Consider the following 72,089-nt stretch of genomic DNA (forward strand, 5'->3'; position numbering starts at 1 on the left):
GGAGGTAGATTCGAATCGCCTTTAAAGCACAGGAAAAGCGGCAAAACCTCGACAATGATGCCCTTGGCCAAAAAGGGCGTATGCGTTTTTTCCTGAATATATTCAGGAAAAAACGCATACGCCCTTTTTGGCCAACCAAGCAACCTGGAAAGGCAAATCAGCGCTACAAAGAAGTCTCGCTTCCCATCGGTCAAAAGGGCCATGCTGAATAAAGTGTCAATACCAGAAATGCAGGAGAGGCCATGGAGAAATGGGAGCCTTGCTACGCTGATGGGCGGGATGTAAATTGCCAACAGCCACTCTGGAGAAGTGTACGGTGTGTCCTGAAATATCTAAAAAACTCGGCTTAGAGAGCATAGGGCACTTCCACTCATGGGCGTCTAATTTGGGAAAACTAAAAATCAGCAAGGCACAGGCACTCCAAAGTTTAGGGTTGCTCTGTTGACAAGAACCTCCACTTCATTCCACCTTAAATATCCCAGGAAAGAGAAAAATGGATAAAGAAGTTGTGGTCCTTAGGTACAATGGAATATCACTCAGCCATGAAATCAACGTCATAAGGCTAGTAGCAGCATGATGAGTGGATTCAGGTACGACGGTTCTAAGTGAAATAAGTCACACAGAAAAAGACACTAATCAGAAGATATCACTTATAGAGGGAATGTAAAAACCGCTACACTTGAACTGAATTACAAAACAGAACAGAGTCACACATTTAGAAAACACACTATGGCTGCCTAACGGGAAAGGTGAGGTGGGGTGATGCCTAAAACAAGGGTTTCAAATTAGCTCAGATACCGTTCCATAAACCCAATATGTAATAGACAAGACCTACTCCTTGCTCAGTGAACTGGACCCAACACCCCCTATTCACCGCCCGAGAATAGATCTGACTAGTAAGAATCTTCAAACCTATGTATTGATATCTCTCCGTAAGTGAGTCAAGTGGGAGTAAAGCGGCATAAACACAGCAGTGAAAAGCAGCTAAACCCCATTAGGAAAATCAATTACTTTTAAAAACCCGTGAAACAAAGACAGTGAAAGAGAGAGAAATTCTTACAAAATTCGTTCAGGGGCTGTGATGCCACCTGGATTGACCATATCTAGACCCACAGCTGATTGAGACATAAGGGTGGACACTCTTGGGGCTGAGAGGTTTGGTGAGGTTGGGTGAGCAAACGCAGACCCTTTAAAGTAATACTGCGTGGTACCCATCCCATGGGTCCCAAATCTCCAGGTTCAAGGGCATCTTCCTACATCGAAAACATGCATGAGAAACCCAGAAGATGGTACACCGTGTGATCGGGAAAGGTTTCTAAAACGCACCTCATTTCTCATCTCCTTGTGCTCGGGTTCGCCATTCCAGCCACTTTAATAGCAATCTCCCTCCTTGGAGAATCAGCACTTTAACCTCCTGTTCCGTACAGGTTTCAATTTGTCCTGAGGATGAACGGGAAGAGGGGGAACCAATGAGCGACTAGCTCTAGGTGGTGGGACAGGCACAGGTCACTCTATTTTCCCATCAGGAAGAAGAATTAACCACCGGCTCAGCCTGCCGCCCGGAACCAGAATAGGTCCTGAAGCAATCCTACGCTTTTGCGGCCAGCTCCCAAAAAAGCGAGTTGAAAAATGGAGCTCAGGGGCCCTGCAAATCACAAACCTGCAGAGTTATAAATGATAACTCTCGCCCACAAAAATATTCAGGGAAGGCAACGAAGAGGATTTGAAAACAAGGCAGAATTGCAGGAAACAGATTTCAAGAGGTAGATTCGAATCGCCTTTAAAGCACAGGAAAAGCGGCAAAACCTCGACAATGATGCCCTTGGCCAAAAAGGGCGTATGCGTTTTTTCCTGAATATATTCAGGAAAAAACGCATACGCCCTTTTTGGCCAACCAAGCAACCTGGAAAGGCAAATCAGCGCTACAAAGAAGTCTCGCTTCCCATCGGTCAAAAGGGCCATGCTGAATAAAGTGTCAATACCAGAAATGCAGGAGAGGCCATGGAGAAATGGGAGCCTTGCTACGCTGATGGGCGGGATGTAAATTGCCAACAGCCACTCTGGAGAAGTGTACGGTGTGTCCTGAAATATCTAAAAAACTCGGCTTAGAGAGCATAGGGCACTTCCACTCATGGGCGTCTAATTTGGGAAAACTAAAAATCAGCAAGGCACAGGCACTCCAAAGTTTAGGGTTGCTCTGTTGACAAGAACCTCCACTTCATTCCACCTTAAATATCCCAGGAAAGAGAAAAATGGATAAAGAAGTTGTGGTCCTTAGGTACAATGGAATATCACTCAGCCATGAAATCAACGTCATAAGGCTAGTAGCAGCATGATGAGTGGATTCAGGTACGACGGTTCTAAGTGAAATAAGTCACACAGAAAAAGACACTAATCAGAAGATATCACTTATAGAGGGAATGTAAAAACCGCTACACTTGAACTGAATTACAAAACAGAACAGAGTCACACATTTAGAAAACACACTATGGCTGCCTAACGGGAAAGGTGAGGTGGGGTGATGCCTAAAACAAGGGTTTCAAATTAGCTCAGATACCGTTCCATAAACCCAATATGTAATAGACAAGACCTACTCCTTGCTCAGTGAACTGGACCCAACACCCCCTATTCACCGCCCAAGAATAGATCTGACTAGTAAGAATCTTCAAACCTATGTATTGATATCTCTCCGTAAGTGAGTCAAGTGGGAGTAAAGCGGCATAAACACAGCAGTGAAAAGCAGCTAAACCCCATTAGGAAAATGAATTACTTTTAAAAACCCGTGAAACAAAGACAGTGAAAGAGAGAGAAATTCTTACAAAATTCGTTCAGGGGCTGTGATGCCACCTGGATTGACCATATCTAGACCCACAGCTGATTGAGACATAAGGGTGGACACTCTTGGGGCTGAGAGGTTTGGTGAGGTTGGGTGAGCAAACGCAGACCCTTTAAAGTAATACTGCGTGGTACCCATCCCATGGGTCCCAAATCTCCAGGTTCAAGGGCATCTTCCTACATCGAAAACATGCATGAGAAACCCAGAAGATGGTACACCGTGTGATCGGGAAAGGTTTCTAAAACGCACCTCATTTCTCATCTCCTTGTGCTCGGGTTCGCCATTCCAGCCACTTTAATAGCAATCTCCCTCCTTGGAGAATCAGCACTTTAACCTCCTGTTCCGTACAGGTTTCAATTTGTCCTGAGGATGAACGGGAAGAGGGGGAACCAATGAGCGACTATCTCTAGGTGGTGGGACAGGCACAGGTCACTCTATTTTCCCATCAGGAAGAAGAATTAACCACCGGCTCAGCCTGCCGCCCGGAACCAGAATAGGTCCTGAAGCAATCCTACGCTTTTGCGGCCAGCTCCCAAAAAAGCGAGTTGAAAAATGGAGCTCAGGGGCCCTGCAAATCACAAACCTGCAGAGTTATAAATGATAACTCTCGCCCACAAAAATATTGAGGGAAGGCAACGAAGAGGATTTGAAAGCAAGGCAGAATTGCAGGAAACAGATTTCAGGAGGTAGATTCGAATCGCCTTTAAAGCACAGGAAAAGCGGCAAAACCTCGACAATGATGCCCTTGGCCAAAAAGGGCGTATGCGTTTTTTCCTGAATATATTCAGGAAAAAACGCATACGCCCTTTTTGGCCAACCAAGCAACCTGGAAAGGCAAATCAGCGCTACAAAGAAGTCTCGCTTCCCATCGGTCAAAAGGGCCATGCTGAATAAAGTGTCAATACCAGAAATGCAGGAGAGGCCATGGAGAAATGGGAGCCTTGCTACGCTGATGGGCGGGATGTAAATTGCCAACAGCCACTCTGGAGAAGTGTACGGTGTGTCCTGAAATATCTAAAAAACTCGGCTTAGAGAGCATAGGGCACTTCCACTCATGGGCGTCTAATTTGGGAAAACTAAAAATCAGCAAGGCACAGGCACTCCAAAGTTTAGGGTTGCTCTGTTGACAAGAACCTCCACTTCATTCCACCTTAAATATCCCAGGAAAGAGAAAAATGGATAAAGAAGTTGTGGTCCTTAGGTACAATGGAATATCACTCAGCCATGAAATCAACGTCATAAGGCTAGTAGCAGCATGATGAGTGGATTCAGGTACGACGGTTCTAAGTGAAATAAGTCACACAGAAAAAGACACTAATCAGAAGATATCACTTATAGAGGGAATGTAAAAACCGCTACACTTGAACTGAATTACAAAACAGAACAGAGTCACACATTTAGAAAACACACTATGGCTGCCTAACGGGAAAGGTGAGGTGGGGTGATGCCTAAAACAAGGGTTTCAAATTAGCTCAGATACCGTTCCATAAACCCAATATGTAATAGACAAGACCTACTCCTTGCTCAGTGAACTGGACCCAACACCCCCTATTCACCGCCCGAGAATAGATCTGACTAGTAAGAATCTTCAAACCTATGTATTGATATCTCTCCGTAAGTGAGTCAAGTGGGAGTAAAGCGGCATAAACACAGCAGTGAAAAGCAGCTAAACCCCATTAGGAAAATCAATTACTTTTAAAAACCCGTGAAACAAAGACAGTGAAAGAGAGAGAAATTCTTACAAAATTCGTTCAGGGGCTGTGATGCCACCTGGATTGACCATATCTAGACCCACAGCTGATTGAGACATAAGGGTGGACACTCTTGGGGCTGAGAGGTTTGGTGAGGTTGGGTGAGCAAACGCAGACCCTTTAAAGTAATACTGCGTGGTACCCATCCCATGGGTCCCAAATCTCCAGGTTCAAGGGCATCTTCCTACATCGAAAACATGCATGAGAAACCCAGAAGATGGTACACCGTGTGATCGGGAAAGGTTTCTAAAACGCACCTCATTTCTCATCTCCTTGTGCTCGGGTTCGCCATTCCAGCCACTTTAATAGCAATCTCCCTCCTTGGAGAATCAGCACTTTAACCTCCTGTTCCGTACAGGTTTCAATTTGTCCTGAGGATGAACGGGAAGAGGGGGAACCAATGAGCGACTAGCTCTAGGTGGTGGGACAGGCACAGGTCACTCTATTTTCCCATCAGGAAGAAGAATTAACCACCGGCTCAGCCTGCCGCCCGGAACCAGAATAGGTCCTGAAGCAATCCTACGCTTTTGCGGCCAGCTCCCAAAAAAGCGAGTTGAAAAATGGAGCTCAGGGGCCCTGCAAATCACAAACCTGCAGAGTTATAAATGATAACTCTCGCCCACAAAAATATTGAGGGAAGGCAACGAAGAGGATTTGAAAGCAAGGCAGAATTGCAGGAAACAGATTTCAGGAGGTAGATTCGAATCGCCTTTAAAGCACAGGAAAAGCGGCAAAACCTCGACAATGATGCCCTTGGCCAAAAAGGGCGTATGCGTTTTTTCCTGAATATATTCAGGAAAAAACGCATACGCCCTTTTTGGCCAACCAAGCAACCGGGAAAGGCAAATCAGCGCTACAAAGAAGTATCGCTTCCCATCGGTCAAAAGGGCCATGCTGAATAAAGTGTCAATACCAGAAATGCAAGAGAGGCCATGGAGAAATGGGAGCCTTGCTACGCTGATGGGCGGGATGTAAATTGCCAACAGCCACTCTGGAGAAGTGTACGGTGTGTCCTGAAATATCTAAAAAACTCGGCTTAGAGAGCATAGGGCACTTCCACTCATGGGCGTCTAATTTGGGAAAACTAAAAATCAGCAAGGCACAGGCACTCCAAAGTTTAGGGTTGCTCTGTTGACAAGAACCTCCACTTCATTTCACCTTAAATATCCCTGGAAAGAGAAAAATGGATAAAGAAGTTGTGGTCCTTAGGTACAATGGAATATCACTCAGCCATGAAATCAACGTCATAAGGCTAGTAGCAGCATGATGAGTGGATTCAGGTACGACGGTTCTAAGTGAAATAAGTCACACAGAAAAAGACACTAATCATAAGATATCACTTATAGAGGGAAAGTAAAAACCGCTACACTTGAACTGAATTACAAAACAGAACAGAGTCACACATTTAGAAAACACACTATGGCTGCCTAACGGGAAAGGCGAGGTGGGGTGATGCATAAAACAAGGGTTTCAAATTAGCTCAGATACCGTTCCATAAACCCAATATGTAATAGACAAGACCTACTCCTTGCTCAGTGAACTGGACTCAACACCCCCTATTCACCGCCCAAGAATAGATCTGACTAGTAAGAATCTTCAAACCTATGTATTGATATCTCTCCGTAAGTGAGTCAAGTGGGTGTAAAGCGGCATAAACACAGCAGTAAAAAGCAGCTAAACCCCATTAGGAAAATGAATTACTTTTAAAAACCCGTGAAACAAAGACAGTGAAAGAGAGAGAAATTCTTACAAAATTCGTTCAGGGGCTGTGATGCCACCTGGATTGACCATATCTAGACCCACAGCTGATTGAGACATAAGGGTGGACACTCTTGGGGCTGAGAGGTTTGGTGAGGTTGGGTGAGCAAACGCAGACCCTTTAAAGTAATACTGCGTGGTACCCATCCCATGGGTCCCAAATCTCCAGGTTCAAGGGCATCTTCCTACATCGAAAACATGCATGAGAAACCCAGAAGATGGTACACCGTGTGATCGGGAAAGGTTTCTAAAACGCACCTCATTTCTCATCTCCTTGTGCTCGGGTTCGCCATTCCAGCCACTTTAATAGCAATCTCCCTCCTTGGAGAATCAGCACTTTAACCTCCTGTTCCGTACAGGTTTCAATTTGTCCTGAGGATGAACGGGAAGAGGGGGAACCAATGAGCGACTAGCTCTAGGTGGTGGGACAGGCACAGGTCACTCTATTTTCCCATCAGGAAGAAGAATTAACCACCGGCTCAGCCTGCCGCCCGGAACCAGAATAGGTCCTGAAGCAATCCTACGCTTTTGCGGCCAGCTCCCAAAAAAGCGAGTTGAAAAATGGAGCTCAGGGGCCCTGCAAATCACAAACCTGCAGAGTTATAAATGATAACTCTCGCCCACAAAAATATTGAGGGAAGGCAACGAAGAGGATTTGAAAACAAGGCAGAATTGCAGGAAACAGATTTCAGGAGGTAGATTCGAATCGCCTTTAAAGCACAGGAAAAGCGGCAAAACCTCGACAATGATGCCCTTGGCCAAAAAGGGCGTATGCGTTTTTTCCTGAATATATTCAGGAAAAAACGCATACGCCCTTTTTGGCCAACCAAGCAACCTGGAAAGGCAAATCAGCGCTACAAAGAAGTCTCGCTTCCCATCGGTCAAAAGGGCCATGCTGAATAAAGTGTCAATACCAGAAATGCAGGAGAGGCCATGGAGAAATGGGAGCCTTGCTACGCTGATGGGCGGGATGTAAATTGCCAACAGCCACTCTGGAGAAGTGTACGGTGTGTCCTGAAATATCTAAAAAACTCGGCTTAGAGAGCATAGGGCACTTCCACTCATGGGCGTCTAATTTGGGAAAACTAAAAATCAGCAAGGCACAGGCACTCCAAAGTTTAGGGTTGCTCTGTTGACAAGAACCTCCACTTCATTCCACCTTAAATATCCCAGGAAAGAGAAAAATGGATAAAGAAGTTGTGGTCCTTAGGTACAATGGAATATCACTCAGCCATGAAATCAACGTCATAAGGCTAGTAGCAGCATGATGAGTGGATTCAGGTACGACGGTTCTAAGTGAAATAAGTCACACAGAAAAAGACACTAATCAGAAGATATCACTTATAGAGGGAATGTAAAAACCGCTACACTTGAACTGAATTACAAAACAGAACAGAGTCACACATTTAGAAAACACACTATGGCTGCCTAACGGGAAAGGTGAGGTGGGGTGATGCCTAAAACAAGGGTTTCAAATTAGCTCAGATACCGTTCCATAAACCCAATATGTAATAGACAAGACCTACTCCTTGCTCAGTGAACTGGACCCAACACCCCCTATTCACCGCCCAAGAATAGATCTGACTAGTAAGAATCTTCAAACCTATGTATTGATATCTCTCCGTAAGTGAGTCAAGTGGGAGTAAAGCGGCATAAACACAGCAGTGAAAAGCAGCTAAACCCCATTAGGAAAATCAATTACTTTTAAAAACCCATGAAACAAAGACAGTGAAAGAGAGAGAAATTCTTACAAAATTCGTTCAGGGGCTGTGATGCCACCTGGATTGACCATATCTAGACCCACAGCTGATTGAGACATAAGGGTGGACACTCTTGGGGCTGAGAGGTTTGGTGAGGTTGGGTGAGCAAACGCAGACCCTTTAAAGTAATACTGCGTGGTACCCATCCCATGGGTCCCAAATCTCCAGGTTCAAGGGCATCTTCCTACATCGAAAACATGCATGAGAAACCCAGAAGATGGTACACCGTGTGATCGGGAAAGGTTTCTAAAACGCACCTCATTTCTCATCTCCTTGTGCTCGGGTTCGCCATTCCAGCCACTTTAATAGCAATCTCCCTCCTTGGAGAATCAGCACTTTAACCTCCTGTTCCGTACAGGTTTCAATTTGTCCTGAGGATGAACGGGAAGAGGGGGAACCAATGAGCGACTAGCTCTAGGTGGTGGGACAGGCACAGGTCACTCTATATTCCCATCAGGAAGAAGAATTAACCACCGGCTCAGCCTGCCGCCCGGAACCAGAATAGGTCCTGAAGCAATCCTACGCTTTTGCGGCCAGCTCCCAAAAAAGCGAGTTGAAAAATGGAGCTCAGGGGCACTGCAAATCACAAACCTGCAGAGTTAGAAATGATAACTCTCGCCCACAAAAATATTGAGGGAAGGCAACGAAGAGGATTTGAAAGCAAGGCAGAATTGCAGGAAACAGATTTCAGGAGGTAGATTCGAATCGCCTTTAAAGCACAGGAAAAGCGGCAAAACCTCGACAATGATGCCCTTGGCCAAAAAGGGCGTATGCGTTTTTTCCTGAATATATTCAGGAAAAAACGCATACGCCCTTTTTGGCCAACCAAGCAACCTGGAAAGGCAAATCAGCGCTACAAAGAAGTCTCGCTTCCCATCGGTCAAAAGGGCCATGCTGAATAAAGTGTCAAAACTAGAAATGCAGGAGAGGCCATGGAGAAATGGGAGCCTTGCTACGCTGATGGGCGGGATGTAAATTGCCAACAGCCACTCTGGAGAAGTGTACGGTGTGTCCTGAAACATCTAAAAAACTCGGCTTAGACAGCATAGGGCACTTCCACTCATGGGCGTCTAATTTGGGAAAACTAAAAATCAGCAAGGCACAGGCACTCCAAAGTTTAGGGTTGCTCTGTTGACAAGAACCTCCACTTCATTCCACCTTAAATATCCCAGGAAAGAGAAAAATGGATAAAGAAGTTGTGGTCCTTAGGTACAATGGAATATCACTCAGCCATGAAATCAACGTCATAAGGCTAGTAGCAGCATGATGAGTGGATTCAGGTACGACGGTTCTAAGTGAAATAAGTCACACAGAAAAAGACACTAATCAGAAGATATCACTTATAGAGGGAATGTAAAAACCGCTACACTTGAACTGAATTACAAAACAGAACAGAGTCACACATTTAGAAAACACACTATGGCTGCCTAACGGGAAAGGTGAGGTGGGGTGATGCATAAAACAAGGGTTTCAAATTAGCTCAGATACCGTTCCATAAACCCAATATGTAATAGACAAGACCTACTGCTTGCTCAGTGAACTGGACTCAACACCCCCTATTCACCGCCCAAGAATAGATCTGACTAGTAAGAATCTTCAAACCTATGTATTGATATCTCTCCGTAAGTGAGTCAAGTGGGAGTAAAGCGGCATAAACACAGCAGTGAAAAGCAGCTAAACCCCATTAGGAAAATCAATTACTTTTAAAAACCCGTGAAACAAAGACAGTGAAAGAGAGAGAAATTCTTACAAAATTCGTTCAGGGGCTGTGATGCCACCTGGATTGACCATATCTAGACCCACAGCTGATTGAGACATAAGGGTGGACACTCTTGGGGCTGAGAGGTTTGGTGAGGTTGGGTGAGCAAACACAGACCCTTTAAAGTAATACTGCGTGGTACCCGTCTGATGGGTCCCAAATCTCCAGGTTCAAGGGCATCTTCCTACATCGAAAACATGCATGAGAAACCCAGAAGATGGTACACCGTGTGATCGGGAAAGGTTTCTAAAACGCACCTTATTTCTCATCTCCTTGTGCTCGGCGTCGCAATTCCAGCCGCTTTACTAGCAATCTCCCTCCTTGGAGAATCAGCACGTTTAACCTCCTGTTCCGTACAGGTTGCAATTTGTCCTGAGGATGAACGGGAAGAGGGGGAACCAATGAGCGACTAGCTCTAGGTGTTGGGAAAGGCACAGGTCACTCTATTTTCCCATCAGGAAGAAGAATTAACCACAGGCTCAGCCTGCCGTCCGGAACCAGAATAGGGCCTGAAGCAATCCTACGCTTTTGCGGCCAGCTCCCAAAAAACGAGTTGAAAAATGGAGCTCAGGGGCACTGCAAATCACAAACCTGCAGAGTTAGAAATGATAACTCTCGCCCACAAAAATATTGAGGGAAGGCAACGAAGAGGATTTGAAAGCAAGGCAGAATTGCAGGAAACAGATTTCAGGAGGTAGATTTTAATCGCCTTTAAAGCACAGGAAAAGCGGCAAAACCTCGACAATGATGCCCTTGGCCAAAAAGGGCGTATGCGTTTTTTCCTGAATATATTCAGGAAAAAACGCATACGCCCTTTTTGGCCAACCAAGCAAACTGGAAAGGCAAATCAGCGCTACAAAGAAGTCTCGCTTCCCATCGGTCAAAAGGGCCATGCTGAATAAAGTGTCAAAACCAGAAATGCAGGAGAGGCCATGGAGAAATGGGAGCCTTGCTACGCTGATGGGCGGGATGTAAATTGCCAACAGCCACTCTGGAGAAGTGTACGGTGTGTCCTGAAACATCTAAAAAACTCGTCTTAGAGAGCATAGGGCACTTCCACTCATGGGCGTCTAATTTGGGAAAACTAAAAATCAGCAAGGCACAGGCACTCCAAAGTTTAGGGTTGCTCTGTTGACAAGAACCTCCACTTCATTCCACCTTAAATATCCCAGGAAAGAGAAAAATGGATAAAGAAGTTGTGGTCCTTAGGTACAATGGAATATCACTCAGCCATGAAATCAACGTCATAAGGCTAGTAGCAGCATGATGAGTGGATTTAGGTACGACGGTTCTAAGTGAAATAAGTCACACAGAAAAAGACACTAATCAGAAGATATCACTTATAGAGGGAAAGTAAAAACCGCTACACTTGAACTGAATTACAAAACAGAACAGAGTCACACATTTAGAAAACACACTATGGCTGCCTAACGGGAAAGGTGAGGTGGGGTGATGCCTAAAACAAGGGTTTCAAATTAGCTCAGATACCGTTCCATAAACCCAATATGTAATAGACAAGACCTACTCCTTGCTCAGTGAACTGGACTCAACACCCCCTATTCACCGCCCAAGAATAGATCTGACTAGTAAGAATCTTCAAACCTATGTATTGATTTCTCTCTGTAAGTGAGTCAAGTGGGAGTAAAGCGGCATAAACACAGCAGTGAAAAGAAGCTAAACCCCATTAGGAAAATGAATTACTTTTAAAAACCCGTGAAACAAAGACAGTGAAAGAGAGAGAAATTCTTACAAAATTCGTTCAGGGGCTGTGATGCCACCTGGATTGACCATATCTAGACCCACAGCTGATTGAGACATAAGGGTGGACACTCTTGGGGCTGAGAGGTTTGGTGAGGTTGGGTGAGCAAACGCAGACCCTTTAAAGTAATACTGCGTGGTACCCGTCTGATGGGTCCCAAATCTCCAGGTTCAAGGGCATCTTCCTACATCGAAAACATGCATGAGAAACCCAGAAGATGGTACACCGTGTGATCGGGAAAGGTTTCTAAAACGCACCTCATTTCTCATCTCCTTGTGCTCGGGTTCGCCATTCCAGCCGCTTTACTAGCAATCTCCCTCCTTGGAGAATCAGCACGTTTAACCTCCTGTTCCGTACAGGTTGCAATTTGTCCTGAGGATGAACGGGAAGAGGGGGAACCAATGAGCGACTAGCTCTAGGTGTTGGGAAAGGCACAGGTCACTCTATTTTCCCATCAGGAAGAAGAATTAACCACAGGCTCAGCCTGCCGCCCAGAAACAGAATAGGGCCTGAAGCAATCCTACGCTTTTGCGGCCAGCTCCCAAAAAAGCGAGTTGAAAAATGGAGCTCAGGGGCACTGCAAATCACAAACCTGCAGAGGTAGAAATGATAACTCTCGCCCACAAAAATATTGAGGGAAGGCAACGAAGAGGATTTGAAAGCAAGGCAGAATTGCAGGAAACAGATTTCAGGAGGTAGATTTTAATCGCCTTTAAGCACAGGAAAAGCGGCAAGTCCTCGACAATGATGCCCTTGGCCAAAAAGGGCGTATGCGTTTTTTCCTGAATATACTCAGGAAAAAACACATACGCCCTTTTTGGCCAACCAAGGAACCTGGAAAGGCAAATCAGTGCTACAAAGAAGTCTCGCTTCCCATCGGTCAAAAGGGCCATGCTGAATAAAGTGTCAAAACCAGAAATGCAGGAGAGGCCATGGAGAAATGGGAGCCTTGCTACGCTGATGGGCGGGATGTAAATTGCCAACAGCCACTCTGGAGAAGTGTACGGTGTGTCCTGAAACATCTAAAAAACTCGGCTTAGACAGCATAGGGCACTTCCACTCATGGGCGTCTAATTTGGGAAAACTAAAAATCAGCAAGGCACAGGCACTCCAAAGTTTAGGGTTGCTCTGTTGACAAGAACCTCCACTTCATTCCACCTTAAATATCCCAGGAAAGAGAAAAATGGATAAAGAAGTTGTGGTCCTTAGGTACAATGGAATATCACTCAGCCATGAAATCAACGTCATAAGGCTAGTAGCAGCATGATGAGTGGATTCAGGTAAGACGGTTCTAAGTGAAGGAAGTCACACAGAAAAAGACACTAATCATAAGATATCACTTATAGAGGGAAAGTAAAAACCGCTACACTTGAACTGAATTACAAAACAGAACAGAGTCACACATTTAGAAAACACACTATGGCTGCCTAACGGGAAAGGCGAGGTGGGGTGATGCATAAAACAAGGGTTTCAAATTAGCTCAGATACCGTTCCATAAACCCAATATGTAATAGACAAGACCTACTCCTTGCTCAGTGAACTGGACTCAATACCCCCTATTCACCGCCCAAGAATAGATCTGACTAGTAAGAATCTTCAAACCTATGTATTGATATCTCTCCGTAAGTGAGTCAAGTGGGAGTAAAGCGGCATAAACACAGCAGTGAAAAGCAGCTAAACCCCATTAGGAAAATCAATTACTTTTAAAAACCCGTGAAACAAAGACAGTGAAAGAGAGAGAAATTCTTACAAAATTCGTTCAGGGGCTGTGATGCCACCTGGATTGACCATATCTAGACCCACAGCTGATTGAGACATAAGGGTGGACACTCTTGGGGCTGAGAGGATTGGTGAGGTTGGGTGAGCAAACGCAGACCCTTTAAAGTAATACTGCGTGGTACCCATCCCATGGGTCCCAAATCTCCAGGTTCAAGGGCATCTTCCTACATCGAAAACATGCATGAGAAACCCAGAAGATGGTACACCGTGTGATCGGGAAAGGTTTCTAAAACGCACCTCATTTCTCATCTCCTTGTGCTCGGGTTCGCCATTCCAGCCACTTTAATAGCAATCTCCCTCCTTGGAGAATCAGCACTTTAACCTCCTGTTCCGTACAGGTTTCAATTTGTCCTGAGGATGAACGGGAAGAGGGGGAACCAATGAGCGACTAGCTCTAGGTGGTCGGACAGGCACAGGTCACTCTATTTTCCCATCAGGAAGAAGAATTAACCACCGGCTCAGCCTGCCGCCCGGAACCAGAATAGGTCCTGAAGCAATCCTACGCTTTTGCGGCCAGCTCCCAAAAAAGCGAGTTGAAAAATGGAGCTCAGGGGCCCTGCAAATCACAAACCTGCAGAGTTATAAATGATAACTCTCGCCCACAAAAATATTCAGGGAAGGCAACGAAGAGGATTTGAAAACAAGGCAGAATTGCAGGAAACAGATTTCAGGAGGTAGATTCGAATCGCCTTTAAAGCACAGGAAAAGCGGCAAAACCTCGACAATGATGCCCTTGGCCAAAAAGGGCGTATGCGTTTTTTCCTGAATATATTCAGGAAAAAACGCATACGCCCTTTTTGGCCAACCAAGCAACCTGGAAAGGCAAATCAGCGCTACAAAGAAGTCTCGCTTCCCATCGGTCAAAAGGGCCATGCTGAATAAAGTGTCAATACCAGAAATGCAGGAGAGGCCATGGAGAAATGGGAGCCTTGCTACGCTGATGGGCGGGATGTAAATTGCCAACAGCCACTCTGGAGAAGTGTACGGTGTGTCCTGAAATATCTAAAAAACTCGGCTTAGAGAGCATAGGGCACTTCCACTCATGGGCGTCTAATTTGGGAAAACTAAAAATCAGCAAGGCACAGGCACTCCAAAGTTTAGGGTTGCTCTGTTGACAAGAACCTCCACTTCATTCCACCTTAAATATCCCAGGAAAGAGAAAAATGGATAAAGAAGTTGTGGTCCTTAGGTACAATGGAATATCACTCAGCCATGAAATCAACGTCATAAGGCTAGTAGCAGCATGATGAGTGGATTCAGGTACGACGGTTCTAAGTGAAATAAGTCACACAGAAAAAGACACTAATCAGAAGATATCACTTATAGAGGGAATGTAAAAACCGCTACACTTGAACTGAATTACAAAACAGAACAGAGTCACACATTTAGAAAACACACTATGGCTGCCTAACGGGAAAGGTGAGGTGGGGTGATGCCTAAAACAAGGGTTTCAAATTAGCTCAGATACCGTTCCATAAACCCAATATGTAATAGACAAGACCTACTCCTTGCTCAGTGAACTGGACCCAACACCCCCTATTCACCGCCCGAGAATAAATCTGACTAGTAAGAATCTTCAAACCTATGTATTGATATCTCTCCGTAAGTGAGTCAAGTGGGAGTAAAGCGGCATAAACACAGCAGTGAAAAGCAGCTAAACCCCATTAGGAAAATCAATTACTTTTAAAAACCCGTGAAACAAAGACAGTGAAAGAGAGAGAAATTCTTACAAAATTCGTTCAGGGGCTGTGATGCCACCTGGATTGACCATATCTAGACCCACAGCTGATTGAGACATAAGGGTGGACACTCTTGGGGCTGAGAGGTTTGGTGAGGTTGGGTGAGCAAACGCAGACCCTTTAAAGTAATACTGCGTGGTACCCATCCCATGGGTCCCAAATCTCCAGGTTCAAGGGCATCTTCCTACATCGAAAACATGCATGAGAAACCCAGAAGATGGTACACCGTGTGATCGGGAAAGGTTTCTAAAACGCACCTCATTTCTCATCTCCTTGTGCTCGGGTTCGCCATTCCAGCCACTTTAATAGCAATCTCCCTCCTTGGAGAATCAGCACTTTAACCTCCTGTTCCGTACAGGTTTCAATTTGTCCTGAGGATGAACGGGAAGAGGGGGAACCAATGAGCGACTAGCTCTAGGTGGTGGGACAGGCACAGGTCACTCTATTTTCCCATCAGGAAGAAGAATTAACCACCGGCTCAGCCTGCCGCCCGGAACCAGAATAGGTCCTGAAGCAATCCTACGCTTTTGCGGCCAGCTCCCAAAAAAGCGAGTTGAAAAATGGAGCTCAGGGGCCCTGCAAATCACAAACCTGCAGAGTTATAAATGATAACTCTCGCCCACAAAAATATTCAGGGAAGGCAACGAAGAGGATTTGAAAGCAAGGCAGAATTGCAGGAAACAGATTTCAGGAGGTAGATTCGAATCGCCTTTAAAGCACAGGAAAAGCGGCAAAACCTCGACAATGATGCCCTTGGCCAAAAAGGGCGTATGCGTTTTTTCCTGAATATATTCAGGAAAAAACGCATACGCCCTTTTTGGCCAACCAAGCAACCTGGAAAGGCAAATCAGCGCTACAAAGAAGTCTCGTTTCCCATCGGTCAAAAGGGCCATGCTGAATAAAGTGTCAATACCAGAAATGCAGGAGAGGCCATGGAGAAATGGGAGCCTTGCTACGCTGATGGGCGGGATGTAAATTGCCAACAGCCACTCTGGAGAAGTGTACGGTGTGTCCTGAAATATCTAAAAAACTCGACTTAGAGAGCATAGGGCACTTCCACTCATGGGCGTCTAATTTGGGAAAACTAAAAATCAGCAAGGCACAGGCACTCCAAAGTTTAGGGTTGCTCTGTTGACAAGAACCTCCACTTCATTCCACCTTAAATATCCCAGGAAAGAGAAAAATGGATAAAGAAGTTGTGGTCCTTAGGTACAATGGAATATCACTCAGCCATGAAATCAACGTCATAAGGCTAGTAGCAGCATGATGAGTGGATTCAGGTACGACGGTTCTAAGTGAAATAAGTCACACAGAAAAAGACACTAATCAGAAGATATCACTTATAGAGGGAATGTAAAAACCGCTACACTTGAACTGAATTACAAAACAGAACAGAGTCACACATTTAGAAAACACACTATGGCTGCCTAACGGGAAAGGTGAGGTGGGGTGATGCCTAAAACAAGGGTTTCAAATTAGCTCAGATAACGTTCCATAAACCCAATATGTAATAGACAAGACCTACTCCTTGCTCAGTGAACTGGACCCAACACCCCCTATTCACCGCCCAAGAATAGATCTGACTAGTAAGAATCTTCAAACCTATGTATTCATATCTCTCTGTAAGTGAGTCAAGTGGGAGTAAAGCGGCATAAACAAAGCGGTGAAAAGCAGCTAAACCCCATTATGAAAATCAATTACTTTTAAAAACCCGTGAAACAAAGACAGTGAAAGAGAGAGAAATTCTTACAAAATTCGTTCAGGGGCTGTGATGCCACCTGGATTGACCATATCTAGACCCACAGCTGATTGAGACATAAGGGTGGACACTCTTGGGGCTGAGAGGTTTGGTGAGGTTGGGTGAGCAAACGCAGACCCTTTAAAGTAATACTGCGTGGTACCCATCCCATGGGTCCCAAATCTCCAGGTTCAAGGGCATCTTCCTACATCGAAAACATGCATGAGAAACCCAGAAGATGGTACACCGTGTGATCGGGAAAGGTTTCTAAAACGCACCTCATTTCTCATCTCCTTGTGCTCGGGTTCGCCATTCCAGCCACTTTAATAGCAATCTCCCTCCTTGGAGAATCAGCACTTTAACCTCCTGTTCCGTACAGGTTTCAATTTGTCCTGAGGATGAACGGGAAGAGGGGGAACCAATGAGCGACTAGCTCTAGGTGGTGGGACAGGCACAGGTCACTCTATTTTCCCATCAGGAAGAAGAATTAACCACCGGCTCAGTCTGCCGCCCGGAACCAGAATAGGTCCTGAAGCAATCCTACGCTTTTGCGGCCAGCTCCCAAAAAAGCGAGTTGAAAAATGGAGCTCAGGGGCCCTGCAAATCACAAACCTGCAGAGCTATAAATGATAACTCTCGCCCACAAAAATATTGAGGGAAGGCAACGAAGAGGATTTGAAAACAAGGCAGAATTGCAGGAAACAGATTTCAGGAGGTAGATTCGAATCGCCTTTAAAGCACAGGAAAAGCGGCAAAACCTCGACAATGATGCCCTTGGCCAAAAAGGGCGTATGCGTTTTTTCCTGAATATATTCAGGAAAAAACGCATACGCCCTTTTTGGCCAACCAAGCAACCTGGAAAGGCAAATCAGCGCTACAAAGAAGTCTCGCTTCCCATCGGTCAAAAGGGCCATGCTGAATAAAGTGTCAATACCAGAAATGCAGGAGAGGCCATGGAGAAATGGGAGCCTTGCTACGCTGATGGGCGGGATGTAAATTGCCAACAGCCACTCTGGAGAAGTGTACGGTGTGTCCTGAAATATCTAAAAAACTCGGCTTAGAGAGCATAGGGCACTTCCACTCATGGGCGTCTAATTTGGGAAAACTAAAAATCAGCAAGGCACAGGCACTCCAAAGTTTAGGGTTGCTCTGTTGACAAGAACCTCCACTTCATTCCACCTTAAATATCCCAGGAAAGAGAAAAATGGATAAAGAAGTTGTGGTCCTTAGGTACAATGGAATATCACTCAGCCATGAAATCAACGTCATAAGGCTAGTAGCAGCATGATGAGTGGATTCAGGTACGACGGTTCTAAGTGAAATAAGTCACACAGAAAAAGACACTAATCAGAAGATATCACTTATAGAGGGAATGTAAAAACCGCTACACTTGAACTGAATTACAAAACAGAACAGAGTCACACATTTAGAAAACACACTATGGCTGCCTAACGGGAAAGGTGAGGTGGGGTGATGCCTAAAACAAGGGTTTCAAATTAGCTCAGATACCGTTCCATAAACCCAATATGTAATAGACAAGACCTACTCCTTGCTCAGTGAACTGGACCCAACACCCCCTATTCACCGCCCGAGAATAGATCTGACTAGTAAGAATCTTCAAACCTATGTATTGATATCTCTCCGTAAGTGAGTCAAGTGGGAGTAAAGCGGCATAAACACAGCAGTGAAAAGCAGCTAAACCCCATTAGGAAAATCAATTACTTTTAAAAACCCGTGAAACAAAGACAGTGAAAGAGAGAGAAATTCTTACAAAATTCGTTCAGGGGCTGTGATGCCACCTGGATTGACCATATCTAGACCCACAGCTGATTGAGACATAAGGGTGGACACTCTTGGGGCTGAGAGGTTTGGTGAGGTTGGGTGAGCAAACGCAGACCCTTTAAAGTAATACTGCGTGGTACCCATCCCATGGGTCCCAAATCTCCAGGTTCAAGGGCATCTTCCTACATCGAAAACATGCATGAGAAACCCAGAAGATGGTACACCGTGTGATCGGGAAAGGTTTCTAAAACGCACCTCATTTCTCATCTCCTTGTGCTCGGGTTCGCCATTCCAGCCACTTTAATAGCAATCTCCCTCCTTGGAGAATCAGCACTTTAACCTCCTGTTCCGTACAGGTTTCAATTTGTCCTGAGGATGAACGGGAAGAGGGGGAACCAATGAGCGACTAGCTCTAGGTGGTGGGACAGGCACAGGTCACTCTATTTTCCCATCAGGAAGAAGAATTAACCACCGGCTCAGCCTGCCGCCCGGAACCAGAATAGGTCCTGAAGCAATCCTACGCTTTTGCGGCCAGCTCCCAAAAAAGCGAGTTGAAAAATGGAGCTCAGGGGCCCTGCAAATCACAAACCTGCAGAGTTATAAATGATAACTCTCGCCCACAAAAATATTCAGGGAAGGCAACGAAGAGGATTTGAAAACAAGGCAGAATTGCAGGAAACAGATTTCAGGAGGTAGATTCGAATCGCCTTTAAAGCACAGGAAAAGCGGCAAAACCTCGACAATGATGCCCTTGGCCAAAAAGGGCGTATGCGTTTTTTCCTGAATATATTCAGGAAAAAACGCATACGCCCTTTTTGGCCAACCAAGCAACCGGGAAAGGCAAATCAGCGCTACAAAGAAGTCTCGCTTCCCATCGGTCAAAAGGGCCATGCTGAATAAAGTGTCAAAACCAGAAATGCAGGAGAGGCCATGGAGAAATGGGAGCCTTGCTACGCTGATGGGCGGGATGTAAATTGCCAACAGCCACTCTGGAGAAGTGTACGGTGTGTCCTGAAATATCTAAAAAACTCGGCTTAGAGAGCATAGGGCACTTCCACTCATGGGCGTCTAATTTGGGAAAACTAAAAATCAGCAAGGCACAGGCACTCCAAAGTTTAGGGTTGCTCTGTTGACAAGAACCTCCACTTCATTCCACCTTAAATATCCCAGGAAAGAGAAAAATGGATAAAGAAGTTGTGGTCCTTAGGTACAATGGAATATCACTCAGCCATGAAATCAACGTCATAAGGCTAGTAGCAGCATGATGAGTGGATTCAGGTACGACGGTTCTAAGTGAAATAAGTCACACAGAAAAAGACACTAATCAGAAGATATCACTTATAGAGGGAATGTAAAAACCGCTACACTTGAACTGAATTACAAAACAGAACAGAGTCACACATTTAGAAAACACACTATGGCTGCCTAACGGGAAAGGTGAGGTGGGGTGATGCCTAAAACAAGGGTTTCAAATTAGCTCAGATACCGTTCCATAAACCCAATATGTAATAGACAAGACCTACTCCTTGCTCAGTGAACTGGACCCAACACCCCCTATTCACCGCCCGAGAATAGATCTGACTAGTAAGAATCTTCAAACCTATGTATTGATATCTCTCCGTAAGTGAGTCAAGTGGGAGTAAAGCGGCATAAACACAGCAGTGAAAAGCAGCTAAACCCCATTAGGAAAATCAATTACTTTTAAAAACCCGTGAAACAAAGACAGTGAAAGAGAGAGAAATTCTTACAAAATTCGTTCAGGGGCTGTGATGCCACCTGGATTGACCATATCTAGACCCACAGCTGATTGAGACATAAGGGTGGACACTCTTGGGGCTGAGAGGTTTGGTGAGGTTGGGTGAGCAAACGCAGACCCTTTAAAGTAATACTGCGTGGTACCCATCCCATGGGTCCCAAATCTCCAGGTTCAAGGGCATCTTCCTACATCGAAAACATGCATGAGAAACCCAGAAGATGGTACACCGTGTGATCGGGAAAGGTTTCTAAAACGCACCTCATTTCTCATCTCCTTGTGCTCGGGTTCGCCATTCCAGCCACTTTAATAGCAATCTCCCTCCTTGGAGAATCAGCACTTTAACCTCCTGTTCCGTACAGGTTTCAATTTGTCCTGAGGATGAACGGGAAGAGGGGGAACCAATGAGCGACTAGCTCTAGGTGGTGGGACAGGCACAGGTCACTCTATTTTCCCATCAGGAAGAAGAATTAACCACCGGCTCAGCCTGCCGCCCGGAACCAGAATAGGTCCTGAAGCAATCCTACGCTTTTGCGGCCAGCTCCCAAAAAAGCGAGTTGAAAAATGGAGCTCAGGGGCCCTGCAAATCACAAACCTGCAGAGTTATAAATGATAACTCTCGCCCACAAAAATATTCAGGGAAGGCAACGAAGAGGATTTGAAAACAAGGCAGAATTGCAGGAAACAGATTTCAGGAGGTAGATTCGAATCGCCTTTAAAGCACAGGAAAAGCGGCAAAACCTCGACAATGATGCCCTTGGCCAAAAAGGGCGTATGCGTTTTTTCCTGAATATATTCAGGAAAAAACGCATACGCCCTTTTTGGCCAACCAAGCAACCGGGAAAGGCAAATCAGCGCTACAAAGAAGTCTCGCTTCCCATCGGTCAAAAGGGCCATGGTGAATAAAGTGTCAAAACCAGAAATGCAGGAGAGGCCATGGAGAAATGGGAGCCTTGCTACGCTGATGGGCGGGATGTAAATTGCCAACAGCCACTCTGGAGAAGTGTACGGTGTGTCCTGAAATATCTAAAAAACTCGGCTTAGAGAGCATAGGGCACTTCCACTCATGGGCGTCTAATTTGGGAAAACTAAAAATCAGCAAGGCACAGGCACTCCAAAGTTTAGGGTTGCTCTGTTGACAAGAACCTCCACTTCATTCCACCTTAAATATCCCAGGAAAGAGAAAAATGGATAAAGAAGTTGTGGTCCTTAGGTACAAAGGAATATCACTCAGCCATGAAATCAACGTCATAAGGCTAGTAGCAGCATGATGAGTGGATTCAGGTACGACGGTTCTAAGTGAAATAAGTCACACAGAAAAAGACACTAATCAGAAGATATCACTTATAGAGGGAATGTAAAAACCGCTACACTTGAACTGAATTACAAAACAGAACAGAGTCACACATTTAGAAAACACACTATGGCTGCCTAACGGGAAAGGTGAGGTGGGGTGATGCCTAAAACAAGGGTTTCAAATTAGCTCAGATACCGTTCCATAAACCCAATATGTAATAGACAAGACCTACTCCTTGCTCAGTGAACTGGACCCAACACCCCCTATTCACCGCCCAAGAATAGATCTGACTAGTAAGAATCTTCAAACCTATGTATTGATATCTCTCCGTAAGTGAGTCAAGTGGGTGTAAAGCGGCATAAACACAGCAGTGAAAAGCAGCTAAACCCCATTAGGAAAATGAATTACTTTTAAAAACCCGTGAAACAAAGACAGTGAAAGAGAGAGAAATTCTTACAAAATTCGTTCAGGGGCTGTGATGCCACCTGGATTGACCATATCTAGACCCACAGCTGATTGAGACATAAGGGTGGACACTCTTGGGGCTGAGAGGTTTGGTGAGGTTGGGTGAGCAAACGCAGACCCTTTAAAGTAATACTGCGTGGTACCCGTCTGATGGGTCCCAAATCTCCAGGTTCAAGGGCATCTTCCTACATCGAAAACATGCATGAGAAACCCAGAAGATGGTACACCGTGTGATCGGGAAAGGTTTCTAAAACGCACCTCATTTCTCATCTCCTTGTGCTCGGGTTCGCCATTCCAGCCACTTTAATAGCAATCTCCCTCCTTGGAGAATCAGCACTTTAACCTCCTGTTCCGTACAGGTTGCAATTTGTCCTGAGGATGAACGGGAAGAGGGGGAACCAATGAGCGACTAGCTCTAGGTGTTGGGACAGGCACAGGTCACTCTATTTTCCCATCAGGAAGAAGAATTAACCACCGGCTCAGCCTGCCGCCCGGAACCAGAATAGGTCCTGAAGCAATCCTACGCTTTTGCGGCCAGCTCCCAAAAAAGCTAGTTGAAAAATGGAGCTCAGGGGCCCTGCAAATCACAAACCTGCAGAGTTAGAAATGATAACTCTCGCCCACAAAAATATTGAGGGAAGGCAACGAAGAGGATTTGAAAGCAAGGCAGAATTGCAGGAAACAGATTTCAGGAGGTAGATTCGAATCGCCTTTAAAGCACAGGAAAAGCGGCAAAACCTCGACAATGATGCCCTTGGCCACAAAGGGCGTATGCGTTTTTTCCTGAATATATTCAGGAAAAAACGCATACGCCCTTTTTGGCCAACCAAGCAACCTGGAAAGGCAAATCAGCGCTACAAAGAAGTCTCGCTTCCCTTCGGTCAAAAGGGCCATGGTGAATAAAGTGTCAAAACCAGAAATGCAGGAGAGGCCATGGAGAAATGGGAGCCTTGCTACGCTGATGGGCGGGATGTAAATTGCCAACAGCCACTCTGGAGAAGTGTACGGTGTGTCCTGAAATATCTAAAAAACTCGGCTTAGAGAGCATAGGGCACTTCCACTCATGGGCGTCTAATTTGGGAAAACTAAAAATCAGCAAGGCACAGGCACTCCAAAGTTTAGGGTTGCTCTGTTGACAAGAACCTCCACTTCATTCCACCTTAAATATCCCAGGAAAGAGAAAAATGGATAAAGAAGTTGTGGTCCTTAGGTACAAAGGAATATCACTCAGCCATGAAATCAACGTCATAAGGCTAGTAGCAGCATGATGAGTGGATTCAGGTACGACGGTTCTAAGTGAAATAAGTCACACAGAAAAAGACACTAATCAGAAGATATCACTTATAGAGGGAATGTAAAAACCGCTACACTTGAACTGAATTACAAAACAGAACAGAGTCACACATTTAGAAAACACACTATGGCTGCCTAACGGGAAAGGTGAGGTGGGGTGATGCCTAAAACAAGGGTTTCAAATTAGCTCAGATACCGTTCCATAAACCCAATATGTAATAGACAAGACCTACTCCTTGCTCAGTGAACTGGACCCAACACCCCCTATTCACCGCCCAAGAATAGATCTGACTAGTAAGAATCTTCAAACCTATGTATTGATATCTCTCCGTAAGTGAGTCAAGTGGGAGTAAAGCGGCATAAACACAGCAGTGAAAAGCAGCTAAACCCCATTAGGAAAATCAATTACTTTTAAAAACCCGTGAAACAAAGACAGTGAAAGAGAGAGAAATTCTTACAAAATTCGTTCAGGGGCTGTGATGCCACCTGGATTGACCATATCTAGACCCACAGCTGATTGAGACATAAGGGTGGACACTCTTGGGGCTGAGAGGTTTGGTGAGGTTGGGTGAGCAAACGCAGACCCTTTAAAGTAATACTGCGTGGTACCCATCCCATGGGTCCCAAATCTCCAGGTTCAAGGGCATCTTCCTACATCGAAAACATGCATGAGAAACCCAGAAGATGGTACACCGTGTGATCGGGAAAGGTTTCTAAAACGCACCTCATTTCTCATCTCCTTGTGCTCGGGTTCGCCATTCCAGCCACTTTAATAGCAATCTCCCTCCTTGGAGAATCAGCACTTTAACCTCCTGTTCCGTACAGGTTTCAATTTGTCCTGAGGATGAACGGGAAGAGGGGGAACCAATGAGCGACTAGCTCTAGGTGGTGGGACAGGCACAGGTCACTCTATTTTCCCATCAGGAAGAAGAATTAACCACCGGCTCAGCCTGCCGCCCGGAACCAGAATAGGTCCTGAAGCAATCCTACGCTTTTGCGGCCAGCTCCCAAAAAAGCGAGTTGAAAAATGGAGCTCAGGGGCCCTGCAAATCACAAACCTGCAGAGTTATAAATGATAACTCTCGCCCACAAAAATATTCAGGGAAGGCAACGAAGAGGATTTGAAAACAAGGCAGAATTGCAGGAAACAGATTTCAGGAGGTAGATTCGAATCGCCTTTAAAGCACAGGAAAAGCGGCAAAACCTCGACAATGATGCCCTTGGCCAAAAAGGGCGTATGCGTTTTTTCCTGAATATATTCAGGAAAAAACGCATACGCCCTTTTTGGCCAACCAAGCAACCTGGAAAGGCAAATCAGCGCTACAAAGAAGTCTCGCTTCCCATCGGTCAAAAGGGCCATGCTGAATAAAGTGTCAATACCAGAAATGCAGGAGAGGCCATGGAGAAATGGGAGCCTTGCTACGCTGATGGGCGGGATGTAAATTGCCAACAGCCACTCTGGAGAAGTGTACGGTGTGTCCTGAAATATCTAAAAAACTCGGCTTAGAGAGCATAGGGCACTTCCACTCATGGGCGTCTAATTTGGGAAAACTAAAAATCAGCAAGGCACAGGCACTCCAAAGTTTAGGGTTGCTCTGTTGACAAGAACCTCCACTTCATTCCACCTTAAATATCCCAGGAAAGAGAAAAATGGATAAAGAAGTTGTGGTCCTTAGGTACAATGGAATATCACTCAGCCATGAAATCAACGTCATAAGGCTAGTAGCAGCATGATGAGTGGATTCAGGTACGACGGTTCTAAGTGAAATAAGTCACACAGAAAAAGACACTAATCAGAAGATATCACTTATAGAGGGAATGTAAAAACCGCTACACTTGAACTGAATTACAAAACAGAACAGAGTCACACATTTAGAAAACACACTATGGCTGCCTAACGGGAAAGGTGAGGTGGGGTGATGCCTAAAACAAGGGTTTCAAATTAGCTCAGATACCGTTCCATAAACCCAATATGTAATAGACAAGACCTACTCCTTGCTCAGTGAACTGGACCCAACACCCCCTATTCACCGCCCAAGAATAGATCTGACTAGTAAGAATCTTCAAACCTATGTATTGATATCTCTCCGTAAGTGAGTCAAGTGGGAGTAAAGCGGCATAAACACAGCAGTGAAAAGCAGCTAAACCCCATTAGGAAAATCAATTACTTTTAAAAACCCGTGAAACAAAGACAGTGAAAGAGAGAGAAATTCTTACAAAATTCGTTCAGGGGCTGGGATGCCACCTGGATTGACCATATCTAGACCCACAGCTGATTGAGACATAAGGGTGGACACTCTTGGGGCTGAGAGGTTTGGTGAGGTTGGGTGAGCAAACGCAGACCCTTTAAAGTAATACTGCGTGGTACCCATCCCATGGGTCCCAAATCTCCAGGTTCAAGGGCATCTTCCTACATCGAAAACATGCATGAGAAACCCAGAAGATGGTACACCGTGTGATCGGGAAAGGTTTCTAAAACGCACCTCATTTCTCATCTCCTTGTGCTCGGGTTCGCCATTCCAGCCACTTTAATAGCAATCTCCCTCCTTGGAGAATCAGCACTTTAACCTCCTGTTCCGTACAGGTTTCAATTTGTCCTGAGGATGAACGGGAAGAGGGGGAACCAATGAGCGACTAGCTCTAGGTGGTGGGACAGGCACAGGTCACTCTATTTTCCCATCAGGAAGAAGAATTAACCACCGGCTCAGCCTGCCGCCCGGAACCAGAATAGGTCCTGAAGCAATCCTACGCTTTTGCGGCCAGCTCCCAAAAAAGCGAGTTGAAAAATGGAGCTCAGGGGCCCTGCAAATCACAAACCTGCAGAGTTATAAATGATAACTCTCGCCCACAAAAATATTCAGGGAAGGCAACGAAGAGGATTTGAAAGCAAGGCAGAATTGCAGGAAACAGATTTCAGGAGGTAGATTCGAATCGCCTTTAAAGCACAGGAAAAGCGGCAAAACCTCGACAATGATGCCCTTGGCCAAAAAGGGCGTATGCGTTTTTTCCTGAATATATTCAGGAAAAAACGCATACGCCCTTTTTGGCCAACCAAGCAACCTGGAAAGGCAAATCAGCGCTACAAAGAAGTCTCGCTTCCCATCGGTCAAAAGGGCCATGCTGAATAAAGTGTCAATACCAGAAATGCAGGAGAGGCCATGGAGAAATGGGAGCCTTGCTACGCTGATGGGCGGGATGTAAATTGCCAACAGCCACTCTGGAGAAGTGTACGGTGTGTCCTGAAATATCTAAAAAACTCGGCTTAGAGAGCATAGGGCACTTCCACTCATGGGCGTCTAATTTGGGAAAACTAAAAATCAGCAAGGCACAGGCACTCCAAAGTTTAGGGTTGCTCTGTTGACAAGAACCTCCACTTCATTCCACCTTAAATATCCCAGGAAAGAGAAAAATGGATAAAGAAGTTGTGGTCCTTAGGTACAATGGAATATCACTCAGCCATGAAATCAACGTCATAAGGCTAGTAGCAGCATGATGAGTGGATTCAGGTACGACGGTTCTAAGTGAAATAAGTCACACAGAAAAAGACACTAATCAGAAGATATCACTTATAGAGGGAATGTAAAAACCGCTACACTTGAACTGAATTACAAAACAGAACAGAGTCACACATTTAGAAAACACACTATGGCTGCCTAACGGGAAAGGTGAGGTGGGGTGATGCCTAAAACAAGGGTTTCAAATTAGCTCAGATACCGTTCCATAAACCCAATATGTAATAGACAAGACCTACTCCTTGCTCAGTGAACTGGACCCAAAACCCCTTTTCACCGCCCAAGAATAGATCTGACTAGTAAGAATCTTCAAACCTATGTATTGATATCTCTCCGTAAGTGAGTCAAGTGGGAGTAAAGCGGCATAAACACAGCAGTGAAAAGCAGCTAAACCCCATTAGGAAAATCAATTACTTTTAAAAACCCGTGAAACAAAGACAGTGAAAGAGAGAGAAATTCTTACAAAATTCGTTCAGGGGCTGGGATGCCACCTGGATTGACCATATCTAGACCCACAGCTGATTGAGACATAAGGGTGGACACTCTTGGGGCTGAGAGGTTTGGTGAGGTTGGGTGAGCAAACGCAGACCCTTTAAAGTAATACTGCGTGGTACCCATCCCATGGGTCCCAAATCTCCAGGTTCAAGGGCATCTTCCTACATCGAAAACATGCATGAGAAACCCAGAAGATGGTACACCGTGTGATCGGGAAAGGTTTCTAAAACGCACCTCATTTCTCATCTCCTTGTGCTCGGGTTCGCCATTCCAGCCACTTTAATAGCAATCTCCCTCCTTGGAGAATCAGCACTTTAACCTCCTGTTCCGTACAGGTTTCAATTTGTCCTGAGGATGAACGGGAAGAGGGGGAACCAATGAGCGACTAGCTCTAGGTGGTGGGACAGGCACAGGTCACTCTATTTTCCCATCAGGAAGAAGAATTAACCACCGGCTCAGCCTGCCGCCCGGAACCAGAATAGGTCCTGAAGCAATCCTACGCTTTTGCGGCCAGCTCCCAAAAAAGCGAGTTGAAAAATGGAGCTCAGGGGCCCTGCAAATCACAAACCTGCAGAGTTATAAATGATAACTCTCGCCCACAAAAATATTCAGGGAAGGCAACGAAGAGGATTTGAAAACAAGGCAGAATTGCAGGAAACAGATTTCAGGAGGTAGATTCGAATCGCCTTTAAAGCACAGGAAAAGCGGCAAAACCTCGACAATGATGCCCTTGGCCAAAAAGGGCGTATGCGTTTTTTCCTGAATATATTCAGGAAAAAACGCATACGCCCTTTTTGGCCAACCAAGCAACCTGGAAAGGCAAATCAGCGCTACAAAGAAGTCTCGCTTCCCATCGGTCAAAAGGGCCATGCTGAATAAAGTGTCAATACCAGAAATGCAGGAGAGGCCATGGAGAAATGGGAGCCTTGCTACGCTGATGGGCGGGATGTAAATTGCCAACAGCCACTCTGGAGAAGTGTACGGTGTGTCCTGAAATATCTAAAAAACTCGGCTTAGAGAGCATAGGGCACTTCCACTCATGGGCGTCTAATTTGGGAAAACTAAAAATCAGCAAGGCACAGGCACTCCAAAGTTTAGGGTTGCTCTGTTGACAAGAACCTCCACTTCATTCCACCTTAAATATCCCAGGAAAGAGAAAAATGGATAAAGAAGTTGTGGTCCTTAGGTACAATGGAATATCACTCAGCCATGAAATCAACGTCATAAGGCTAGTAGCAGCATGATGAGTGGATTCAGGTACGACGGTTCTAAGTGAAATAAGTCACACAGAAAAAGACACTAATCAGAAGATATCACTTATAGAGGGAATGTAAAAACCGCTACACTTGAACTGAATTACAAAACAGAACAGAGTCACACATTTAGAAAACACACTATGGCTGCCTAACGGGAAAGGTGAGGTGGGGTGATGCCTAAAACAAGGGTTTCAAATTAGCTCAGATACCGTTCCATAAACCCAATATGTAATAGACAAGACCTACTCCTTGCTCAGTGAACTGGACCCAACACCCCCTATTCACCGCCCAAGAATAGATCTGACTAGTAAGAATCTTCAAACCTATGTATTGATATCTCTCCGTAAGTGAGTCAAGTGGGAGTAAAGCGGCATAAACACAGCAGTGAAAAGCAGCTAAACCCCATTAGGAAAATCAATTACTTTTAAAAACCCGTGAAACAAAGACAGTGAAAGAGAGAGAAATTCTTACAAAATTCGTTCAGGGGCTGGGATGCCACCTGGATTGACCATATCTAGACCCACAGCTGATTGAGACATAAGGGTGGACACTCTTGGGGCTGAGAGGTTTGGTGAGGTTGGGTGAGCAAACGCAGACCCTTTAAAGTAATACTGCGTGGTACCCATCCCATGGGTCCCAAATCTCCAGGTTCAAGGGCATCTTCCTACATCGAAAACATGCATGAGAAACCCAGAAGATGGTACACCGTGTGATCGGGAAAGGTTTCTAAAACGCACCTCATTTCTCATCTCCTTGTGCTCGGGTTCGCCATTCCAGCCACTTTAATAGCAATCTCCCTCCTTGGAGAATCAGCACTTTAACCTCCTGTTCCGTACAGGTTTCAATTTGTCCTGAGGATGAACGGGAAGAGGGGGAACCAATGAGCGACTAGCTCTAGGTGGTGGGACAGGCACAGGTCACTCTATATTCCCATCAGGAAGAAGAATTAACCACCGGCTCAGCCTGCCGCCCGGAACCAGAATAGGTCCTGAAGCAATCCTACGCTTTTGCGGCCAGCTCCCAAAAAAGCGAGTTGAAAAATGGAGCTCAGGGGCCCTGCAAATCAAAAACCTGCAGAGTTATAAATGATAACTCTCGCCCACAAAAATATTGAGGGAAGGCAACGAAGAGGATTTGAAAGCAAGGCAGAATTGCAGGAAACAGATTTCAGGAGGTAGATTCGAATCGCCTTTAAAGCACAGGAAAAGCGGCAAAACCTCGACAATGATGCCCTTGGCCAAAAAGGGCGTATGCGTTTTTTCCTGAATATATTCAGGAAAAAACGCATACGCCCTTTTTGGCCAACCAAGCAACCTGGAAAGGCAAATCAGCGCTACAAAGAAGTCTCGCTTCCCATCGGTCAAAAGGGCCATGCTGAATAAAGTGTCAATACCAGAAATGCAGGAGAGGCCATGGAGAAATGGGAGCCTTGCTACGCTGATGGGCGGGATGTAAATTGCCAACAGCCACTCTGGAGAAGTGTACGGTGTGTCCTGAAATATCTAAAAAACTCGGCTTAGAGAGCATAGGGCACTTCCACTCATGGGCGTCTAATTTGGGAAAACTAAAAATCAGCAAGGCACAGGCACTCCAAAGTTTAGGGTTGCTCTGTTGACAAGAACCTCCACTTCATTCCACCTTAAATATCCCAGGAAAGAGAAAAATGGATAAAGAAGTTGTGGTCCTTAGGTACAATGGAATATCACTCAGCCATGAAATCAACGTCATAAGGCTAGTAGCAGCATGATGAGTGGATTCAGGTACGACGGTTCTAAGTGAAATAAGTCACACAGAAAAAGACACTAATCAGAAGATATCACTTATAGAGGGAATGTAAAAACCGCTACACTTGAACTGAATTACAAAACAGAACAGAGTCACACATTTAGAAAACACACTATGGCTGCCTAACGGGAAAGGTGAGGTGGGGTGATGCCTAAAACAAGGGTTTCAAATTAGCTCAGATACCGTTCCATAAACCCAATATGTAATAGACAAGACCTACTCCTTGCTCAGTGAACTGGACCCAACACCCCCTATTCACCGCCCAAGAATAGATCTGACTAGTAAGAATCTTCAAACCTATGTATTGATATCTCTCTGTAAGTGAGTCAAGTGGGAGTAAAGCGGCATAAACACAGCAGTGAAAAGCAGCTAAACCCCATTAGGAAAATCAATTACTTTTAAAAACCCGTGAATCAAAGACAGTGCAAGAGAGAGAAATTCTTACAAAATTCGTTCAGGGGCTGTGATGCCACCTGGATTGACCATATCTAGACCCACAGCTGATTGAGACATAAGGGTGGACACTCTTGGGGCTGAGAGGTTTGGTGAGGTTGGGTGAGCAAACACAGACCCTTTAAAATAATACTGCGTGGTACCCGTCTGATGGGTCCCAAATCTCCAGGTTCAAGGGCATCTTCCTACATCGAAAACATGCATGAGAAACCCAGAAGATGGTACACCGTGTGATCGGGAAAGGTTTCTAAAACGCACCTCATTTCTCATCTCCTTGTGCTCGGGTTCGCCATTCCAGCCACTTTAATAGCAATCTCCCTCCTTGGAGAATCAGCACTTTAACCTCCTGTTCCGTACAGGTTTCAATTTGTCCTGAGGATGAACGGGAAGAGGGGGAACCAATGAGCGACTAGCTCTAGGTGTTGGGACAGGCACAGGTCACTCTATTTTCCCATCAGGAAGAAGAATTAAACACAGGCTCAGCCTGCCGCCCGGAACCAGAATAGGTCCTGAAGCAATCCTACGCTTTTGCGGCCAGCTCCCAAAAAAGCGAGTTGAAAAATGGAGCTCAGGGGCCCTGCAAATCACAAACCTGCAGAGTTATAAATGATAACTCTCGCCCACAAAAATATTCAGGGAAGGCAACGAAGAGGATTTGAAAACAAGGCAGAATTGCAGGAAACAGATTTCAGGAGGTAGATTCGAATCGCCTTTAAAGCACAGGAAAAGCGGCAAAACCTCGACAATGATGCCCTTGGCCAAAAAGGGCGTATGCGTTTTTTCCTGAATATATTCAGGAAAAAACGCATACGCCCTTTTTGGCCAACCAAGCAACCGGGAAAGGCAAATCAGCGCTACAAAGAAGTCTCGCTTCCCATCGGTCAAAAGGGCCATGCTGAATAAAGTGTCAATACCAGAAATGCAAGAGAGGCCATGGAGAAATGGGAGCCTTGCTACGCTGATGGGCGGGATGTAAATTGCCAACAGCCACTCTGGAGAAGTGTACGGTGTGTCCTGAAATATCTAAAAAACTCGGCTTAGAGAGCATAGGGCACTTCCACTCATGGGCGTCTAATTTGGGAAAACTAAAAATCAGCAAGGCACAGGCACTCCAAAGTTTAGGGTTGCTCTGTTGACAAGAACCTCCACTTCATTTCACCTTAAATATCCCAGGAAAGAGAAAAATGGATAAAGAAGTTGTGGTCCTTAGGTACAATGGAATATCACTCAGCCATGAAATCAACGTCATAAGGCTAGTAGCAGCATGATGAGTGGATTCAGGTACGACGGTTCTAAGTGAAATAAGTCACACAGAAAAAGACACTAATCATAAGATATCACTTATAGAGGGAAAGTAAAAACCGCTACACTTGAACTGAATTACAAAACAGAACAGATTCACACATTTAGAAAACACACTATGGCTGCCTAACGGGAAAGGCGAGGTGGGGTGATGCATAAAACAAGGGTTTCAAATTAGCTCAGATACCGTTCCATAAACCCAATATGTAATAGACAAGACCTACTCCTTGCTCAGTGAACTGGACTCAACACCCCCTATTCACCGCCCAAGAATAGATCTGACTAGTAAGAATCTTCAAACCTATGTATTGATATCTCTCCGTAAGTGAGTCAAGTGGGTGTAAAGCGGCATAAACACAGCAGTGAAAAGCAGCTAAACCCCATTAGGAAAATGAATTACTTTTAAAAACCCGTGAAACAAAGACAGTGAAAGAGAGAGAAATTCTTACAAAATTCGTTCAGGGGCTGTGATGCCACCTGGATTGACCATATCTAGACCCACAGCTGATTGAGACATAAGGGTGGACACTCTTGGGGCTGAGAGGTTTGGTGAGGTTGGGTGAGCAAACACAGACCCTTTAAAATAATACTGCGTGGTACCCGTCTGATGGGTCCCAAATCTCCAGGTTGAAGGGCATCTTCCTACATCGAAAACATGCATGAGAAACCCAGAAGATGGTACACCGTGTGATCGGGAAAGGTTTCTAAAACGCACCTCATTTCTCATCTCCTTGTGCTCGGGTTCGCCATTCCAGCCACTTTAATAGCAATCTCCCTCCTTGGAGAATCAGCACTTTAACCTCCTGTTCCGTACAGGTTTCAATTTGTCCTGAGGATGAACGGGAAGAGGGGGAACCAATGAGCGACTAGCTCTAGGTGTTGGGACAGGCACAGGTCACTCTATTTTCCCATCAGGAAGAAGAATTAAACACAGGCTCAGCCTGCCGCCCGGAACCAGAATAGGTCCTGAAGCAATCCTACGCTTTTGCGGCCAGCTCCCAAAAAAGCGAGTTGAAAAATGGAGCTCAGGGGCCCTGCAAATCACAAACCTGCAGAGTTATAAATGATAACTCTCGCCCACAAAAATATTCAGGGAAGGCAACGAAGAGGATTTGAAAACAAGGCAGAATTGCAGGAAACAGATTTCAGGAGGTAGATTCGAATCGCCTTTAAAGCACAGGAAAAGCGGCAAAACCTCGACAATGATGCCCTTGGCCAAAAAGGGCGTATGCGTTTTTTCCTGAATATATTCAGGAAAAAACGCATACGCCCTTTTTGGCCAACCAAGCAACCTGGAAAGGCAAATCAGCGCTACAAAGAAGTCTCGCTTCCCATCGGTCAAAAGGGCCATGCTGAATAAAGTGTCAATACCAGAAATGCAGGAGAGGCCATGGAGAAATGGGAGCCTTGCTACGCTGATGGGCGGGATGTAAATTGCCAACAGCCACTCTGGAGAAGTGTACGGTGTGTCCTGAAATATCTAAAAAACTCGGCTTAGAGAGCATAGGGCACTTCCACTCATGGGCGTCTAATTTGGGAAAACTAAAAATCAGCAAGGCACAGGCACTCCAAAGTTTAGGGTTGCTCTGTTGACAAGAACCTCCACTTCATTCCACCTTAAATATCCCAGGAAAGAGAAAAATGGATAAAGAAGTTGTGGTCCTTAGGTACAATGGAATATCACTCAGCCATGAAATCAACGTCATAAGGCTAGTAGCAGCATGATGAGTGGATTCAGGTACGACGGTTCTAAGTGAAATAAGTCACACAGAAAAAGACACTAATCAGAAGATATCACTTATAGAGGGAATGTAAAAACCGCTACACTTGAACTGAATTACAAAACAGAACAGAGTCACACATTTAGAAAACACACTATGGCTGCCTAACGGGAAAGGTGAGGTGGGGTGATGCCTAAAACAAGGGTTTCAAATTAGCTCAGATACCGTTCCATAAACCCAATATGTAATAGACAAGACCTACTCCTTGCTCAGTGAACTGGACCCAACACCCCCTATTCACCGCCCGAGAATAGATCTGACTAGTAAGAATCTTCAAACCTATGTATTGATATCTCTCCGTAAGTGAGTCAAGTGGGAGTAAAGCGGCATAAACACAGCAGTGAAAAGCAGCTAAACCCCATTAGGAAAATCAATTACTTTTAAAAACCCGTGAAACAAAGACAGTGAAAGAGAGAGAAATTCTTACAAAATTCGTTCAGGGGCTGTGATGCCACCTGGATTGACCATATCTAGACCCACAGCTGATTGAGACATAAGGGTGGACACTCTTGGGGCTGAGAGGTTTGGTGAGGTTGGGTGAGCAAACGCAGACCCTTTAAAGTAATACTGCGTGGTACCCATCCCATGGGTCCCAAATCTCCAGGTTCAAGGGCATCTTCCTACATCGAAAACATGCATGAGAAACCCAGAAGATGGTACACCGTGTGATCGGGAAAGGTTTCTAAAACGCACCTCATTTCTCATCTCCTTGTGCTCGGGTTCGCCATTCCAGCCACTTTAATAGCAATCTCCCTCCTTGGAGAATCAGCACTTTAACCTCCTGTTCCGTACAGGTTTCAATTTGTCCTGAGGATGAACGGGAAGAGGGGGAACCAATGAGCGACTAGCTCTAGGTGGTGGGACAGGCACAGGTCACTCTATTTTCCCATCAGGAAGAAGAATTAACCACCGGCTCAGCCTGCCGCCCGGAACCAGAATAGGTCCTGAAGCAATCCTACGCTTTTGCGGCCAGCTCCCAAAAAAGCGAGTTGAAAAATGGAGCTCAGGGGCCCTGCAAATCACAAACCTGCAGAGTTATAAATGATAACTCTCGCCCACAAAAATATTCAGGGAAGGCAACGAAGAGGATTTGAAAACAAGGCAGAATTGCAGGAAACAGATTTCAAGAGGTAGATTCGAATCGCCTTTAAAGCACAGGAAAAGCGGCAAAACCTCGACAATGATGCCCTTGGCCAAAAAGGGCGTATGCGTTTTTTCCTGAATATATTCAGGAAAAAACGCATACGCCCTTTTTGGCCAACCAAGCAACCTGGAAAGGCAAATCAGCGCTACAAAGAAGTCTCGCTTCCCATCGGTCAAAAGGGCCATGCTGAATAAAGTGTCAATACCAGAAATGCAGGAGAGGCCATGGAGAAATGGGAGCCTTGCTACGCTGATGGGCGGGATGTAAATTGCCAACAGCCACTCTGGAGAAGTGTACGGTGTGTCCTGAAATATCTAAAAAACTCGGCTTAGAGAGCATAGGGCACTTCCACTCATGGGCGTCTAATTTGGGAAAACTAAAAATCAGCAAGGCACAGGCACTCCAAAGTTTAGGGTTGCTCTGTTGACAAGAACCTCCACTTCATTCCACCTTAAATATCCCAGGAAAGAGAAAAATGGATAAAGAAGTTGTGGTCCTTAGGTACAATGGAATATCACTCAGCCATGAAATCAACGTCATAAGGCTAGTAGCAACATGATGAGTGGATTCAGGTACGACGGTTCTAAGTGAAATAAGTCACACAGAAAAAGACACTAATCAGAAGATATCACTTATAGAGGGAATGTAAAAACCGCTACACTTGAACTGAATTACAAAACAGAACAGAGTCACACATTTAGAAAACACACTATGGCTGCCTAACGGGAAAGGTGAGGTGGGGTGATGCCTAAAACAAGGGTTTCAAATTAGCTCAGATACCGTTCCATAAACCCAATATGTAATAGACAAGACCTACTCCTTGCTCAGTGAACTGGACCCAACACCCCCTATTCACCGCCCAAGAATAGATCTGACTAGTAAGAATCTTCAAACCTATGTATTGATATCTCTCCGTAAGTGAGTCAAGTGGGAGTAAAGCGGCATAAACACAGCAGTGAAAAGCAGCTAAACCCCATTAGGAAAATGAATTACTTTTAAAAACCCGTGAAACAAAGACAGTGAAAGAGAGAGAAATTCTTACAAAATTCGTTCAGGGGCTGTGATGCCACCTGGATTGACCATATCTAGACCCACAGCTGATTGAGACATAAGGGTGGACACTCTTGGGGCTGAGAGGTTTGGTGAGGTTGGGTGAGCAAACGCAGACCCTTTAAAGTAATACTGCGTGGTACCCATCCCATGGGTCCCAAATCTCCAGGTTCAAGGGCATCTTCCTACATCGAAAACATGCATGAGAAACCCAGAAGATGGTACACCGTGTGATCGGGAAAGGTTTCTAAAACGCACCTCATTTCTCATCTCCTTGTGCTCGGGTTCGCCATTCCAGCCACTTTAATAGCAATCTCCCTCCTTGGAGAATCAGCACTTTAACCTCCTGTTCCGTACAGGTTTCAATTTGTCCTGAGGATGAACGGGAAGAGGGGGAACCAATGAGCGACTATCTCTAGGTGGTGGGACAGGCACAGGTCACTCTATTTTCCCATCAGGAAGAAGAATTAACCACCGGCTCAGCCTGCCGCCCGGAACCAGAATAGGTCCTGAAGCAATCCTACGCTTTTGCGGCCAGCTCCCAAAAAAGCGAGTTGAAAAATGGAGCTCAGGGGCCCTGCAAATCACAAACCTGCAGAGTTATAAATGATAACTCTCGCCCACAAAAATATTGAGGGAAGGCAACGAAGAGGATTTGAAAGCAAGGCAGAATTGCAGGAAACAGATTTCAGGAGGTAGATTCGAATCGCCTTTAAAGCACAGGAAAAGCGGCAAAACCTCGACAATGATGCCCTTGGCCAAAAAGGGCGTATGCGTTTTTTCCTGAATATATTCAGGAAAAAACGCATACGCCCTTTTTGGCCAACCAAGCAACCTGGAAAGGCAAATCAGCGCTACAAAGAAGTCTCGCTTCCCATCGGTCAAAAGGGCCATGCTGAATAAAGTGTCAATACCAGAAATGCAGGAGAGGCCATGGAGAAATGGGAGCCTTGCTACGCTGATGGGCGGGATGTAAATTGCCAACAGCCACTCTGGAGAAGTGTACGGTGTGTCCTGAAATATCTAAAAAACTCGGCTTAGAGAGCATAGGGCACTTCCACTCATGGGCGTCTAATTTGGGAAAACTAAAAATCAGCAAGGCACAGGCACTCCAAAGTTTAGGGTTGCTCTGTTGACAAGAACCTCCACTTCATTCCACCTTAAATATCCCAGGAAAGAGAAAAATGGATAAAGAAGTTGTGGTCCTTAGGTACAATGGAATATCACTCAGCCATGAAATCAACGTCATAAGGCTAGTAGCAGCATGATGAGTGGATTCAGGTACGACGGTTCTAAGTGAAATAAGTCACACAGAAAAAGACACTAATCAGAAGATATCACTTATAGAGGGAATGTAAAAACCGCTACACTTGAACTGAATTACAAAACAGAACAGAGTCACACATTTAGAAAACACACTATGGCTGCCTAACGGGAAAGGTGAGGTGGGGTGATGCCTAAAACAAGGGTTTCAAATTAGCTCAGATACCGTTCCATAAACCCAATAAGTAATAGACAAGACCTACTCCTTGCTCAGTGAACTGGACCCAACACCCCCTATTCACCGCCCGAGAATAGATCTGACTAGTAAGAATCTTCAAACCTATGTATTGATATCTCTCCGTAAGTGAGTCAAGTGGGAGTAAAGCGGCATAAACACAGCAGTGAAAAGCAGCTAAACCCCATTAGGAAAATCAATTACTTTTAAAAACCCGTGAAACAAAGACAGTGAAAGAGAGAGAAATTCTTACAAAATTCGTTCAGGGGCTGTGATGCCACCTGGATTGACCATATCTAGACCCACAGCTGATTGAGACATAAGGGTGGACACTCTTGGGGCTGAGAGGTTTGGTGAGGTTGGGTGAGCAAACGCAGACCCTTTAAAGTAATACTGCGTGGTACCCATCCCATGGGTCCCAAATCTCCAGGTTCAAGGGCATCTTCCTACATCGAAAACATGCATGAGAAACCCAGAAGATGGTACACCGTGTGATCGGGAAAGGTTTCTAAAACGCACCTCATTTCTCATCTCCTTGTGCTCGGGTTCGCCATTCCAGCCACTTTAATAGCAATCTCCCTCCTTGGAGAATCAGCACTTTAACCTCCTGTTCCGTACAGGTTTCAATTTGTCCTGAGGATGAACGGGAAGAGGGGGAACCAATGAGCGACTAGCTCTAGGTGGTGGGACAGGCACAGGTCACTCTATTTTCCCATCAGGAAGAAGAATTAACCACCGGCTCAGCCTGCCGCCCGGAACCAGAATAGGTCCTGAAGCAATCCTACGCTTTTGCGGCCAGCTCCCAAAAAAGCGAGTTGAAAAATGGAGCTCAGGGGCCCTGCAAATCACAAACCTGCAGAGTTATAAATGATAACTCTCGCCCACAAAAATATTGAGGGAAGGCAACGAAGAGGATTTGAAAGCAAGGCAGAATTGCAGGAAACAGATTTCAGGAGGTAGATTCGAATCGCCTTTAAAGCACAGGAAAAGCGGCAAAACCTCGACAATGATGCCCTTGGCCAAAAAGGGCGTATGCGTTTTTTCCTGAATATATTCAGGAAAAAACGCATACGCCCTTTTTGGCCAACCAAGCAACCGGGAAAGGCAAATCAGCGCTACAAAGAAGTATCGCTTCCCATCGGTCAAAAGGGCCATGCTGAATAAAGTGTCAATACCAGAAATGCAAGAGAGGCCATGGAGAAATGGGAGCCTTGCTACGCTGATGGGCGGGATGTAAATTGCCAACAGCCACTCTGGAGAAGTGTACGGTGTGTCCTGAAATATCTAAAAAACTCGGCTTAGAGAGCATAGGGCACTTCCACTCATGGGCGTCTAATTTGGGAAAACTAAAAATCAGCAAGGCACAGGCACTCCAAAGTTTAGGGTTGCTCTGTTGACAAGAACCTCCACTTCATTTCACCTTAAATATCCCTGGAAAGAGAAAAATGGATAAAGAAGTTGTGGTCCTTAGGTACAATGGAATATCACTCAGCCATGAAATCAACGTCATAAGGCTAGTAGCAGCATGATGAGTGGATTCAGGTACGACGGTTCTAAGTGAAATAAGTCACACAGAAAAAGACACTAATCATAAGATATCACTTATAGAGGGAAAGTAAAAACCGCTACACTTGAACTGAATTACAAAACAGAACAGAGTCACACATTTAGAAAACACACTATGGCTGCCTAACGGGAAAGGCGAGGTGGGGTGATGCATAAAACAAGGGTTTCAAATTAGCTCAGATACCGTTCCATAAACCCAATATGTAATAGACAAGACCTACTCCTTGCTCAGTGAACTGGACTCAACACCCCCTATTCACCGCCCAAGAATAGATCTGACTAGTAAGAATCTTCAAACCTATGTATTGATATCTCTCCGTAAGTGAGTCAAGTGGGTGTAAAGCGGCATAAACACAGCAGTAAAAAGCAGCTAAACCCCATTAGGAAAATGAATTACTTTTAAAAACCCGTGAAACAAAGACAGTGAAAGAGAGAGAAATTCTTACAAAATTCGTTCAGGGGCTGTGATGCCACCTGGATTGACCATATCTAGACCCACAGCTGATTGAGACATAAGGGTGGACACTCTTGGGGCTGAGAGGTTTGGTGAGGTTGGGTGAGCAAACGCAGACCCTTTAAAGTAATACTGCGTGGTACCCATCCCATGGGTCCCAAATCTCCAGGTTCAAGGGCATCTTCCTACATCGAAAACATGCATGAGAAACCCAGAAGATGGTACACCGTGTGATCGGGAAAGGTTTCTAAAACGCACCTCATTTCTCATCTCCTTGTGCTCGGGTTCGCCATTCCAGCCACTTTAATAGCAATCTCCCTCCTTGGAGAATCAGCACTTTAACCTCCTGTTCCGTACAGGTTTCAATTTGTCCTGAGGATGAACGGGAAGAGGGGGAACCAATGAGCGACTAGCTCTAGGTGGTGGGACAGGCACAGGTCACTCTATTTTCCCATCAGGAAGAAGAATTAACCACCGGCTCAGCCTGCCGCCCGGAACCAGAATAGGTCCTGAAGCAATCCTACGCTTTTGCGGCCAGCTCCCAAAAAAGCGAGTTGAAAAATGGAGCTCAGGGGCCCTGCAAATCACAAACCTGCAGAGTTATAAATGATAACTCTCGCCCACAAAAATATTGAGGGAAGGCAACGAAGAGGATTTGAAAACAAGGCAGAATTGCAGGAAACAGATTTCAGGAGGTAGATTCGAATCGCCTTTAAAGCACAGGAAAAGCGGCAAAACCTCGACAATGATGCCCTTGGCCAAAAAGGGCGTATGCGTTTTTTCCTGAATATATTCAGGAAAAAACGCATACGCCCTTTTTGGCCAACCAAGCAACCTGGAAAGGCAAATCAGCGCTACAAAGAAGTCTCGCTTCCCATCGGTCAAAAGGGCCATGCTGAATAAAGTGTCAATACCAGAAATGCAGGAGAGGCCATGGAGAAATGGGAGCCTTGCTACGCTGATGGGCGGGATGTAAATTGCCAACAGCCACTCTGGAGAAGTGTACGGTGTGTCCTGAAATATCTAAAAAACTCGGCTTAGAGAGCATAGGGCACTTCCACTCATGGGCGTCTAATTTGGGAAAACTAAAAATCAGCAAGGCACAGGCACTCCAAAGTTTAGGGTTGCTCTGTTGACAAGAACCTCCACTTCATTCCACCTTAAATATCCCAGGAAAGAGAAAAATGGATAAAGAAGTTGTGGTCCTTAGGTACAATGGAATATCACTCAGCCATGAAATCAACGTCATAAGGCTAGTAGCAGCATGATGAGTGGATTCAGGTACGACGGTTCTAAGTGAAATAAGTCACACAGAAAAAGACACTAATCAGAAGATATCACTTATAGAGGGAATGTAAAAACCGCTACACTTGAACTGAATTACAAAACAGAACAGAGTCACACATTTAGAAAACACACTATGGCTGCCTAACGGGAAAGGTGAGGTGGGGTGATGCCTAAAACAAGGGTTTCAAATTAGCTCAGATACCGTTCCATAAACCCAATATGTAATAGACAAGACCTACTCCTTGCTCAGTGAACTGGACCCAACACCCCCTATTCACCGCCCAAGAATAGATCTGACTAGTAAGAATCTTCAAACCTATGTATTGATATCTCTCCGTAAGTGAGTCAAGTGGGAGTAAAGCGGCATAAACACAGCAGTGAAAAGCAGCTAAACCCCATTAGGAAAATCAATTACTTTTAAAAACCCATGAAACAAAGACAGTGAAAGAGAGAGAAATTCTTACAAAATTCGTTCAGGGGCTGTGATGCCACCTGGATTGACCATATCTAGACCCACAGCTGATTGAGACATAAGGGTGGACACTCTTGGGGCTGAGAGGTTTGGTGAGGTTGGGTGAGCAAACGCAGACCCTTTAAAGTAATACTGCGTGGTACCCATCCCATGGGTCCCAAATCTCCAGGTTCAAGGGCATCTTCCTACATCGAAAACATGCATGAGAAACCCAGAAGATGGTACACCGTGTGATCGGGAAAGGTTTCTAAAACGCACCTCATTTCTCATCTCCTTGTGCTCGGGTTCGCCATTCCAGCCACTTTAATAGCAATCTCCCTCCTTGGAGAATCAGCACTTTAACCTCCTGTTCCGTACAGGTTTCAATTTGTCCTGAGGATGAACGGGAAGAGGGGGAACCAATGAGCGACTAGCTCTAGGTGGTGGGACAGGCACAGGTCACTCTATATTCCCATCAGGAAGAAGAATTAACCACCGGCTCAGCCTGCCGCCCGGAACCAGAATAGGTCCTGAAGCAATCCTACGCTTTTGCGGCCAGCTCCCAAAAAAGCGAGTTGAAAAATGGAGCTCAGGGGCACTGCAAATCACAAACCTGCAGAGTTAGAAATGATAACTCTCGCCCACAAAAATATTGAGGGAAGGCAACGAAGAGGATTTGAAAGCAAGGCAGAATTGCAGGAAACAGATTTCAGGAGGTAGATTCGAATCGCCTTTAAAGCACAGGAAAAGCGGCAAAACCTCGACAATGATGCCCTTGGCCAAAAAGGGCGTATGCGTTTTTTCCTGAATATATTCAGGAAAAAACGCATACGCCCTTTTTGGCCAACCAAGCAACCTGGAAAGGCAAATCAGCGCTACAAAGAAGTCTCGCTTCCCATCGGTCAAAAGGGCCATGCTGAATAAAGTGTCAAAACTAGAAATGCAGGAGAGGCCATGGAGAAATGGGAGCCTTGCTACGCTGATGGGCGGGATGTAAATTGCCAACAGCCACTCTGGAGAAGTGTACGGTGTGTCCTGAAACATCTAAAAAACTCGGCTTAGACAGCATAGGGCACTTCCACTCATGGGCGTCTAATTTGGGAAAACTAAAAATCAGCAAGGCACAGGCACTCCAAAGTTTAGGGTTGCTCTGTTGACAAGAACCTCCACTTCATTCCACCTTAAATATCCCAGGAAAGAGAAAAATGGATAAAGAAGTTGTGGTCCTTAGGTACAATGGAATATCACTCAGCCATGAAATCAACGTCATAAGGCTAGTAGCAGCATGATGAGTGGATTCAGGTACGACGGTTCTAAGTGAAATAAGTCACACAGAAAAAGACACTAATCAGAAGATATCACTTATAGAGGGAATGTAAAAACCGCTACACTTGAACTGAATTACAAAACAGAACAGAGTCACACATTTAGAAAACACACTATGGCTGCCTAACGGGAAAGGTGAGGTGGGGTGATGCATAAAACAAGGGTTTCAAATTAGCTCAGATACCGTTCCATAAACCCAATATGTAATAGACAAGACCTACTGCTTGCTCAGTGAACTGGACTCAACACCCCCTATTCACCGCCCAAGAATAGATCTGACTAGTAAGAATCTTCAAACCTATGTATTGATATCTCTCCGTAAGTGAGTCAAGTGGGAGTAAAGCGGCATAAACACAGCAGTGAAAAGCAGCTAAACCCCATTAGGAAAATCAATTACTTTTAAAAACCCGTGAAACAAAGACAGTGAAAGAGAGAGAAATTCTTACAAAATTCGTTCAGGGGCTGTGATGCCACCTGGATTGACCATATCTAGACCCACAGCTGATTGAGACATAAGGGTGGACACTCTTGGGGCTGAGAGGTTTGGTGAGGTTGGGTGAGCAAACACAGACCCTTTAAAGTAATACTGCGTGGTACCCGTCTGATGGGTCCCAAATCTCCAGGTTCAAGGGCATCTTCCTACATCGAAAACATGCATGAGAAACCCAGAAGATGGTACACCGTGTGATCGGGAAAGGTTTCTAAAACGCACCTTATTTCTCATCTCCTTGTGCTCGGCGTCGCAATTCCAGCCGCTTTACTAGCAATCTCCCTCCTTGGAGAATCAGCACGTTTAACCTCCTGTTCCGTACAGGTTGCAATTTGTCCTGAGGATGAACGGGAAGAGGGGGAACCAATGAGCGACTAGCTCTAGGTGTTGGGAAAGGCACAGGTCACTCTATTTTCCCATCAGGAAGAAGAATTAACCACAGGCTCAGCCTGCCGTCCGGAACCAGAATAGGGCCTGAAGCAATCCTACGCTTTTGCGGCCAGCTCCCAAAAAACGAGTTGAAAAATGGAGCTCAGGGGCACTGCAAATCACAAACCTGCAGAGTTAGAAATGATAACTCTCGCCCACAAAAATATTGAGGGAAGGCAACGAAGAGGATTTGAAAGCAAGGCAGAATTGCAGGAAACAGATTTCAGGAGGTAGATTTTAATCGCCTTTAAAGCACAGGAAAAGCGGCAAAACCTCGACAATGATGCCCTTGGCCAAAAAGGGCGTATGCGTTTTTTCCTGAATATATTCAGGAAAAAACGCATACGCCCTTTTTGGCCAACCAAGCAAACTGGAAAGGCAAATCAGCGCTACAAAGAAGTCTCGCTTCCCATCGGTCAAAAGGGCCATGCTGAATAAAGTGTCAAAACCAGAAATGCAGGAGAGGCCATGGAGAAATGGGAGCCTTGCTACGCTGATGGGCGGGATGTAAATTGCCAACAGCCACTCTGGAGAAGTGTACGGTGTGTCCTGAAACATCTAAAAAACTCGTCTTAGAGAGCATAGGGCACTTCCACTCATGGGCGTCTAATTTGGGAAAACTAAAAATCAGCAAGGCACAGGCACTCCAAAGTTTAGGGTTGCTCTGTTGACAAGAACCTCCACTTCATTCCACCTTAAATATCCCAGGAAAGAGAAAAATGGATAAAGAAGTTGTGGTCCTTAGGTACAATGGAATATCACTCAGCCATGAAATCAACGTCATAAGGCTAGTAGCAGCATGATGAGTGGATTTAGGTACGACGGTTCTAAGTGAAATAAGTCACACAGAAAAAGACACTAATCAGAAGATATCACTTATAGAGGGAAAGTAAAAACCGCTACACTTGAACTGAATTACAAAACAGAACAGAGTCACACATTTAGAAAACACACTATGGCTGCCTAACGGGAAAGGTGAGGTGGGGTGATGCCTAAAACAAGGGTTTCAAATTAGCTCAGATACCGTTCCATAAACCCAATATGTAATAGACAAGACCTACTCCTTGCTCAGTGAACTGGACTCAACACCCCCTATTCACCGCCCAAGAATAGATCTGACTAGTAAGAATCTTCAAACCTATGTATTGATTTCTCTCTGTAAGTGAGTCAAGTGGGAGTAAAGCGGCATAAACACAGCAGTGAAAAGAAGCTAAACCCCATTAGGAAAATGAATTACTTTTAAAAACCCGTGAAACAAAGACAGTGAAAGAGAGAGAAATTCTTACAAAATTCGTTCAGGGGCTGTGATGCCACCTGGATTGACCATATCTAGACCCACAGCTGATTGAGACATAAGGGTGGACACTCTTGGGGCTGAGAGGTTTGGTGAGGTTGGGTGAGCAAACGCAGACCCTTTAAAGTAATACTGCGTGGTACCCGTCTGATGGGTCCCAAATCTCCAGGTTCAAGGGCATCTTCCTACATCGAAAACATGCATGAGAAACCCAGAAGATGGTACACCGTGTGATCGGGAAAGGTTTCTAAAACGCACCTCATTTCTCATCTCCTTGTGCTCGGGTTCGCCATTCCAGCCGCTTTACTAGCAATCTCCCTCCTTGGAGAATCAGCACGTTTAACCTCCTGTTCCGTACAGGTTGCAATTTGTCCTGAGGATGAACGGGAAGAGGGGGAACCAATGAGCGACTAGCTCTAGGTGTTGGGAAAGGCACAGGTCACTCTATTTTCCCATCAGGAAGAAGAATTAACCACAGGCTCAGCCTGCCGCCCAGAAACAGAATAGGGCCTGAAGCAATCCTACGCTTTTGCGGCCAGCTCCCAAAAAAGCGAGTTGAAAAATGGAGCTCAGGGGCACTGCAAATCACAAACCTGCAGAGGTAGAAATGATAACTCTCGCCCACAAAAATATTGAGGGAAGGCAACGAAGAGGATTTGAAAGCAAGGCAGAATTGCAGGAAACAGATTTCAGGAGGTAGATTTTAATCGCCTTTAAGCACAGGAAAAGCGGCAAGTCCTCGACAATGATGCCCTTGGCCAAAAAGGGCGTATGCGTTTTTTCCTGAATATACTCAGGAAAAAACACATACGCCCTTTTTGGCCAACCAAGGAACCTGGAAAGGCAAATCAGTGCTACAAAGAAGTCTCGCTTCCCATCGGTCAAAAGGGCCATGCTGAATAAAGTGTCAAAACCAGAAATGCAGGAGAGGCCATGGAGAAATGGGAGCCTTGCTACGCTGATGGGCGGGATGTAAATTGCCAACAGCCACTCTGGAGAAGTGTACGGTGTGTCCTGAAACATCTAAAAAACTCGGCTTAGACAGCATAGGGCACTTCCACTCATGGGCGTCTAATTTGGGAAAACTAAAAATCAGCAAGGCACAGGCACTCCAAAGTTTAGGGTTGCTCTGTTGACAAGAACCTCCACTTCATTCCACCTTAAATATCCCAGGAAAGAGAAAAATGGATAAAGAAGTTGTGGTCCTTAGGTACAATGGAATATCACTCAGCCATGAAATCAACGTCATAAGGCTAGTAGCAGCATGATGAGTGGATTCAGGTAAGACGGTTCTAAGTGAAGGAAGTCACACAGAAAAAGACACTAATCATAAGATATCACTTATAGAGGGAAAGTAAAAACCGCTACACTTGAACTGAATTACAAAACAGAACAGAGTCACACATTTAGAAAACACACTATGGCTGCCTAACGGGAAAGGCGAGGTGGGGTGATGCATAAAACAAGGGTTTCAAATTAGCTCAGATACCGTTCCATAAACCCAATATGTAATAGACAAGACCTACTCCTTGCTCAGTGAACTGGACTCAATACCCCCTATTCACCGCCCAAGAATAGATCTGACTAGTAAGAATCTTCAAACCTATGTATTGATATCTCTCCGTAAGTGAGTCAAGTGGGAGTAAAGCGGCATAAACACAGCAGTGAAAAGCAGCTAAACCCCATTAGGAAAATCAATTACTTTTAAAAACCCGTGAAACAAAGACAGTGAAAGAGAGAGAAATTCTTACAAAATTCGTTCAGGGGCTGTGATGCCACCTGGATTGACCATATCTAGACCCACAGCTGATTGAGACATAAGGGTGGACACTCTTGGGGCTGAGAGGATTGGTGAGGTTGGGTGAGCAAACGCAGACCCTTTAAAGTAATACTGCGTGGTACCCATCCCATGGGTCCCAAATCTCCAGGTTCAAGGGCATCTTCCTACATCGAAAACATGCATGAGAAACCCAGAAGATGGTACACCGTGTGATCGGGAAAGGTTTCTAAAACGCACCTCATTTCTCATCTCCTTGTGCTCGGGTTCGCCATTCCAGCCACTTTAATAGCAATCTCCCTCCTTGGAGAATCAGCACTTTAACCTCCTGTTCCGTACAGGTTTCAATTTGTCCTGAGGATGAACGGGAAGAGGGGGAACCAATGAGCGACTAGCTCTAGGTGGTCGGACAGGCACAGGTCACTCTATTTTCCCATCAGGAAGAAGAATTAACCACCGGCTCAGCCTGCCGCCCGGAACCAGAATAGGTCCTGAAGCAATCCTACGCTTTTGCGGCCAGCTCCCAAAAAAGCGAGTTGAAAAATGGAGCTCAGGGGCCCTGCAAATCACAAACCTGCAGAGTTATAAATGATAACTCTCGCCCACAAAAATATTCAGGGAAGGCAACGAAGAGGATTTGAAAACAAGGCAGAATTGCAGGAAACAGATTTCAGGAGGTAGATTCGAATCGCCTTTAAAGCACAGGAAAAGCGGCAAAACCTCGACAATGATGCCCTTGGCCAAAAAGGGCGTATGCGTTTTTTCCTGAATATATTCAGGAAAAAACGCATACGCCCTTTTTGGCCAACCAAGCAACCTGGAAAGGCAAATCAGCGCTACAAAGAAGTCTCGCTTCCCATCGGTCAAAAGGGCCATGCTGAATAAAGTGTCAATACCAGAAATGCAGGAGAGGCCATGGAGAAATGGGAGCCTTGCTACGCTGATGGGCGGGATGTAAATTGCCAACAGCCACTCTGGAGAAGTGTACGGTGTGTCCTGAAATATCTAAAAAACTCGGCTTAGAGAGCATAGGGCACTTCCACTCATGGGCGTCTAATTTGGGAAAACTAAAAATCAGCAAGGCACAGGCACTCCAAAGTTTAGGGTTGCTCTGTTGACAAGAACCTCCACTTCATTCCACCTTAAATATCCCAGGAAAGAGAAAAATGGATAAAGAAGTTGTGGTCCTTAGGTACAATGGAATATCACTCAGCCATGAAATCAACGTCATAAGGCTAGTAGCAGCATGATGAGTGGATTCAGGTACGACGGTTCTAAGTGAAATAAGTCACACAGAAAAAGACACTAATCAGAAGATATCACTTATAGAGGGAATGTAAAAACCGCTACACTTGAACTGAATTACAAAACAGAACAGAGTCACACATTTAGAAAACACACTATGGCTGCCTAACGGGAAAGGTGAGGTGGGGTGATGCCTAAAACAAGGGTTTCAAATTAGCTCAGATACCGTTCCATAAACCCAATATGTAATAGACAAGACCTACTCCTTGCTCAGTGAACTGGACCCAACACCCCCTATTCACCGCCCGAGAATAAATCTGACTAGTAAGAATCTTCAAACCTATGTATTGATATCTCTCCGTAAGTGAGTCAAGTGGGAGTAAAGCGGCATAAACACAGCAGTGAAAAGCAGCTAAACCCCATTAGGAAAATCAATTACTTTTAAAAACCCGTGAAACAAAGACAGTGAAAGAGAGAGAAATTCTTACAAAATTCGTTCAGGGGCTGTGATGCCACCTGGATTGACCATATCTAGACCCACAGCTGATTGAGACATAAGGGTGGACACTCTTGGGGCTGAGAGGTTTGGTGAGGTTGGGTGAGCAAACGCAGACCCTTTAAAGTAATACTGCGTGGTACCCATCCCATGGGTCCCAAATCTCCAGGTTCAAGGGCATCTTCCTACATCGAAAACATGCATGAGAAACCCAGAAGATGGTACACCGTGTGATCGGGAAAGGTTTCTAAAACGCACCTCATTTCTCATCTCCTTGTGCTCGGGTTCGCCATTCCAGCCACTTTAATAGCAATCTCCCTCCTTGGAGAATCAGCACTTTAACCTCCTGTTCCGTACAGGTTTCAATTTGTCCTGAGGATGAACGGGAAGAGGGGGAACCAATGAGCGACTAGCTCTAGGTGGTGGGACAGGCACAGGTCACTCTATTTTCCCATCAGGAAGAAGAATTAACCACCGGCTCAGCCTGCCGCCCGGAACCAGAATAGGTCCTGAAGCAATCCTACGCTTTTGCGGCCAGCTCCCAAAAAAGCGAGTTGAAAAATGGAGCTCAGGGGCCCTGCAAATCACAAACCTGCAGAGTTATAAATGATAACTCTCGCCCACAAAAATATTCAGGGAAGGCAACGAAGAGGATTTGAAAGCAAGGCAGAATTGCAGGAAACAGATTTCAGGAGGTAGATTCGAATCGCCTTTAAAGCACAGGAAAAGCGGCAAAACCTCGACAATGATGCCCTTGGCCAAAAAGGGCGTATGCGTTTTTTCCTGAATATATTCAGGAAAAAACGCATACGCCCTTTTTGGCCAACCAAGCAACCTGGAAAGGCAAATCAGCGCTACAAAGAAGTCTCGTTTCCCATCGGTCAAAAGGGCCATGCTGAATAAAGTGTCAATACCAGAAATGCAGGAGAGGCCATGGAGAAATGGGAGCCTTGCTACGCTGATGGGCGGGATGTAAATTGCCAACAGCCACTCTGGAGAAGTGTACGGTGTGTCCTGAAATATCTAAAAAACTCGACTTAGAGAGCATAGGGCACTTCCACTCATGGGCGTCTAATTTGGGAAAACTAAAAATCAGCAAGGCACAGGCACTCCAAAGTTTAGGGTTGCTCTGTTGACAAGAACCTCCACTTCATTCCACCTTAAATATCCCAGGAAAGAGAAAAATGGATAAAGAAGTTGTGGTCCTTAGGTACAATGGAATATCACTCAGCCATGAAATCAACGTCATAAGGCTAGTAGCAGCATGATGAGTGGATTCAGGTACGACGGTTCTAAGTGAAATAAGTCACACAGAAAAAGACACTAATCAGAAGATATCACTTATAGAGGGAATGTAAAAACCGCTACACTTGAACTGAATTACAAAACAGAACAGAGTCACACATTTAGAAAACACACTATGGCTGCCTAACGGGAAAGGTGAGGTGGGGTGATGCCTAAAACAAGGGTTTCAAATTAGCTCAGATAACGTTCCATAAACCCAATATGTAATAGACAAGACCTACTCCTTGCTCAGTGAACTGGACCCAACACCCCCTATTCACCGCCCAAGAATAGATCTGACTAGTAAGAATCTTCAAACCTATGTATTCATATCTCTCTGTAAGTGAGTCAAGTGGGAGTAAAGCGGCATAAACAAAGCGGTGAAAAGCAGCTAAACCCCATTAGGAAAATCAATTACTTTTAAAAACCCGTGAAACAAAGACAGTGAAAGAGAGAGAAATTCTTACAAAATTCGTTCAGGGGCTGTGATGCCACCTGGATTGACCATATCTAGACCCACAGCTGATTGAGACATAAGGGTGGACACTCTTGGGGCTGAGAGGTTTGGTGAGGTTGGGTGAGCAAACGCAGACCCTTTAAAGTAATACTGCGTGGTACCCATCCCATGGGTCCCAAATCTCCAGGTTCAAGGGCATCTTCCTACATCGAAAACATGCATGAGAAACCCAGAAGATGGTACACCGTGTGATCGGGAAAGGTTTCTAAAACGCACCTCATTTCTCATCTCCTTGTGCTCGGGTTCGCCATTCCAGCCACTTTAATAGCAATCTCCCTCCTTGGAGAATCAGCACTTTAACCTCCTGTTCCGTACAGGTTTCAATTTGTCCTGAGGATGAACGGGAAGAGGGGGAACCAATGAGCGACTAGCTCTAGGTGGTGGGACAGGCACAGGTCACTCTATTTTCCCATCAGGAAGAAGAATTAACCACCGGCTCAGTCTGCCGCCCGGAACCAGAATAGGTCCTGAAGCAATCCTACGCTTTTGCGGCCAGCTCCCAAAAAAGCGAGTTGAAAAATGGAGCTCAGGGGCCCTGCAAATCACAAACCTGCAGAGCTATAAATGATAACTCTCGCCCACAAAAATATTGAGGGAAGGCAACGAAGAGGATTTGAAAACAAGGCAGAATTGCAGGAAACAGATTTCAGGAGGTAGATTCGAATCGCCTTTAAAGCACAGGAAAAGCGGCAAAACCTCGACAATGATGCCCTTGGCCAAAAAGGGCGTATGCGTTTTTTCCTGAATATATTCAGGAAAAAACGCATACGCCCTTTTTGGCCAACCAAGCAACCTGGAAAGGCAAATCAGCGCTACAAAGAAGTCTCGCTTCCCATCGGTCAAAAGGGCCATGCTGAATAAAGTGTCAATACCAGAAATGCAGGAGAGGCCATGGAGAAATGGGAGCCTTGCTACGCTGATGGGCGGGATGTAAATTGCCAACAGCCACTCTGGAGAAGTGTACGGTGTGTCCTGAAATATCTAAAAAACTCGGCTTAGAGAGCATAGGGCACTTCCACTCATGGGCGTCTAATTTGGGAAAACTAAAAATCAGCAAGGCACAGGCACTCCAAAGTTTAGGGTTGCTCTGTTGACAAGAACCTCCACTTCATTCCACCTTAAATATCCCAGGAAAGAGAAAAATGGATAAAGAAGTTGTGGTCCTTAGGTACAATGGAATATCACTCAGCCATGAAATCAACGTCATAAGGCTAGTAGCAGCATGATGAGTGGATTCAGGTACGACGGTTCTAAGTGAAATAAGTCACACAGAAAAAGACACTAATCAGAAGATATCACTTATAGAGGGAATGTAAAAACCGCTACACTTGAACTGAATTACAAAACAGAACAGAGTCACACATTTAGAAAACACACTATGGCTGCCTAACGGGAAAGGTGAGGTGGGGTGATGCCTAAAACAAGGGTTTCAAATTAGCTCAGATACCGTTCCATAAACCCAATATGTAATAGACAAGACCTACTCCTTGCTCAGTGAACTGGACCCAACACCCCCTATTCACCGCCCAAGAATAGATCTGACTAGTAAGAATCTTCAAACCTATGTATTGATATCTCTCCGTAAGTGAGTCAAGTGGGAGTAAAGCGGCATAAACACAGCAGTGAAAAGCAGCTAAACCCCATTAGGAAAATCAATTACTTTTAAAAACCCGTGAAACAAAGACAGTGAAAGAGAGAGAAATTCTTACAAAATTCGTTCAGGGGCTGTGATGCCACCTGGATTGACCATATCTAGACCCACAGCTGATTGAGACATAAGGGTGGACACTCTTGGGGCTGAGAGGTTTGGTGAGGTTGGGTGAGCAAACGCAGACCCTTTAAAGTAATACTGCGTGGTACCCATCCCATGGGTCCCAAATCTCCAGGTTCAAGGGCATCTTCCTACATCGAAAACATGCATGAGAAACCCAGAAGATGGTACACCGTGTGATCGGGAAAGGTTTCTAAAACGCACCTCATTTCTCATCTCCTTGTGCTCGGGTTCGCCATTCCAGCCACTTTAATAGCAATCTCCCTCCTTGGAGAATCAGCACTTTAACCTCCTGTTCCGTACAGGTTTCAATTTGTCCTGAGGATGAACGGGAAGAGGGGGAACCAATGAGCGACTAGCTCTAGGTGGTGGGACAGGCACAGGTCACTCTATTTTCCCATCAGGAAGAAGAATTAACCACCGGCTCAGTCTGCCGCCCGGAACCAGAATAGGTCCTGAAGCAATCCTACGCTTTTGCGGCCAGCTCCCAAAAAAGCGAGTTGAAAAATGGAGCTCAGGGGCCCTGCAAATCACAAAGCTGCAGAGCTATAAATGATAACTCTCGCCCACAAAAATATTGAGGGAAGGCAACGAAGAGGATTTGAAAACAAGGCAGAATTGCAGGAAACAGATTTCAGGAGGTAGATTCGAATCGCCTTTAAAGCACAGGAAAAGCGGCAAAACCTCGACAATGATGCCCTTGGCCAAAAAGGGCGTATGCGTTTTTTCCTGAATATATTCAGGAAAAAACGCATACGCCCTTTTTGGCCAACCAAGCAACCTGGAAAGGCAAATCAGCGCTACAAAGAAGTCTCGCTTCCCATCGGTCAAAAGGGCCATGCTGAATAAAGTGTCAATACCAGAAATGCAGGAGAGGCCATGGAGAAATGGGAGCCTTGCTACGCTGATGGGCGGGATGTAAATTGCCAACAGCCACTCTGGAGAAGTGTACGGTGTGTCCTGAAATATCTAAAAAACTCGGCTTAGAGAGCATAGGGCACTTCCACTCATGGGCGTCTAATTTGGGAAAACTAAAAATCAGCAAGGCACAGGCACTCCAAAGTTTAGGGTTGCTCTGTTGACAAGAACCTCCACTTCATTCCACCTTAAATATCCCAGGAAAGAGAAAAATGGATAAAGAAGTTGTGGTCCTTAGGTACAATGGAATATCACTCAGCCATGAAATCAACGTCATAAGGCTAGTAGCAGCATGATGAGTGGATTCAGGTACGACGGTTCTAAGTGAAATAAGTCACACAGAAAAAGACACTAATCAGAAGATATCACTTATAGAGGGAATGTAAAAACCGCTACACTTGAACTGAATTACAAAACAGAACAGAGTCACACATTTAGAAAACACACTATGGCTGCCTAACGGGAAAGGTGAGGTGGGGTGATGCCTAAAACAAGGGTTTCAAATTAGCTCAGATACCGTTCCATAAACCCAATATGTAATAGACAAGACCTACTCCTTGCTCAGTGAACTGGACCCAACACCCCCTATTCACCGCCCAAGAATAGATCTGACTAGTAAGAATCTTCAAACCTATGTATTGATATCTCTCCGTAAGTGAGTCAAGTGGGAGTAAAGCGGCATAAACACAGCAGTGAAAAGCAGCTAAACCCCATTAGGAAAATCAATTACTTTTAAAAACCCGTGAAACAAAGACAGTGAAAGAGAGAGAAATTCTTACAAAATTCGTTCAGGGGCTGTGATGCCACCTGGATTGACCATATCTAGACCCACAGCTGATTGAGACATAAGGGTGGACACTCTTGGGGCTGAGAGGTTTGGTGAGGTTGGGTGAGCAAACGCAGACCCTTTAAAGTAATACTGCGTGGTACCCATCCCATGGGTCCCAAATCTCCAGGTTCAAGGGCATCTTCCTACATCGAAAACATGCATGAGAAACCCAGAAGATGGTACACCGTGTGATCGGGAAAGGTTTCTAAAACGCACCTCATTTCTCATCTCCTTGTGCTCGGGTTCGCCATTCCAGCCACTTTAATAGCAATCTCCCTCCTTGGAGAATCAGCACTTTAACCTCCTGTTCCGTACAGGTTTCAATTTGTCCTGAGGATGAACGGGAAGAGGGGGAACCAATGAGCGACTAGCTCTAGGTGGTGGGACAGGCACAGGTCACTCTATTTTCCCATCAGGAAGAAGAATTAACCACCGGCTCAGCCTGCCGCCCGGAACCAGAATAGGTCCTGAAGCAATCCTACGCTTTTGCGGCCAGCTCCCAAAAAAGCGAGTTGAAAAATGGAGCTCAGGGGCCCTGCAAATCACAAACCTGCAGAGTTATAAATGATAACTCTCGCCCACAAAAATATTGAGGGAAGGCAACGAAGAGGATTTGAAAGCAAGGCAGAATTGCAGGAAACAGATTTCAGGAGGTAGATTCGAATCGCCTTTAAAGCACAGGAAAAGCGGCAAAACCTCGACAATGATGCCCTTGGCCAAAAAGGGCGTATGCGTTTTTTCCTGAATATATTCAGGAAAAAACGCATACGCGCTTTTTGGCCAACCAAGCAACCTGGAAAGGCAAATCAGCGCTACAAAGAAGTCTCGTTTCCCATCGGTCAAAAGGGCCATGCTGAATAAAGTGTCAATACCAGAAATGCAGGAGAGGCCATGGAGAAATGGGAGCCTTGCTACGCTGATGGGCGGGATGTAAATTGCCAACAGCCACTCTGGAGAAGTGTACGGTGTGTCCTGAAATATCTAAAAAACTCGACTTAGAGAGCATAGGGCACTTCCACTCATGGGCGTCTAATTTGGGAAAACTAAAAACCAGCAAGGCACAGGCACTCCAAAGTTTAGGGTTGCTCTGTTGACAAGAACCTCCACTTCATTCCACCTTAAATATCCCAGGAAAGAGAAAAATGGATAAAGAAGTTGTGGTCCTTAGGTACAATGGAATATCACTCAGCCATGAAATCAAGGTCATAAGGCTAGTAGCAGCATGATGAGTGGATTCAGGTACGACGGTTCTAAGTGAAATAAGTCACACAGAAAAAGACACTAATCAGAAGATATCACTTATAGAGGGAATGTAAAAACCGCTACACTTGAACTGAATTACAAAACAGAACAGAGTCACACATTTAGAAAACACACTATGGCTGCCTAACGGGAAAGGTGAGGTGGGGTGATGCCTAAAACAAGGGTTTCAAATTAGCTCAGATACCGTTCCATAAACCCAATATGTAATAGACAAGACCTACTCCTTGCTCAGTGAACTGGACCCAACACCCCCTATTCACCGCCCAAGAATAGATCTGACTAGTAAGAATCTTCAAACCTATGTATTGATATCTCTCTGTAAGTGAGTCAAGTGGGAGTAAAGCGGCATAAACACAGCAGTGAAAAGCAGCTAAACCCCATTAGGAAAATCAATTACTTTTAAAAACCCGTGAAACAAAGACAGTGAATGAGAGAGAAATTCTTACAAAATTCGTTCAGGGGCTGTGATGCCACCTGGATTGACCATATCTAGACCCACAGCTGATTGAGACATAAGGGTGGACACTCTTGGGGCTGAGAGGTTTGGTGAGGTTGGGTGAGCAAACGCAGACCCTTTAAAGTAATACTGCGTGGTACCTGTCTGATGGGTCCCAAATCTCCAGGTTCAAGGGCATCTTCCTACATCGAAAACATGCATGAGAAACCCAGAAGATGGTACACCGTGTGATCGGGAAAGGTTTCTAAAACGCACCTCATTTCTCATCTCCTTGTGCTCGGGTTCGCCATTCCAGCCACTTTAATAGCAATCTCCCTCCTTGGAGAATCAGCACTTTAACCTCCTGTTCCGTACAGGTTTCAATTTGTCCTGAGGATGAACGGGAAGAGGGGGAACCAATGAGCGACTAGCTCTAGGTGGTGGGACAGGCACAGGTCACTCTATTTTCCCATCAGGAAGAAGAATTAACCACCGGCTCAGCCTGCCGCCCGGAACCAGAATAGGTCCTGAAGCAATCCTACGCTTTTGCGGCCAGCTCCCAAAAAAGCGAGTTGAAAAATGGAGCTCAGGGGCCCTGCAAATCACAAACTTGCAGAGTTATAAATGATAACTCTCGCCCACAAAAATATTCAGGGAAGGCAACGAAGAGGATTTGAAAACAAGGCAGAATTGCAGGAAACAGATTTCAGGAGGTAGATTCGAATCGCCTTTAAAGCACAGGAAAAGCGGCAAAACCTCGACAATGATGCCCTTGGCCAAAAAGGGCGTATGCGTTTTTTCCTGAATATATTCAGGAAAAAACGCATACGCCCTTTTTGGCCAACCAAGCAACCTGGAAAGGCAAATCAGCGCTACAAAGAAGTCTCGCATCCCATCGGTCAAAAGGGCCATGCTGAATAAAGTGTCAATACCAGAAATGCAGGAGAGGCCATGGAGAAATGGGAGCCTTGCTACGCTGATGGGCGGGATGTAAATTGCCAACAGCCACTCTGGAGAAGTGTACGGTGTGTCCTGAAATATCTAAAAAACTCGGCTTAGAGAGCATAGCGCACTACCACTCATGGGCGTCTAATTTGGGAAAACTAAAAATCAGCAAGGCACAGGCACTCCAAAGTTTAGGGTTGCTCTGTTGACAAGAACCTCCACTTCATTCCACCTTAAATATCCCAGGAAAGAGAAAAATGGATAAAGAAGTTGTGGTCCTTAGGTACAATGGAATATCACTCAGCCATGAAATCAACGTCATAAGGCTAGTAGCAGCATGATGAGTGGATTCAGGTACGACGGTTCTAAGTGAAATAAGTCACACAGAAAAAGACACTAATCAGAAGATATCACTTATAGAGGGAATGTAAAAACCGCTACACTTGAACTGAATTACAAAACAGAACAGAGTCACACATTTAGAAAACACACTATGGCTGCCTAACGGGAAAGGTGAGGTGGGGTGATGCCTAAAACAAGGGTTTCAAATTAGCTCAGATACCGTTCCATAAACCCAATATGTAATAGACAAGACCTACTCCTTGCTCAGTGAACTGGACCCAACACCCCCTATTCACCGCCCGAGAATAGATCTGACTAGTAAGAATCTTCAAACCTATGTATTGATATCTCTCCGTAAGTGAGTCAAGTGGGAGTAAAGCGGCATAAACACAGCAGTGAAAAGCAGCTAAACCCCATTAGGAAAATCAATTACTTTTAAAAACCCGTGAAACAAAGACAGTGAAAGAGAGAGAAATTCTTACAAAATTCGTTCAGGGGCTGTGATGCCACCTGGATTGACCATATCTAGACCCACAGCTGATTGAGACATAAGGGTGGACACTCTTGGGGCTGAGAGGTTTGGTGAGGTTGGGTGAGCAAACGCAGACCCTTTAAAGTAATACTGCGTGGTACCCATCCCATGGGTCCCAAATCTCCAGGTTCAAGGGCATCTTCCTACATCGAAAACATGCATGAGAAACCCAGAAGATGGTACACCGTGTGATCGGGAAAGGTTTCTAAAACGCACCTCATTTCTCATCTCCTTGTGCTCGGGTTCGCCATTCCAGCCACTTTAATAGCAATCTCCCTCCTTGGAGAATCAGCACTTTAACCTCCTGTTCCGTACAGGTTTCAATTTGTCCTGAGGATGAACGGGAAGAGGGGGAACCAATGAGCGACTAGCTCTAGGTGGTGGGACAGGCACAGGTCACTCTATTTTCCCATCAGGAAGAAGAATTAACCACCGGCTCAGCCTGCCGCCCGGAACCAGAATAGGTCCTGAAGCAATCCTACGCTTTTGCGGCCAGCTCCCAAAAAAGCGAGTTGAAAAATGGAGCTCAGGGGCCCTGCAAATCACAAACCTGCAGAGTTATAAATGATAACTCTCGCCCACAAAAATATTGAGGGAAGGCAACGAAGAGGATTTGAAAGCAAGGCAGAATTGCAGGAAACAGATTTCAGGAGGTAGATTCGAATCGCCTTTAAAGCACAGGAAAAGCGGCAAAACCTCGACAATGATGCCCTTGGCCAAAAAGGGCGTATGCGTTTTTTCCTGAATATATTCAGGAAAAAACGCATACGCGCTTTTTGGCCAACCAAGCAACCTGGAAAGGCAAATCAGCGCTACAAAGAAGTCTCGTTTCCCATCGGTCAAAAGGGCCATGCTGAATAAAGTGTCAATACCAGAAATGCAGGAGAGGCCATGGAGAAATGGGAGCCTTGCTACGCTGATGGGCGGGATGTAAATTGCCAACAGCCACTCTGGAGAAGTGTACGGTGTGTCCTGAAATATCTAAAAAACTCGACTTAGAGAGCATAGGGCACTTCCACTCATGGGCGTCTAATTTGGGAAAACTAAAAACCAGCAAGGCACAGGCACTCCAAAGTTTAGGGTTGCTCTGTTGACAAGAACCTCCACTTCATTCCACCTTAAATATCCCAGGAAAGAGAAAAATGGATAAAGAAGTTGTGGTCCTTAGGTACAATGGAATATCACTCAGCCATGAAATCAAGGTCATAAGGCTAGTAGCAGCATGATGAGTGGATTCAGGTACGACGGTTCTAAGTGAAATAAGTCACACAGAAAAAGACACTAATCAGAAGATATCACTTATAGAGGGAATGTAAAAACCGCTACACTTGAACTGAATTACAAAACAGAACAGAGTCACACATTTAGAAAACACACTATGGCTGCCTAACGGGAAAGGTGAGGTGGGGTGATGCCTAAAACAAGGGTTTCAAATTAGCTCAGATACCGTTCCATAAACCCAATATGTAATAGACAAGACCTACTCCTTGCTCAGTGAACTGGACCCAACACCCCCTATTCACCGCCCAAGAATAGATCTGACTAGTAAGAATCTTCAAACCTATGTATTGATATCTCTCTGTAAGTGAGTCAAGTGGGAGTAAAGCGGCATAAACACAGCAGTGAAAAGCAGCTAAACCCCATTAGGAAAATCAATTACTTTTAAAAACCCGTGAAACAAAGACAGTGAATGAGAGAGAAATTCTTACAAAATTCGTTCAGGGGCTGTGATGCCACCTGGATTGACCATATCTAGACCCACAGCTGATTGAGACATAAGGGTGGACACTCTTGGGGCTGAGAGGTTTGGTGAGGTTGGGTGAGCAAACGCAGACCCTTTAAAGTAATACTGCGTGGTACCTGTCTGATGGGTCCCAAATCTCCAGGTTCAAGGGCATCTTCCTACATCGAAAACATGCATGAGAAACCCAGAAGATGGTACACCGTGTGATCGGGAAAGGTTTCTAAAACGCACCTCATTTCTCATCTCCTTGTGCTCGGGTTCGCCATTCCAGCCACTTTAATAGCAATCTCCCTCCTTGGAGAATCAGCACTTTAACCTCCTGTTCCGTACAGGTTTCAATTTGTCCTGAGGATGAACGGGAAGAGGGGGAACCAATGAGCGACTAGCTCTAGGTGGTGGGACAGGCACAGGTCACTCTATTTTCCCATCAGGAAGAAGAATTAACCACCGGCTCAGCCTGCCGCCCGGAACCAGAATAGGTCCTGAAGCAATCCTACGCTTTTGCGGCCAGCTCCCAAAAAAGCGAGTTGAAAAATGGAGCTCAGGGGCCCTGCAAATCACAAACTTGCAGAGTTATAAATGATAACTCTCGCCCACAAAAATATTCAGGGAAGGCAACGAAGAGGATTTGAAAACAAGGCAGAATTGCAGGAAACAGATTTCAGGAGGTAGATTCGAATCGCCTTTAAAGCACAGGAAAAGCGGCAAAACCTCGACAATGATGCCCTTGGCCAAAAAGGGCGTATGCGTTTTTTCCTGAATATATTCAGGAAAAAACGCATACGCCCTTTTTGGCCAACCAAGCAACCTGGAAAGGCAAATCAGCGCTACAAAGAAGTCTCGCATCCCATCGGTCAAAAGGGCCATGCTGAATAAAGTGTCAATACCAGAAATGCAGGAGAGGCCATGGAGAAATGGGAGCCTTGCTACGCTGATGGGCGGGATGTAAATTGCCAACAGCCACTCTGGAGAAGTGTACGGTGTGTCCTGAAATATCTAAAAAACTCGGCTTAGAGAGCATAGCGCACTACCACTCATGGGCGTCTAATTTGGGAAAACTAAAAATCAGCAAGGCACAGGCACTCCAAAGTTTAGGGTTGCTCTGTTGACAAGAACCTCCACTTCATTCCACCTTAAATATCCCAGGAAAGAGAAAAATGGATAAAGAAGTTGTGGTCCTTAGGTACAATGGAATATCACTCAGCCATGAAATCAACGTCATAAGGCTAGTAGCAGCATGATGAGTGGATTCAGGTACGACGGTTCTAAGTGAAATAAGTCACACAGAAAAAGACACTAATCAGAAGATATCACTTATAGAGGGAATGTAAAAACCGCTACACTTGAACTGAATTACAAAACAGAACAGAGTCACACATTTAGAAAACACACTATGGCTGCCTAACGGGAAAGGTGAGGTGGGGTGATGCCTAAAACAAGGGTTTCAAATTAGCTCAGATACCGTTCCATAAACCCAATATGTAATAGACAAGACCTACTCCTTGCTCAGTGAACTGGACCCAACACCCCCTATTCACCGCCCGAGAATAGATCTGACTAGTAAGAATCTTCAAACCTATGTATTGATATCTCTCCGTAAGTGAGTCAAGTGGGAGTAAAGCGGCATAAACACAGCAGTGAAAAGCAGCTAAACCCCATTAGGAAAATCAATTACTTTTAAAAACCCGTGAAACAAAGACAGTGAAAGAGAGAGAAATTCTTACAAAATTCGTTCAGGGGCTGTGATGCCACCTGGATTGACCATATCTAGACCCACAGCTGATTGAGACATAAGGGTGGACACTCTTGGGGCTGAGAGGTTTGGTGAGGTTGGGTGAGCAAACGCAGACCCTTTAAAGTAATACTGCGTGGTACCCATCCCATGGGTCCCAAATCTCCAGGTTCAAGGGCATCTTCCTACATCGAAAACATGCATGAGAAACCCAGAAGATGGTACACCGTGTGATCGGGAAAGGTTTCTAAAACGCACCTCATTTCTCATCTCCTTGTGCTCGGGTTCGCCATTCCAGCCACTTTAATAGCAATCTCCCTCCTTGGAGAATCAGCACTTTAACCTCCTGTTCCGTACAGGTTTCAATTTGTCCTGAGGATGAACGGGAAGAGGGGGAACCAATGAGCGACTAGCTCTAGGTGGTGGGACAGGCACAGGTCACTCTATTTTCCCATCAGGAAGAAGAATTAACCACCGGCTCAGCCTGCCGCCCGGAACCAGAATAGGTCCTGAAGCAATCCTACGCTTTTGCGGCCAGCTCCCAAAAAAGCGAGTTGAAAAATGGAGCTCAGGGGCCCTGCAAATCACAAACCTGCAGAGTTATAAATGATAACTCTCGCCCACAAAAATATTCAGGGAAGGCAACGAAGAGGATTTGAAAGCAAGGCAGAATTGCAGGAAACAGATTTCAGGAGGTAGATTCGAATCGCCTTTAAAGCACAGGAAAAGCGGCAAAACCTCGACAATGATGCCCTTGGCCAAAAAGGGCGTATGCGTTTTTTCCTGAATATATTCAGGAAAAAACGCATACGCCCTTTTTGGCCAACCAAGCAACCTGGAAAGGCAAATCAGCGCTACAAAGAAGTCTCGTTTCCCATCGGTCAAAAGGGCCATGCTGAATAAAGTGTCAATACCAGAAATGCAGGAGAGGCCATGGAGAAATGGGAGCCTTGCTACGCTGATGGGCGGGATGTAAATTGCCAACAGCCACTCTGGAGAAGTGTACGGTGTGTCCTGAAATATCTAAAAAACTCGACTTAGAGAGCATAGGGCACTTCCACTCATGGGCGTCTAATTTGGGAAAACTAAAAACCAGCAAGGCACAGGCACTCCAAAGTTTAGGGTTGCTCTGTTGACAAGAACCTCCACTTCATTCCACCTTAAATATCCCAGGAAAGAGAAAAATGGATAAAGAAGTTGTGGTCCTTAGGTACAATGGAATATCACTCAGCCATGAAATCAACGTCATAAGGCTAGTAGCAGCATGATGAGTGGATTCAGGTACGACGGTTCTAAGTGAAATAAGTCACACAGAAAAAGACACTAATCAGAAGATATCACTTATAGAGGGAATGTAAAAACCGCTACACTTGAACTGAATTACAAAACAGAACAGAGTCACACATTTAGAAAACACACTATGGCTGCCTAACGGGAAAGGTGAGGTGGGGTGATGCCTAAAACAAGGGTTTCAAATTAGCTCAGATACCGTTCCATAAACCCAATATGTAATAGACAAGACCTACTCCTTGCTCAGTGAACTGGACCCAACACCCCCTATTCACCGCCCAAGAATAGATCTGACTAGTAAGAATCTTCAAACCTATGTATTGATATCTCTCCGTAAGTGAGTCAAGTGGGAGTAAAGCGGCATAAACACAGCAGTGAAAAGCAGCTAAACCCCATTAGGAAAATCAATTACTTTTAAAAACCCGTGAAACAAAGACAGTGAAAGAGAGAGAAATTCTTACAAAATTCGTTCAGGGGCTGTGATGCCACCTGGATTGACCATATCTAGACCCACAGCTGATTGAGACATAAGGGTGGACACTCTTGGGGCTGAGAGGTTTGGTGAGGTTGGGTGAGCAAACGCAGACCCTTTAAAGTAATACTGCGTGGTACCTGTCTGATGGGTCCCAAATCTCCAGGTTCAAGGGCATCTTCCTACATCGAAAACATGCATGAGAAACCCAGAAGATGGTACACCGTGTGATCGGGAAAGGTTTCTAAAACGCACCTCATTTCTCATCTCCTTGTGCTCGGGTTCGCCATTCCAGCCACTTTAATAGCAATCTCCCTCCTTGGAGAATCAGCACTTTAACCTCCTGTTCCGTACAGGTTTCAATTTGTCCTGAGGATGAACGGGAAGAGGGGGAACCAATGAGCGACTAGCTCTAGGTGGTGGGACAGGCACAGGTCACTCTATTTTCCCATCAGGAAGAAGAATTAACCACCGGCTCAGCCTGCCGCCCGGAACCAGAATAGGTCCTGAAGCAATCCTACGCTTTTGCGGCCAGCTCCCAAAAAAGCGAGTTGAAAAATGGAGCTCAGGGGCCCTGCAAATCACAAACTTGCAGAGTTATAAATGATAACTCTCGCCCACAAAAATATTCAGGGAAGGCAACGAAGAGGATTTGAAAACAAGGCAGAATTGCAGGAAACAGATTTCAGGAGGTAGATTCGAATCGCCTTTAAAGCACAGGAAAAGCGGCAAAACCTCGACAATGATGCCCTTGGCCAAAAAGGGCGTATGCGTTTTTTCCTGAATATATTCAGGAAAAAACGCATACGCCCTTTTTGGCCAACCAAGCAACCTGGAAAGGCAAATCAGCGCTACAAAGAAGTCTCGCTTCCCATCGGTCAAAAGGGCCATGCTGAATAAAGTGTCAATACCAGAAATGCAGGAGAGGCCATGGAGAAATGGGAGCCTTGCTACGCTGATGGGCGGGATGTAAATTGCCAACAGCCACTCTGGAGAAGTGTACGGTGTGTCCTGAAATATCTAAAAAACTCGGCTTAGAGAGCATAGGGCACTTCCACTCATGGGCGTCTAATTTGGGAAAACTAAAAATCAGCAAGGCACAGGCACTCCAAAGTTTAGGGTTGCTCTGTTGACAAGAACCTCCACTTCATTCCACCTTAAATATCCCAGGAAAGAGAAAAATGGATAAAGAAGTTGTGGTCCTTAGGTACAATGGAATATCACTCAGCCATGAAATCAACGTCATAAGGCTAGTAGCAGCATGATGAGTGGATTCAGGTACGACGGTTCTAAGTGAAATAAGTCACACAGAAAAAGACACTAATCAGAAGATATCACTTATAGAGGGAATGTAAAAACCGCTACACTTGAACTGAATTACAAAACAGAACAGAGTCACACATTTAGAAAACACACTATGGCTGCCTAACGGGAAAGGTGAGGTGGGGTGATGCCTAAAACAAGGGTTTCAAATTAGCTCAGATACCGTTCCATAAACCCAATATGTAATAGACAAGACCTACTCCTTGCTCAGTGAACTGGACCCAACACCCCCTATTCACCGCCCGAGAATAGATCTGACTAGTAAGAATCTTCAAACCTATGTATTGATATCTCTCCGTAAGTGAGTCAAGTGGGAGTAAAGCGGCATAAACACAGCAGTGAAAAGCAGCTAAACCCCATTAGGAAAATCAATTACTTTTAAAAACCCGTGAAACAAAGACAGTGAAAGAGAGAGAAATTCTTACAAAATTCGTTCAGGGGCTGTGATGCCACCTGGATTGACCATATCTAGACCCACAGCTGATTGAGACATAAGGGTGGACACTCTTGGGGCTGAGAGGTTTGGTGAGGTTGGGTGAGCAAACGCAGACCCTTTAAAGTAATACTGCGTGGTACCCATCCCATGGGTCCCAAATCTCCAGGTTCAAGGGCATCTTCCTACATCGAAAACATGCATGAGAAACCCAGAAGATGGTACACCGTGTGATCGGGAAAGGTTTCTAAAACGCACCTCATTTCTCATCTCCTTGTGCTCGGGTTCGCCATTCCAGCCACTTTAATAGCAATCTCCCTCCTTGGAGAATCAGCACTTTAACCTCCTGTTCCGTACAGGTTTCAATTTGTCCTGAGGATGAACGGGAAGAGGGGGAACCAATGAGCGACTAGCTCTAGGTGGTGGGACAGGCACAGGTCACTCTATTTTCCCATCAGGAAGAAGAATTAACCACCGGCTCAGCCTGCCGCCCGGAACCAGAATAGGTCCTGAAGCAATCCTACGCTTTTGCGGCCAGCTCCCAAAAAAGCGAGTTGAAAAATGGAGCTCAGGGGCCCTGCAAATCACAAACCTGCAGAGTTATAAATGATAACTCTCGCCCACAAAAATATTGAGGGAAGGCAACGAAGAGGATTTGAAAGCAAGGCAGAATTGCAGGAAACAGATTTCAGGAGGTAGATTCGAATCGCCTTTAAAGCACAGGAAAAGCGGCAAAACCTCGACAATGATGCCCTTGGCCAAAAAGGGCGTATGCGTTTTTTCCTGAATATATTCAGGAAAAAACGCATACGCCCTTTTTGGCCAACCAAGCAACCTGGAAAGGCAAATCAGCGCTACAAAGAAGTCTCGTTTCCCATCGGTCAAAAGGGCCATGCTGAATAAAGTGTCAATACCAGAAATGCAGGAGAGGCCATGGAGAAATGGGAGCCTTGCTACGCTGATGGGCGGGATGTAAATTGCCAACAGCCACTCTGGAGAAGTGTACGGTGTGTCCTGAAATATCTAAAAAACTCGACTTAGAGAGCATAGGGCACTTCCACTCATGGGCGTCTAATTTGGGAAAACTAAAAACCAGCAAGGCACAGGCACTCCAAAGTTTAGGGTTGCTCTGTTGACAAGAACCTCCACTTCATTCCACCTTAAATATCCCAGGAAAGAGAAAAATGGATAAAGAAGTTGTGGTCCTTAGGTACAATGGAATATCACTCAGCCATGAAATCAACGTCATAAGGCTAGTAGCAGCATGATGAGTGGATTCAGGTACGACGGTTCTAAGTGAAATAAGTCACACAGAAAAAGACACTAATCAGAAGATATCACTTATAGAGGGAATGTAAAAACCGCTACACTTGAACTGAATTACAAAACAGAACAGAGTCACACATTTAGAAAACACACTATGGCTGCCTAACGGGAAAGGTGAGGTGGGGTGATGCCTAAAACAAGGGTTTCAAATTAGCTCAGATACCGTTCCATAAACCCAATATGTAATAGACAAGACCTACTCCTTGCTCAGTGAACTGGACCCAACACCCCCTATTCACCGCCCAAGAATAGATCTGACTAGTAAGAATCTTCAAACCTATGTATTGATATCTCTCCGTAAGTGAGTCAAGTGGGAGTAAAGCGGCATAAACACAGCAGTGAAAAGCAGCTAAACCCCATTAGGAAAATCAATTACTTTTAAAAACCCGTGAAACAAAGACAGTGAAAGAGAGAGAAATTCTTACAAAATTCGTTCAGGGGCTGTGATGCCACCTGGATTGACCATATCTAGACCCACAGCTGATTGAGACATAAGGGTGGACACTCTTGGGGCTGAGAGTTTTGGTGAGGTTGGGTGAGCAAACGCAGACCCTTTAAAGTAATACTGCGTGGTACCCATCCCATGGGTCCCAAATCTCCAGGTTCAAGGGCATCTTCCTACATCGAAAACATGCATGAGAAACCCAGAAGATGGTACACCGTGTGATCGGGAAAGGTTTCTAAAACGCACCACATTTCTCATCTCCTTGTGCTCGGGTTCGCCATTCCAGCCACTTTAATAGCAATCTCCCTCCTTGGAGAATCAGCACTTTAACCTCCTGTTCCGTACAGGTTTCAATTTGTCCTGAGGATGAACGGGAAGAGGGGGAACCAATGAGCGACTAGCTCTAGGTGGTGGGACAGGCACAGGTCACTCTATTTTCCCATCAGGAAGAAGAATTAAACACAGGCTCAGCCTGCCGCCCGGAACCAGAATAGGGCCTGAAGCAATCCTACGCTTTTGCGGCCAGCTCCCAAAAAAGCGAGTTGAAAAATGGAGCTCAGGGGCCCTGCAAATCACAAACCTGCAGAGTTATAAATGATAACTCTCGCCCACAAAAATATTCAGGGAAGGCAACGAAGAGGATTTGAAAACAAGGCAGAATTGCAGGAAACAGATTTCAGGAGGTAGATTCGAATCGCCTTTAAAGCACAGGAAAAGCGGCAAAACCTCGACAATGATGCCCTTGGCCAAAAAGTGCGTATGCGTTTTTTCCTGAATATATTCAGGAAAAAACGCATACGCCCTTTTTGGCCAACCAAGCAACCTGGAAAGGCAAATCAGCGCTACAAAGAAGTCTCGCTTCCCATCGGTCAAAAGGGCCATGCTGAATAAAGTGTCAATACCAGAAATGCAGGAGAGGCCATGGAGAAATGGGAGCCTTGCTACGCTGATGGGCGGGATGTAAATTGCCAACAGCCACTCTGGAGAAGTGTACGGTGTGTCCTGAAATATCTAAAAAACTCGGCTTAGAGAGCATAGGGCACTTCCACTCATGGGCGTCTAATTTGGGAAAACTAAAAATCAGCAAGGCACAGGCACTCCAAAGTTTAGGGTTGCTCTGTTGACAAGAACCTCCACTTCATTCCACCTTAAATATCCCAGGAAAGAGAAAAATGGATAAAGAAGTTGTGGTCCTTAGGTACAATGGAATATCACTCAGCCATGAAATCAACGTCATAAGGCTAGTAGCAGCATGATGAGTGGATTCAGGTACGACGGTTCTAAGTGAAATAAGTCACACAGAAAAAGACACTAATCAGAAGATATCACTTATAGAGGGAATGTAAAAACCGCTACACTTGAACTGAATTACAAAACAGAACAGAGTCACACATTTAGAAAACACACTATGGCTGCCTAACTTGAAAGGTGAGGTGGGGTGAAGCCTAAAACAAGGGTTTCAAATTAGCTCAGATACCGTTCCATAAACCCAATATGTAATAGACAAGACCTACTCCTTGCTCAGTGAACTGGACCCAACACCCCCTATTCACCGCCCGAGAATAGATCTGACTAGTAAGAATCTTCAAACCTATGTATTGATATCTCTCCGTAAGTGAGTCAAGTGGGAGTAAAGCGGCATAAACACAGCAGTGAAAAGCAGCTAAACCCCATTAGGAAAATCAATTACTTTTAAAAACCCGTGAAACAAAGACAGTGAAAGAGAGAGAAATTCTTACAAAATTCGTTCAGGGGCTGTGATGCCACCTGGATTGACCATATCTAGACCCACAGCTGATTGAGACATAAGGGTGGACACTCTTGGGGCTGAGAGGTTTGGTGAGGTTGGGTGAGCAAACGCAGACCCTTTAAAGTAATACTGCGTGGTACCCATCCCATGGGTCCCAAATCTCCAGGTTCAAGGGCATCTTCCTACATCGAAAACATGCATGAGAAACCCAGAAGATGGTACACCGTGTGATCGGGAAAGGTTTCTAAAACGCACCTCATTTCTCATCTCCTTGTGCTCGGGTTCGCCATTCCAGCCACTTTAATAGCAATCTCCCTCCTTGGAGAATCAGCACGTTTAACCTCCTGTTCCGTACAGGTTTCAATTTGTCCTGAGGATGAACGGGAAGAGGGGGAACCAATGAGCGACTAGCTCTAGGTGTTGGGACAGGCACAGGTCACTCTATATTCCCATCAAGAAGGAGAATTAAACACAGGCTCAGCCTGCCGCCCGGAACCAGAATAGGTCCTGAAGCAATCCTACGCTTTTGCGGCCAGCTCCCAAAAAAGCGAGTTGAAAAATGGAGCTCAGGGGCCCTGCAAATCACAAACCTGCAGAGTTATAAATGATAACTCTCGCCCACAAAAATATTGAGGGAAGGCAACGAAGAGGATTTGAAAGCAAGGCAGAATTGCAGGAAACAGATTTCAGGAGGTAGATTCGAATCGCCTTTAAAGCACAGGAAAAGCGGCAAAGCCTCGACAATGATGCCCTTGGCCAAAAAGGGCGTATGCGTTTTTTCCTGAATATATTCAGGAAAAAACGCATACGCCCTTTTTGGCCAACCAAGCAACCGGGAAAGGCAAATCAGCGCTACAAAGAAGTCTCGCTTCCCATCGGTCAAAAGGGCCATGCTGAATAAAGTGTCAATACCAGAAATGCAAGAGAGGCCATGGAGAAATGGGAGCCTTGCTACGCTGATGGGCGGGATGTAAATTGCCAACAGCCACTCTGGAGAAGTGTACGGTGTGTCCTGAAATATCTAAAAAACTCGGCTTAGAGAGCATAGGGCACTTCCACTCATGGGCGTCTAATTTGGGAAAACTAAAAATCAGCAAGGCACAGGCACTCCAAAGTTTAGGGTTGCTCTGTTGACAAGAACCTCCACTTCATTTCACCTTAAATATCCCAGGAAAGAGAAAAATGGATAAAGAAGTTGTGGTCCTTAGGTACAATGGAATATCACTCAGCCATGAAATCAACGTCATAAGGCTAGTAGCAGCATGATGAGTGGATTCAGGTACGACGGTTCTAAGTGAAATAAGTCACACAGAAAAAGACACTAATCATAAGATATCACTTATAGAGGGAAAGTAAAAACCGCTACACTTGAACTGAATTACAAAACAGAACAGATTCACACATTTAGAAAACACACTATGGCTGCCTAACGGGAAAGGCGAGGTGGGGTGATGCATAAAACAAGGGTTTCAAATTAGCTCAGATACCGTTCCATAAACCCAATATGTAATAGACAAGACCTACTCCTTGCTCAGTGAACTGGACTCAACACCCCCTATTCACCGCCCAAGAATAGATCTGACTAGTAAGAATCTTCAAACCTATGTATTGATATCTCTCCGTAAGTGAGTCAAGTGGGTGTAAAGCGGCATAAACACAGCAGTGAAAAGCAGCTAAACCCCATTAGGAAAATGAATTACTTTTAAAAACCCGTGAAACAAAGACAGTGAAAGAGAGAGAAATTCTTACAAAATTCGTTCAGGGGCTGTGATGCCACCTGGATTGACCATATCTAGACCCACAGCTGATTGAGACATAAGGGTGGACACTCTTGGGGCTGAGAGTTTTGGTGAGGTTGGGTGAGCAAACACAGACCCTTTAAAGTAATACTGCGTGGTACCCATCCCATGGGTCCCAAATCTCCAGGTTGAAGGGCATCTTCCTACATCGAAAACATGCATGAGAAACCCAGAAGATGGTACACCGTGTGATCGGGAAAGGTTTCTAAAACGCACCTCATTTCTCATCTCCTTGTGCTCGGCGTCGCCATTCCAGCCGCTTTACTAGCAATCTCCCTCCTTGGAGAATCAGCACGTTTAACCTCCTGTTCCGTACAGGTTGCAATTTGTCCTGAGGATGAACGGGAAGAGGGGGAACCAATGAGCGACTAGCTCTAGGTGTTGGGAAAGGCACAGGTCACTCTATTTTCCCATCAGGAAGAAGAATTAACCACAGGATCAGCCTGCCGCCCGGAACAAGAATAGGGCCTGAAGCAATCCTACGGTTTTGCGGCCAGCTCCCAAAAAAGCGAGTTGAAAAATGGAGCTCAGGGGCACTGCAAATCACAAACCTGCAGAGTTAGAAATGATAACTCTCGCCCACAAAAATATTGAGGGAAGGCAACGAAGAGGATTTGAAAGCAAGGCAGAATTGCAGGAAACAGATTTCAGGAGGTAGATTCGAATCGCCTTTAAAGCACAGGAAAAGCGGCAAAACCTCGACAATGATGCCCTTGGCCACAAAGGGCGTATGCGTTTTTTCCTGAATATATTCAGGAAAAAACGCATACGCCCTTTTTGGCCAACCAAGCAACCTGGAAAGGCAAATCAGCGCTACAAAGAAGTCTCGCTTCCCATCGGTCAAAAGGGCCATGGTGAATAAAGTGTCAAAACCAGAAATGCAGGAGAGGCCATGGAGAAATGGGAGCCTTGCTACGCTGATGGGCGGGATGTAAATTGCCAACAGCCACTCTGGAGAAGTGTACGGTGTGTCCTGAAATATCTAAAAAACTCGGCTTAGAGAGCATAGGGCACTTCCACTCATGGGCGTCTAATTTGGGAAAACTAAAAATCAGCAAGGCACAGGCACTCCAAAGTTTAGGGTTGCTCTGTTGACAAGAACCTCCACTTCATTCCACCTTAAATATCCCAGGAAAGAGAAAAATGGATAAAGAAGTTGTGGTCCTTAGGTACAAAGGAATATCACTCAGCCATGAAATCAACGTCATAAGGCTAGTAGCAGCATGATGAGTGGATTCAGGTACGACGGTTCTAAGTGAAATAAGTCACACAGAAAAAGACACTAATCAGAAGATATCACTTATAGAGGGAATGTAAAAACCGCTACACTTGAACTGAATTACAAAACAGAACAGAGTCACACATTTAGAAAACACACTATGGCTGCCTAACGGGAAAGGTGAGGTGGGGTGATGCCTAAAACAAGGGTTTCAAATTAGCTCAGATACCGTTCCATAAACCCAATATGTAATAGACAAGACCTACTCCTTGCTCAGTGAACTGGACCCAACACCCCCTATTCACCGCCCAAGAATAGATCTGACTAGTAAGAATCTTCAAACCTATGTATTGATATCTCTCCGTAAGTGAGTCAAGTGGGAGTAAAGCGGCATAAACACAGCAGTGAAAAGCAGCTAAACCCCATTAGGAAAATCAATTACTTTTAAAAACCCGTGAAACAAAGACAGTGAAAGAGAGAGAAATTCTTACAAAATTCGTTCAGGGGCTGTGATGCCACCTGGATTGACCATATCTAGACCCACAGCTGATTGAGACATAAGGGTGGACACTCTTGGGGCTGAGAGGTTTGGTGAGGTTGGGTGAGCAAACGCAGACCCTTTAAAGTAATACTGCGTGGTACCCATCCCATGGGTCCCAAATCTCCAGGTTCAAGGGCATCTTCCTACATCGAAAACATGCATGAGAAACCCAGAAGATGGTACACCGTGTGATCGGGAAAGGTTTCTAAAACGCACCTCATTTCTCATCTCCTTGTGCTCGGGTTCGCCATTCCAGCCACTTTAATAGCAATCTCCCTCCTTGGAGAATCAGCACTTTAACCTCCTGTTCCGTACAGGTTTCAATTTGTCCTGAGGATGAACGGGAAGAGGGGGAACCAATGAGCGACTAGCTCTAGGTGTTGGGACAGGCACAGGTCACTCTATTTTCCCATCAGGAAGAAGAATTAAACACAGGCTCAGCCTGCCGCCCGGAACCAGAATAGGTCCTGAAGCAATCCTACGCTTTTGCGGCCAGCTCCCAAAAAAGCGAGTTGAAAAATGGAGCTCAGGGGCCCTGCAAATCACAAACCTGCAGAGTTATAAATGATAACTCTCGCCCACAAAAATATTCAGGGAAGGCAACGAAGAGGATTTGAA

The sequence above is a fragment of the Eschrichtius robustus genome, chromosome 5, assembly GCF_028021215.1.
Source record: "Eschrichtius robustus isolate mEscRob2 chromosome 5, mEscRob2.pri, whole genome shotgun sequence".
NCBI classification, from domain to species: Eukaryota; Metazoa; Chordata; class Mammalia; order Artiodactyla; family Eschrichtiidae; genus Eschrichtius; species Eschrichtius robustus.